General features: G+C 37.0%; 2 protein-coding genes across 4 annotated transcripts; one reads left to right on the forward strand and one right to left on the reverse strand.

Annotated features, from left to right (window-relative positions):
* Positions 1-34,233: 34,233 nt before the first annotated feature.
* LOC131165058 (nudix hydrolase 2-like) lies at positions 34,234-38,919 on the forward strand. Of its 3 annotated transcripts, none has more exons than XM_058122712.1 (10): positions 34,242-34,312; positions 35,625-35,894; positions 36,031-36,096; positions 36,991-37,128; positions 37,539-37,616; positions 37,708-37,758; positions 37,875-37,909; positions 38,303-38,411; positions 38,607-38,793; positions 38,887-38,919. In XM_058122712.1, exons 2-9 carry the CDS (start codon positions 35,625-35,627, stop codon positions 38,790-38,792), a joined length of 933 nt encoding a protein of 310 aa, XP_057978695.1. In that variant the 5' UTR covers positions 34,242-34,312; the 3' UTR covers position 38,793; positions 38,887-38,919. The 3 variants fall into 3 exon arrangements, with proteins under 3 accessions (XP_057978711.1, XP_057978695.1, XP_057978703.1); XM_058122720.1 differs by having other exon boundaries at positions 34,269-34,312; positions 35,022-35,894; XM_058122728.1 differs by having other exon boundaries at positions 34,234-34,312; positions 38,607-38,919.
* Positions 38,920-50,914: 11,995 nt separating this feature from the next.
* Positions 50,915-52,906, reverse strand: LOC131167411 (fasciclin-like arabinogalactan protein 1). The gene has a single exon (XM_058126221.1). It carries the CDS (start codon positions 52,547-52,549, stop codon positions 51,125-51,127), a length of 1,425 nt encoding a protein of 474 aa, XP_057982204.1. The 5' UTR covers positions 52,550-52,906; the 3' UTR covers positions 50,915-51,124.
* Between the last annotated feature and the right edge of the window lie 5,292 nt (positions 52,907-58,198).

Consider the following 58,198-nt stretch of genomic DNA (forward strand, 5'->3'; position numbering starts at 1 on the left):
TTGGGCCCCCTGAATCCGGATCAGGGTTGTAGGCCGGCTAGTCGTACTATAGACGCGATATGTGATATGATATTTGATCTAACCGGGTTGGCCAACAGCGGTTAGATCCATCCTTCAGGCCGCACAACCTTGACCATGGGGGGAATCATGGCGTGGATAGAAAGATCATCAGGGTGGCCATGAGTTACAGACGCGATGTTGATATTTGATACCGAGGATATTCATGAGCTGGAAGGTAAAGTGGAAATGAAAAGTGAAAGAATGATAAAATTGGCTAAAATGAGAAATGAAAGAAAGAATGGAAATAGAGAAATAAAGATTGATAAAATTGAGAAATGGAACCGTATGAGTTAATAATATAAATAATTAAGGCGAAGTGAAACTCTCCGCCTGAGGGCTTACTGAGTAAGGTGAGTGCCCTGATAGGTATAAGATGTGGCCATACCCGGCTGCATAACGTGTTAGGGCAGAAGGAAGCTACCTGTATGGGCGGGTAATCTTCCTTATTCTCAGGAACTTCGCGGATAATTATGTGTTGGATATCATTGAATTTGATAAATGGTTTTAAAGCTTATAAAAGCTTGTGTTGTATATCTATACGATTATGAGACTGTGTATATCAGTGTATTTTCTTAGATGAAATGGTGATTTGAAAAGTAAAGTGTATTATAATTGTACTCATATGGTCACACACTGTAAATAATTTATTCCTTCTTACTGAGATGTGTCTCACCCAAATTATCTAAATTTTTTAGGCAACAGAGATAGGCCAGGTGGTAGAGCTGCGTGATCATAGGGAGCTGGGACCCTGATATATAGGGTGAGTTTGGACTATGGAGGTGTGATTCCCTAGGGTTGTATTATTTTTGTATATGAGATAGTATTGTGTTTATATGTATATGGATACTCTGGGTATTGTATTCTGAATGATATGTGTATACTGTCTTCCGCTATTAGGTTGTATAATAAAATAACTTTTTATCCGGTACCTAATGCGGGTTGGGTCATACGAATGATAGTAGGATTGTTGACGTGGTCGATTTGTGGATGTTGTGGATGACATGTGATTATTTATTATTATTGAAAAAAAAAATCGTGCACTGGGTACGGTCTTTATTGAAAAAAAAAAATCGTGGCATCACAGTTTGGTATCAGAGCTTAGGTTGCTAGATTCTGTAGACTTTAGTAGACAGCGGAATACAATACCAGAGTATAGGAGTTGATTTTGAGGAAAATAGGTGATGAGTAGACTGACATGTGAGTTAATGGTTGTTTGAGAATGAGGTGAGATTTAGGATTCTATCTTACGGCCTAGGGACATGGGTACCGGGGTTGTTTCTGTGTTTTTCCTGGGGTGACGATTTCAGGAAAATCATGGATACTACCTTTGGGTCTTGTTTCTGAGTGGTAGGGCTGAATCTTAAATGGGGATTTAGGATGTGGATAGAGGAATAATTTATGAGTTATTGTAGTGTATGGATTGTGTGATAGTGATTGTATGCTGAGATTAGCTGTTTCCTTTGTAGGATTGATCTGGGGAATAGTAACACGAATGCGGGAGGTGATGGAGTAGGACCTTCCAGTATGGGTGGTGCAAACCCTAACGCGGTGTTGCGTAGTGTCACTCAGCAGGTGATGGCTGAGATGGTCAGGAGCTCAGGGGAGAGAAGCTGCATGATCGAGCAATTCGTGTGTATGCGACCCCCGTCTTTTGTTGGAGGAGCAGACCCACTAGTAGCAAAGAACTAGGTTCAGGACATAGAGGACATACTAGCAGTCCTCTCATGTACAGACGAGCAGAAGGTATTATTTGCTACCTTTAAATTAACTAGGGAGACAAAGTACTGATGGTGGTCAGTGAGAGTATTGGAGGAGCACAGGCCTGACCCTGTAGCGATGACGTGGAGTCGTTTCAGGGAGATTTTCTTCAAGCAGTACTTTCCCACTATGGTTAGGAGTGCGAAGGCATCAGAGTTTTTGTATCTGACACAGGGGTTTACGACGGTGCAGCAGTACACAACAAGGTTTGTTCAGCTGTCCTAGTTCACCCCATATATGGTGCCACATGAGGAGAGGAAGGCGAGGAAGTTTGAGGAGGGCTTGAGGCAGAACCTGTATGAGCAGGTGGTAGGTTTCCGAGCTCAGAATTTCTCGAAGATAGTGGATAGGGCTGCAGTGATTGAGAGCAGCATACAAAGAGGCGCAGCAGCCCAGAGCTAGAGGAAGAGGCCTGCGCCTTTTGATTTTTAGGTAGGGCCTAGTCGAGGGCCGTGGAGGAGATGTGATACCAGAGGAGGACGACGACAGGGAGGAGGAGAGCGAGCAGTATAGGGCAGACAGATGCTCCCTCCATGTCCTAGATGTTTGAGGAGGCACCTAGGAGAGTGCCGAGCGAGAGAGGTGGTCTGCTATTAGTGCCACCAGCCTAGACATATCGTGAGAAACTGCCAAGCACCACCAGCGGTGGTGGTTGCTCCTCGGCCGTACAAAGAAGGTTATCATGAACGTTAGGGTGGACAACAGAGGAATACTACTCTGACACGAGTGTATGCACTAACGCCAGGAGATGCTGAGGCGGCAGGAGATGTGGTGATAGGTACGGTTTCAATACTGTCATTTAAAGCTACTATTTTGTTTGATTCTGGGGCGACGCATTCGTTTATTGCCCGGGATTATGTTAAATTGTGTGTGTTTAAGCCTCAATAGTTAGAAATTAGTTTGTCTGTTGCTACATCGACTAGGGCCATAGGGGTATGTAGAAAGGTACTCAGGGACTATCCAGTGGATATTCAGGGGAGGTCTTTGTTAGATAATCTAGTGGTTTTAGACATGCATGGGTTTGAGGTAATCTTGGGCATGGATTGGCTAGCTGCCCACTATGCTAGCATTGATTGCCATCAGAGAGTGGTAGTATTTAGACCTCTAGAGGGACAGGAGTACAGATTCGTGGGATCACGTGTGCGCACCCCACCTCAGTTATTATCTGCTATTCAGGCACGTAGGTTGCTATCAGAAGGCTGTCAGGGATATTTAGCCTGTGTGAAGGCTGTATCAGAAGGGGAACTGAGGGTGGAGGATATCCCAGTGGTGAGGGATTTTCCTGATGTATTCCCTGAGAATTTTCTGAGACTACCTCCTGATCGTGAGGTAAAGTTCGTTATTAATCTGGTTCCAAGGACAGCGTCGATTTCGAAGGTGTCGTATAAAATGGCACCGGAAGAGCTGAAAGAATTGAAAGAGCAGTTGCAAGAACTATTAGATAAGGGGTTTATTCGGCCCAGTGTGTCGCCCTGGGGAGCACCGGTTTTGTTTTTGAGGAAGAAGGATTGTTCGATGAGGTTGTGGATCGACTATCGAGAAATAAATAAAGTAACTATCAAGAATAAATACCCGCTCCTGCTTATCGATGAGTTGTTTGACCAGTTACAGGGGACACAGATCTTTTCGAAGCTAGATTTACGCTCCGGGTACCATCAAGTGAAAGTCAGGGTGGAATATGTTCCAAAGACGGCATTCAGAACACGGTATAGTCACTATGAATTTCTAGTTATGCCGTTTGGGTTGACGAATGCTCCTACAATGTTTATGGATCTGATGAATAGGGTCTTTCACCAGTACTTGGATCAGTTTGTGGTAGTATTTATTGATGATATGCTGGTGTATTCGAAGAGCCCAGAGGAGCATGAGGAGCATCTGAGTATAGTGTTTCAGGTATTACGAGAGAAGAAGCTTTATGTGAAGCTCAAAAAGTGTGAGTTCTGGTTAGAACAGGTTACCTTCCTTGGACACGTTATATCCAGGGGTGGTATTTCTGTTGATCCGAGTAAGATTGAGGCGGTAGTAGACTGGGTACGACCGAAGAACGTGCATGAGATCAGGAGTTTCCTGGGATTGGTTAGGTACTACCACAGGTTTGTTGAGGGCTTCTCTAGATTGTCAGGCCCACTTACCCGATTGACTAGGAAGGGAGTGAAGTTTGAGTGGTCTGATGAATATGAACAGAGTTTCCAGGAGTTGAAGCAATGACTCATCACTGCATCTGTGTTGACGATTCCTTCAGGAGAAGAGGGGTTCGTAATTTATAGTGATACGTCCCATAAAGGGCTCGGATGTGTATTGATGCAGCAAGGAAGAGTGATAGCCTATGCCTTACGACAGTTGAAAGAATATGAGAAAAACTATCCTACCCATGATCTGGAGTTGGCGGCGATTGTTTACGCGCTGAAGATTTGGAGGCACTATCTATATGGGGGTAGGTGTGAGATATTTATTGACCATAAGAGTTTAAAATATTTCTTCACGCAGAAGGAATTAAATATGAGGCAAAGGAGATGGCTGGAACTAATAAAGGATTATGACTGCACTATCAGCTACCACCTAGGAAAGGCTAATGTGGTTTCTGATGCTTTGAGTCGAAAATCAGTGGATTCATCTGTATCTGCAGTGGAAATTCAAGATTCGATCTAGATGGATCTGGAAAGGCTTGGTGTGGAGCTGGTAGAGGGCAATCCCCAAGCTTTCATTGCTGACTTGATTTTGCAGCCGACTCTACAAGAGAGGATTAAAGTAGCCCAAAAGAATGATGTAGAACTAATAGAGCTTATAGGAAAAGTATAGGATGGTCAGGAACCAGAGTTTAGCATTTTAGATGATGGAGCCTTGAGGTTCCGTACCATGTTATGCGTTCCTGCCAATCCTAAGATCAAGAGGGTCATTTTGGAGGAAGCACATCGGTCCCTATATATTGTATACCCGGGTAGCATTAAAATGTACAAGGATCTCCGAGAGTCTTTCTGGTGGAGCAACATGAAGAGGGAGATAGCTCAGTATGTGGATCAGTGTTTGACGTGCCAGCAAGTGAAGACTGAGCATTTGAGACCGGCGGGATCATTGCAGCCACTCCACATTCCTGAGTAGAAGTGGGAGCATATAGCGATGGATTTTGTCTCAGGATTACCACCAGCATTGCATGAATAGGACGCTATTTGGGTAGTGGTGGATCGATTGACGAAGACTGCCCACTTTTTATCGATCAGAGTTAGCTACTCCATGGACAGATTGGCTGAGTTATTCATCCAGGAGATAGTTAGACTCTACAGCGTCCCAGTTTCCATAGTTTCAGATGAAGACCCACGGTTCACATCTCGTTTTTAGAAGAGTCTGCAAGGGGCCCTGGGTTCTCAGTTGTCGTTCAGCACAATTTTTCATCCTCAGACAGATGGACAGACAGAGAGGACGATACAAATTTTGGAGGATATGCTGCGAGCATGTGTGCTGGACTTTGGAGGTCGTTGGATGCAGTATTTGCCACTGGTTGAGTTTGCGTATAACAACAGCTACCAGGCCAACATTGGGATGGCACTGTATGAGGTGCTTTACGGTAGGAGGTGCTGATCCCCATTGTACTGGGATGAGGTTGGAGAGAGACAGGTATTGGGGCCAAAGCTGATACAGCAGACTCAGGATACAGTCAGACTCATCAGAGACAGGATCAGGACAACGCAGAGCCAGCAGAAGAGTTATGCTGATACTCATCGGCGAGAATTGGAGTTTGACATAGGAGATCACATATTCTTGAAGGTGGCACCGCTGAAGATAAAGAATCTCATGCATCTTTCATAAAAGATAAAGATTTGAAAATTGAGGAGTTAGAAAAGGACTTGAAAGATAAATATGAAATTATCTGTAAATTTACAGAAGGATAAAACAATTTTGAAAAGCTCTTAGGATCTCAAAGAAATTCCCTAGAAAAAGAAGAGCTCGGTTTTAATGGTAAAGAAAATATAAAGAATAGACATCTTTACATGGGGTATTTTACAAAAGAAACAAAGTCATATGTTCCAACTAAAAATCATTATGGAAATATTACATGTTTTAAATGTAGAAGGTTGGGTCACATACAATTTGACTGCCCTTTCAAAAATAAAGATGTAAAAATTAAGAAAGTATGGAAGGTGAAAGGTCAATCTAGCACTAACCCCCCTGGACCCAAGACAATCTGGGTACTAAAGCTAGTTGTTTAATTGTGTCTTGCAGATTTACTTAAGATCCACATCCTCAAAAGATAGATGGTATATAGATAACGGATGCTCACACCACATGACCGGAGATAAAGCCAAATTCACATCCATTATACTCAAGGATGAAGGGTTTGTTACTTTTGGAGATAATGCTAAGGGAAGGATCATAGGTGTCGGTAAAGTCGGTAATAATTCCTCACTCATTATTGATGATGCTTTATTAGTTGAAAGTTTAAAGCACAATTTATTGAGCATAAGTCAACTATGTGATAAAGGCTACAAAGTATCATTTGAACATGACAAGTGCATAGTTGAACACAAAACTGATAATAAGACATTGTTCATTGCTAAGCGTCATGAAAACGTATATATCTCAAGCTTTGATAACTTAACTTCACAGAGTGTGACATGCTTATCTGCTATGAATGAAATAAGATGGATTTGGCATAGGAGACTAGGACACGCAAACATGGATTTAGTCTCAAAACTAGTTAAGAAAGAATTAGTTAAGGGACTACCTAAGACTAAATTTGTGAAAGATAAAATCTGTGATGCATGCCAACTAGGAAAACAAGCAAGAACAAGCTTTAAGAAGAAGAAAGAGATGTCCACTACTAGGCCACTTCAAATGCTACACTTAGACTTATTTGGACCAAACCCAATTTAGAGTTTAGGAGGAAAATCATACGCATTTGTCATAGTCGATGACTTTTCACGATACACATGGGTACTATTCTTATGTCATAAAGATGAAGCATGTGAAAAATTTATAAACCTGTGCAAGAAAGTACAAAATGAAAAGGGATACACAATTACCAAAATTCGAAGTGATAGGGGTAGAGAATTTAAAAATCAAGGCATGGAAGACTATTGTAATTCATTAGGAATTGCCTATAATTTTTCAACTCCTAGAACACCACAACAAAATGGTGTAGTCGAAAGAAAGAATAGATCTATACAAGAAATGGCCAGAACTATGCTTAACGAACATAAATTACCTAATACTTCTGGGCCGAGGCAGTGAATACCGCCTGTTATGTGCTAAATAGAGTTCTGATTAGACCATCACTTAATAAGACTCCTTACGAATTATGGAATGACCATAGACCAAACATATCATATTTTCATGTTTTTGGCTGTAAGTGTTTTGTGCTTAGAGACAATGAGCATCTAGGAAAGTTTGATGTGAAATCAGATGAAGGTATCTTCCTAGGGTATGCTTTAAATAGTAAAGCCTATAGAGTGTATAACAAACGAACATTGACGGTCATAGAATCTATAGATTGTATAACAAACGAACATTGACGGTCATAGAATTTATTCATGTAGTGTTTGATGAGTCAAATCCCTTCTCCAAAAGAACTGATGAAGATGAAATTTAATTAAATAAGGAACTATCAATTGAGAATGATTCAGAAAAGAAAAATGAACTTAAAGAGCCATCCATTGAAATTGATCAAACTACAAATGAGGTTAATGAACCACCTAGAAAATGGAAATATATAAAGAATCATCCCATAGATCAAATAATAGGAGAACCATTACGTGGAGTAGCCACTCGCTCCTCTCTTAGGAACATGGTTAGTCATTTTGCATTTCTATCTCAAGAAGAACCTAAGAATGTGAATGAAGCTATAGAAGATGAATCTTGGGTGTTGTCCATGCAAAAAGAATTAAATCAATTTGAAAGAAACAAAGTATGGACTTTAGTTCCCGACTAGAGGATAAGTCAATCATAGGGACCGAATGAATATAAAAGAATAAGAAAGATGAACATGGAGTAGTTGTGAGAAATAAGGCTAGATTAGTAGTTCGGGGATATAATCAAGAAGAAGGTATAGATTTTGAAGAAACATTTGCCCCTGTAGCTAAGATGGAAGCCATACGAATGCTATTAGCATATGCAGCTTTTAAAGATTTTAAGCTAGATCAAATGGACATCAAAAGCGCATTTTTAAATGGCTACATAAATGAAGAAGTGTATGTAGAACAACCCCCAGGTTTTGAAAATCATAAGAATCTAGATCATGTTTATAGATTGATGAAAGCCTTGTACGGTTTAAAGCAAGCTCCTAGAACTTGGTATGAAAGGCTAAGCGGTTTACTATTAGAAAATGGATTTATAAGAGGAAAGATAGATACCACCCTATTCATAGATATTCTCCCAATGCAAGTATTTGTAGATGACATCATATTTGGCACTACAGATAAAGAATTGTGTAATGAATTTGCTAATACCATGCAAAATGAATTTGAGATGAGCATGATGGGTGAACTAAATTTCTTCCTAGGACTTCAGATCAAACAAGCAAATCATAGAATATTCATAAATCAATCAAAGTATATTCGAGACTTACTCAAAAAGTTTAATATGGAAGACGGAAAAATACTAGGTACACCTATGAGCACTTCATTGAAATTAGATAAAGATGAACAAGGTATACCTGTAGACGTCAAACTATATCGTGGGATGATAGGTAGCTTGTTATACTTGACTGCCAGTAGACCAGATATAATATTTAGCATATGTTTGTGCGCAAGATTTCAGTATGCTCCAAAAGAGTCTCATTTGCTAGCTGTTAAACGGATACTTAGATATTTGATAGGAACCGTGGATATTGGGTTATGGTATCCTAAGTACACATTCTTTAAAATTCTTAGCTATTCAGATGCTGATTTCGCGGGTAGCAAAGTTGATAGGAAGAGCACTAGTGGTACTTGTCATTTCTTATGACACTCCTTGGTCTCTTGTTTTTCCAAGAAACAAAATTCAGTTGCACTTTCCACAGCTGAGGCTGAATACATAGCAGCAGGTAGTTGTTGTTCTCAAACGCTTTACATGAAGCAACAACTGAAGGATTTTGGATTAAGTTATGAAACAATCCCTATAAGATGCAATATGAGTGCAATAAATATTTCAAAGAATCCCATATTACATTCACGAACTAAGCACATAGAAATACGACATCACTTTCTTTCGTGACCATGTATAAAAAGGGGATGTAAAACTAGAATTTGTATGCATGGATGAACAATGGACAGATATATTCACGAAACCACTTGCGGAGGATAGGTTTATCCAAATTAGATGTGAATTAGGTCTCATGCATAGTCGAGAGGTTGCTTAGAATCATGTTAGATGATATAATTCAGGGAGAGCAACATCACTTAATAATCATCACTTGGTATTTGCATTACTCAATATTTGGTATCAACAATTGGGCACATTTCAAAACCGTAAGATTTCTAAGGGGAGAAGAACATAAGGGTATGTTTATTCATGATTTATTTGTTTACGCCTTTTTGTTGATGTCAAATGGGGGAGAAAAATCGGGAGCAAAAATGATAACACACAAAAATAAAATCAGAAGCAAAGAAAAATTGTTCGGGAGCAAAAATTGTTCTTGCAGTTATGCAAAGGGTGAGATATACAAAAAGGGAAAAATCTAGCATTTTCATCATGAGCATATTTCATATCTCATTTGGATTTGAGCTAAATATTGTGTATATGAATATGAGCATATTGTCATTTACTGATTGTTTGATGCATTAATTGAGGGGGAGCCTTGTTTGGTGTAACTCATTATATATTTTTGCTCGTACATTTGTCATCATAAAAAAGAGAGAGATTGTTGACTCTATGAGTCCAATCTTGTTTTGATAATGACAAATCACTTGGTATTTGATCTGTGCATTGAGTTTGTGAACATGACTTACATTAAGCATACACGGAGAGAAAACGGGTCATGGAAGCCTTCAAGTAAAACTTACAGATCTTAGAAAGCACCATGGAACTCAAAGAGTATTAGAATCAAGAGGCAAGCAGCAAAGTTCAAGAATATCTTGGGAATGGGTATTTAGAGCTCATGTACTTACATTTCCATATGATTTAATTTGAGGCTCATAACTTAGAATGATTTTTAGGATTCATGCATTTCATGTACATCATTAGGGAACTTACATGGGCTTAGAAAAGTGTTTTAAATCATAGAAAACTTGTTTTATAAAAGACCCAAGCAAAGAATCAAAGTAGAATTTTAAACTGGAAATGAATATGTGTGAAAAAGGGGACTTTGGTAGCCTGAAGTTAACCTCAGGCGCCTGAAGAAGTTCTTCAGTAGCCTGAAGATTAAGTTCGGTAGCCTGAAGAATTAAATGGGAAAGATAGAACCTGATAGAGGTACCTCGGTCGCCTGACCCTGGAACCTTAGGCGCCTGAAATTGTCACTTCAGGAGCCTGAACCCCACTTCAATTGCCTGAACCTGCGGGAAACTTAAAAATTCAGATTTTTATTAAAAGGACTCGCGAGCTATTTTATTGATCCAACGGCTGAGATCAACCCTAAGGGTAATATACTATATATTCTGAATATCTAAACCCTCGAACAAAAAGTTAGACACACAAGAAAGAGAAGAACACACATTGTTGCAAGATCGTTGAAAATCTACTCCTAGTGCTATACGATTGCCTACACCTCAATCTCTATTCTTCAAGCTTGGGCAAATCAAATCAGTTTTTCAAAGGGAACTTGTTTACTTTACTGTACTTAAATCTAGTATTGATGTTTGATATTTCAAGTTATTAGTCTTGTGAATTTTTCATCTCATCTCGTTGTTTGTTCTTGACTAGTATTGAGAAGTTTTGATCTTAAGTGTACTTATTCATATAAAAATTAATTTTTGAAGAAATCATTACTTGAGAAAGTTTATCTAACTTGGTAGATTGAATTTTGATTTAAGAGCATATAAATATACATATATTTTTCAAAGAGCTTATTATTGAAAAACCTAGTTTGATTAAAAGGGTGATCTTGAAAGTTCCTATACATATACATAACTAGTTTAAACAAGATCATTATTTGATTTATGGTGTGTGATTGATTGAAAGGTTTCATTCAAGTGTGTGTTTTCTAAAATGATTTATCTTTTAGATATATTAGAGCTTGATTAAATATCCTTGGTACTTATAACTATATTTTTAATTGAGGGATATTTTATGAAAATTAATATACTCAGTTTGTGATTGAGTATATGAAATAAAACTTTGTGATTTTGATTGAGTTTATATTCAAGACAAAGTTTTTGCTAACTAGTTCACTTCAAATATATTTGTGCATTTTTGTAAAGTGAACCAAGAACCCTAGTTTACTCCAAAACAGTTTGAATATATCTTTACTTGAGAGTTTTGGTTAATTAGAGATTTTTGTGTTGAAGCATATCATACATAAAACGATTGTATCATTTTTCATACATTCATGAGCTTCAAGTTATATTATATGCTAACATATTAGGAGTTTGAATTGTACTCACCAGCTTTTGTTATAAGCATTGTTTTGAGTGTTATTTTCCAGATTCTATTGTATACACGGTTCAGTATGAACTGGTGTGTGAGGAGAGAGTTGTATCTCTTGTAAGCAGCGGACTAGGAGGAAGTTGTGCCTCTTGTAAGCAGCAGATTGTAAGGGAAGCTCTGTCCCACTTTAAGGAGCAGGGTTTTAGTGAATCCTTAAGTGGTTGCTTAAGGCAAGGACGTAGACCAAGTCGGATGAACCTCGTAAAACTGTGTTTGTCTCCTCTTTTCCCTTTACTATTTATTTTTAGCATTGCATTTAAATTTGGGTATATTGCATGTATAGGTTGAATAGCCATACACATACATAATTGAGTAACAAGAAGTTGTTGGTAAATTTATAAGAAGGGTTTAAGAGGTAACTAAGTGCCAAATATTTTTTAAATACCCAATTCACCCCCCCTTTTGGGATTACACCTGATTCAACAGGGAGGAAGGGAAAGTTGAGCCTTACGTATATTGGACCATTCGAGATTCTTGAGAGAGTGGGTCCAATTGCCTATCGTTTGACATTACCACCGGTCCTATCTAGGATCCATGACGTATTCCACGTTTCTATGCTGAGGAAATACGTCCCAGACCCCTCCCATGTGATCAGATATGAAGCACTGGAGTTGGGTGATGCTTTAGCTTATGAGGAAGTGATAGTGCAGATTCTTGACTGGAAGGAACAGGAGCTGCGCACGAAGAATATTCTACTAGTGAAAGTTTTGTGGCGCAATCATGCCATTGAGGAGGCTTCCTGGGAACTAGAGGATCAGATGTGCCAGAAATATCCGCACTTATTCAGTGGAGTTTAGAGCTGAGTTAGTCAAGTGAATGAAATAGTATTGTAGTTTTTATTTGTATAGTATAACATAGGATAGATAGGGTTTTTAATTTTGAAATATGAACGGCTTTGGGAGAATTTTTGGAAAAGTTGTAATCTCCTAGAACCCTCGTTGTAACCACGGTATTCCTCCGCCATAAGTGAGGGTAATTAATAAAATTGGAAGTGTTTTCGCTAAGAAAGGGAAACAGGAGAATGGAAAATTTCGAGGACGAAATTTTTATAAGGAGGGGAGAATGTAATAACCCCAAAAAGGGTTATAGAAGATTAATAGAGTGATTCTAAAAAAAAAAAAAATAATGAATTAATCGGATTTAAGAAAAAATAATAATTAAAATTTATTTTTATTTTTATTAATAAAATATATTATTATTATTATTATTTAAATATATTATTATTATTATTATATTATTTATATATATATATATATGTTGAAGCACCTAAAGCAAAGAAGCTTCAGGTGCCTTCAGGAGAACTCCCACGCAGACAAGCCGCCGCCCCCCCCCCCCTTTATCTTCTTCTTTTTCTCCTTTCCTTTCTTTTCTACTTCCTGCGCCAGCCTCTAAACTCTCTCTCTCTCTCTCTCTCTCTCTCCTTGATTTTGTGACGGATTTTCACTCGATCGAAAATCCGAAGATACCGCTGGACTCCATTCTCCGCTGCCGTTATTTCTATCGGAGCGGATCAGTGGTAGGAGTGGCATAGACGTATTTCCTGGGGTAAGTCATTTTTCCCTTTTTCTTTAATTTCTTGCAACATATAAGTTCAATTGACGAACGGACACCATCACGAGAATCTAGGGATGATTCTCTACAAGTCTAGTAGGACGGAATTCTCATGGGGGTGTCGAGTCAAAACCCCAAATTTGGGATACCGGGTTATTAAGGGGATTATTTTTAATTAATTAGTATTAATTTAGAAATGCTAAAATATTGAGCATCCGGGGCTGAAGTAGGATTTTTGGAATTTAGGATCCAAGTGAGCGCCGTAGGTGTAATTTTGGGACCCGCAGGCAAAATTCAAAAAAATTAAGTGGGGGTGTTAAATAATAGTTTAAATATTAATTTGAGGTATATGGAGTCAAGGGAAGGCTAAATGAGTATTATTTTGGAGAAATAGATTAATTAATCTTGAAAAAATGCAAATTGCAGGAGTAAAATTTTAGGCGCCAAGGGCGTAAGATTTGGAATCCTAGCGAAACTCTCAGTAAGCCAGGTAAGGGGAATAAATTATAACAGTCTTTTTTATGAAAATTATGGGTTGAAAAATATGTGAAAATGGTGTATGTTATTTTACCTGAAATTTATTATGATATAAATATCAGATAAAATTTGCGTGGCATATGATTTATATTGAAAAATGTTTAAATTGAGTTAGATGATTTACCCTGTGAAATATGTGATACTGAAATGTGTATTAATATGAGAATTGAAATGTGGGAAAACGATGAAAGTGAAATGTGCAAAAAATGTATTCTCTGAGAAAATGAAGAAAGGTGAAATATGGAAATGTGTCTTAAGAAATACTGAGTAATTGTGAAATAAGATATGTATATGATAATATGAGATGAGATGAGATGAATTATGAACTGAGAAAATATCATTTAAATGATGAAATGTGTTGAGAATGCTGATATTGAAATGTGAATATGTGAAATGAAAATATTGCAATGTTAATTCTGTAATATGAAAAATGAGAAATGTGAAAATACCTGAAATATGAATGATAAAATGTCAATACCGCATAATGATTGCGGGTATGTGGTGGTAAACCCTGTTGGATGGTTATGATATTAAGCACGGTACCGTTGCTAGTGGTGTTGGTGCAACGACACGGACTCTTGGAGCGTGTGGCATGACAATTGACTGTGCCATTGTGTAGGGTTGTTGGGCCCCCTGAGTCCGGATCAGAGTTATAGGCCGGCTAGTCGTACTACAGACGCGATATGTGATATGATATTTGATCTAATCGGGTCGGCCAACAGCGGTTAGATCCAGCCTTCGGGCCACACAACCTTGACCATGGGGGGAAGCATGGCGTGGATAGAAAGATCATCAGGGTGGTCATGAGTTACAGACGCGATGTTGATATTTGATACCGAGGATATTCATGAGTTGGAAGGTAAAGTGGAAATGAAAAGTAAAAGAATGATAAAATTGGCTAAAATGAGAAATGAAAGAAGAATGGAAATGGAGAAATAAATATTGATAAAATTGAGAAATGGAACAGTGTGAGTTAATAATATAAATAATTAAGGCAAAGTGAAACTCTCCGCTTGAGGGCTTACTGAGTAAGGTGAGTGCCCTGATAGGTATCAAATGTGGCCATACCTGACTGCATAACGTGTTAGGGCAGAGGGAAGCTACCTGTATGGGCGGGTAATCTTCCTTATTCTCAGGAACTTCACGGATAATTATGTGTTGGATATCATTGAATTTGATAAATGGTTTTAAAGCTTATAAAAGCTTGTGTTGTATATCTATACGATTATGAGACTGTGTATATCTGTGTATTTTCTCAGATGAAATGGTGATTTGAAAAGTAAAGTGTATTATAATTGTACTCATATGGCCACACACTGTAAATAATTTATTCCTTCTTACTGAAATGTGTCTCACCCAAATTATCTAAAATTTTCAGGGGACAGAGATAGTTCAGGTGGTAGAGCTCCATGATCATAGGGAGCTGAGACCTTGATATACAGGGTGGGTTTGGACTAGGGAGGTGTGATTCCCTAGGGTTGTATTGTTTTTGGATATGAGATATTATTGTATATATGTGTATATGGATACTCTGGGTATTGTATTCTGAATGATATGTGTATACTGTCTTCCGCTATTAGGTTGTATAATAAAATAACTTTTTACCTGGTACCCAATGCGGGTCGGGTCGTACGAATGATAGTAGGATTATTGACGTGGCCGATTTGTGGATGTTGTGGATGACATGTGATTATTTATTTATTATTGAAAAAAAAATTGTATGAAAATCGTGGCGTCACAAATATGCTATGTTAGGAATTTTAGTAAGGTTATCAAAAAATTTATATATATCAGTGTATCATTTAGTTTTTTCAGAATATGAGTTTTGAATATCTGTGTGGCCTGAGTGGAAATTTGCCTGATATAAAATTTATATAGTTTTTCCAGAATATCATGATCTACAGTATATACAGATATAAACAGATATTTACCAGATAGATACTTATTAGACAAGCATTATAGATATTTTTCAGACCAGTATGTTATAGTAAATATAAAATGTCTTGTTTCCTAAAACCATGACACTCAGATTTTAAAGATTATCCAGACAGATATTACAGTCAGACATACATTTATAACAGTCAAATACTACAGTTATGTTATTTAGATGTTACAGTGTTCCAGTTCAGATTTATAGTGTTATGGTTATCTTGGAAACATGATGAAAATGGTAGGGTAATTATAGTAGTAGTATTTATAGATAGTATCAGATCCCTGATGAAATATTTCATACATATTTAGTTAGCAGAGCACGATACCATTGCTATTTTCAAATCAGAGTGCAACCACATATCTCGGATAGTATGTGGATTTCGTCAACCGTGCTCGGAGAGTTTGCAGTCTCCCCATAACTCTAGGTTGAGGTGGGCCGATTTGACGAGATAGTTTTCCAGTTTCGTGCTTAGGAGATGATGCAGTTTGGCCAGATTGAGGAAGGGTAGAGTACAGTTGTCACGACCTGCTCATTTTTTCACATTTTTTTTATAATAATAATAATAATATCGATAGCACTTTTCCTATATTCCAGTTCAGCAGGTCACAATCCACCTGGACCCATGGGTACCAAGAATATATCAGAACATATAGCAGAAGCCCTAGCAGTAGAAAACATACAACAATGTACATCTCAATACCATATATTACAATATACTAAAGTTGTTATAGTCCACAGTATTTCCATATATACATCCCAAAATAAATCTAGGGACATTTCCCACAAAATCTAACTATCCCTACAAAAAGAAACTTACCCTTCAAAAAGGGTAGATAAATAGTAATATATCAGCGGGGCTTTTCCCGCTCTCCTATCTGGGGCTCCTAAAAAGTTAATATCTTAGTAAGGGAAATAAACTAATACTAGTATGTGGCAACATGAGTATTCTGTGTTGTACATATCCCATACATAACATATTCAATAATTGTTTTGTCAAATCTGGGAAAACATGTATATATCAAATCATGGTAGAACATATTGCATTTTCATAAACATATCTCATCTCATATAGTAATAATAACATAAAAACCATCCTAGTAGGTTAGTTGGCTGTTGTCCTGTATTACCCCTACATGACTGGGTTGTGTGGCCCGAAGGCAGGACCTGACAATGGTTGGCCGACCACTGCCAAGTCAAACAGTAGTCTGTAGGTCCGATGGATCTGCCAGACCTAGTCCGTACACCAGGGGTGATCACAACACACTTCTTTAATAACCACATCGACCATCCAATCTCACACCACTTCTTACAACAGCGTTAACACAAATATCATGATCACGAAGACCATGGACACATAGCAACGATACCGTGCATGTGCTAGCCTAGACCAAGTCAACCAGGTTTTGATATCATATAACATATTCTAAAACGGTGATACATGAATATTTCATATCATTAATTTTCACATCAATCATATCATTTTGCATATATATATATATATATATGTGTGTGTGTGTGTGTGTGTGTGTGTCATAAAAATCATCAGCCCATACGCCGGTATTACACATTTTATCATAGCTCAGCTCGTGCGCCGGCAACACATGGCACAGCCTGTACACTGGAAAATCACATCATAGCACGACCCGTACGCCGGCAAACGTATCATAGCACAGCCCGTACGCTGGCAAATTACATCCACATAGCGCGGCTCGTACGCCGACAAATCACACACAAAGCTCGGCCCGTACGCCGACAAATCATATAAAATCTTGGTCCGTACGCTGATTTTCCATCATAAAAATCCATATCATCCACATTCCCAGAAAATAGTATTTCACAACATTTTTACTCATGCCACACAAATGGATTTTCACATATTCAACATACGATCATTTTCACAGTATTTTGCAAATATAAATCATATATATAAATATATTTATTTTTCCTGAAACCAGATGCTATATATATACATGCGTTTTCTCAAAACGAAACTAACTTAGTTATCCCCTTACCTGTTTCTTGAAAAGCCCCTAAGAAAATCTTCCTCGCACCCGCAGGGTTCTCAACTTAACATCCTGAAAATGAAAACTCTCAGAATTAAAGTTCAATATTTCTAAGCATATAACACTTCCTACAACTATCACAATTCCAAATTTGGCTTAAAAAGTCTTACTTCAACTTAGGGATGATTCCCAACTTGCTTTCACCAACGATCCGCTCTAGGAGTCTTGGAGAGAATTTCCCCAGGAGCGTCGTGGTGACTTTGGATTGTCGATCTGGTGTAAATCTAGCCCGAAATCGACAAAAGAAAGAGGGAGAACCGAAGGGGAGAGAGAGAGGAGAAAGATTTCTTAATTTATAAGTTAAAAATCGGATTTACCATATTTATAGAATAGGGGATTTCATTGACGAGCCCGTCCTTTGTTGACGAAATTCATTCGGCTCCAGCCCCCTTCTCGGTATTTCTTCGTTGACGAGTCCCCTATATTCTTCTACGAGTCCCCTGTATTCGTTGAAGAATTCTCTTAAGCCTTTGTCGACGAAGTCAACGGCCTCCTTTTGTTTCCAGTCTCCATTTCTCTTCCTCTTTATTATTTAAATTCCTTTTTTATTTGAGTCGTTACAATAGTTGACTTACTTGGTAGACCAACCAGAGTTAAGTCCAGCCTACGGGCTGCACAACCTTATCATGAGGGGTTAAATCATGACATACAATTTTCCAAGGAAAAATCTCAGTTATGTATATTGTATACAAATTTACATAATTTAGTAAGTATAGTACGACATTAGAAGTATGAAAAGTAGAAAACTCAGATGATACAATTATATTTTAAATTACGATGAATGTAAATTATACTTTATACTGTTTTACCAACTTATTTCGTTTCAGATATTATTATAGTATTTACGCAACTCGGTCACCACACACTAGTAATAGCATATTTCCACTTACTGAACGTCGTCTCATCCCATCAATCTAACATTTTTTAGGTGGACAAGTTAGGTGAGCAGATCAGGCTTGCAAATAGAGTGATTTGTTGTTTGCCATGCCTATAGGGTAAGTGCATTCAGAGGTTTATGTTTTTGAATAGAAGGTACTGGTGAGAGGTATAAGAATATATCTATGGTTTGAAAACACTGAATTCTGTTATTGTATAGGTGTGTCTATTATGTACAAGGATACCTCAGTGCCCATTTGAGGTCTGAGATGCTATAGTAGGGTTATCAGAGTAATTTATTTTATATATATATATAGGAAAAAATGGTGTAATTTTTGGGTCGTTACAAGATGAATATCAGAAGGCGAGGTGGTTTGAAAGGGGCCTGAATAAGAGGCTTCACGAGCATATGACGTGTCTGCAGATTCAGGATTTCACAAAGTTGGTGGAGAAGGCTACTGTTGCAGAGTCGAGTCTGCAGAGAGGTACAGAGGCATCAGAACGAAGGAGGGGAGACAGAGATGCAGCGGGTTAGGGGTCAGAAAGGAATGATCGGGGACAATAGGACGATTCCTCACACCCCTACTGCCCTAGATGTAATTAGTAGCACTGGGACGAATGCCAAAGTAGGAGTGTCATATGCTATAGATGCGGCAAGCAGGGTCACATAGCTCGGGAATGTCAAGAACCGCCGAATAATGCACTAGCTCCGAATCAGAATCAGAGGAATAACTTGGTGCCTCGTGGCGGCGGCGCCCCAACGTCGGTCTACATATTGGGTACGCCTGAGGAGGGAAACACTAAAGGCCCAGGTGATATGTTTATGTTGGTATATGTGTTAATGTTGTTTAATTTTGCATGGTTTGATGTTGCATACGTTTGAATTGTTTGAAATTTTTGAATATGGTTAGTTAGCTTTTTGGAATGAAAATGGGTGAACAAGGAATTTTGAGGACAAAATTCTTTTAAAGGGGGGGGGGGGGGGGGAGAGAATGTAACTACCTGGAAAATTTTAACTATTTAAAATAATAAGAAAGATAGAAGGGAAGGAAAAAGAAATTTTTAAAAGGTGACAGCGAGCAATCGTCGATGAACCAACTGGTCTCGTCAACGAGGGCACATGTCTCGTCGACGAGGAATTACTGAAAGGGGTTTTCATATGACTGAAATTGGTCGACGAATTTGCTATTTCATCGCCGAACTGTGTATTAGGACTCGTTGACGAACCCCTACCTATAAATAGCGAATTCTTTCATTTCAGCGTGAATTTTGCGCCAGTACCCTCTCTCTTTTTATAATTTTGGCCCTACTACCTTCTCTCTTCGATTCTGGGCCGAATTTAGCTCGGTTCGACGATCGGAACTCTTGGGAAGATTCTCGGCAATATAGGCAGAACGGATCTTTGATTTGAGAAGTTTAGGAAACATCCCAAAACCAGGGTAAGTGAAATAGTTTAAGGTTTTATTATTATTTTAAGGTATTTGGAGCCTAAGAAGTATTATACGAGTATTTTTCTGGGATTTGAGGAAGTTGGAATTTTTGGAATACAGGGTTTCGTTTTGTTTGGATTTTGAGCAGGAATCCTGAGGAGCAGGTAAGGGGAAATATTTTATGATAGATTTTTAATAATTTTAAACGACTAATTTCGAGTATAATTTCTACATATTCAGATATAATTTTTCTAAACCATGCTGGTATTGAAAATGTTGCTTTTAGATAGATATATTATATTGGGAAAAATCGTGTGGTTGAAACCATCTTTGATAATTAAATGGTTGTAATTATTATGGATTTGCATGTGTATATATAGAACTTTGGTATAATTTGTTGAGGTTATATTTTTACTTTCCGCTGTGTGAATGGTATCAGAGATGCGTGTCGGTCTCCTAACACTCTGGGCCCAACGTGGCGGGTCCGGGGCGTTACATTGGTTCTTTTCGTTACTTCCTCGGCTTAGAAGTGTCCCCTACTTCTGATGGCTACTTTGTGACCCAAGCCAAATATGCTTATGATCTTTTCACACGTGCTGGTCTCACAGATTGTATGATAACTGACAGTCCGCTGGAGCCCAACATCAAACTCCATCCTACTGATAAAGTGCTCCTTCCCGATGCCACTCGCTACCGACAACTTATTGGGAGCTTGATTTATCTCACTGTCACTAGACCAAACATTGCCTATGCAGTACACCTTGTTAGCCAGTTTATGTCGGCTCCTCATTCCGTTTACTATGCAGCTACTTTTCGCATCTTATGATATGTGAAGGGAACATTATTTCATGGGTTTTTTTTCCCTCTCACTCATCCTTGACGTTGCAGGTTTATTCAGATGCTAATTGGGCACGAGACCCTACTAACTATCGATCTACCACTAGTTTTCTTTTTCTACTTGGTGACTCTCTTATCTCTAGGCGGAGCAAAAAACAAACTGTTGTTACTTGCTCTAGTACTAAGGCTAAGTATTGGACTCTTGCTGATACTACTTTTGAGTTTCTTTGGCTTCTTCAAGATATGGGTGTTCCTCAACCCTCAAGCACTCCGCTTTATTGTGACAATCATAGTGTTGTCCAGATCACTCACAACGATGTCTTTCATGAACGCACCAAACACATCGAGATCGATTGTCATTTTGTGCATCATCATCTTCAGGAAGGGACACTTCACCTCTTGTCAGTTCCTTCGGCTGATTAGTTGACTGATATCTTCACGAATGCTCATCCACCTAGTCGTCATCATGCTTTAGTCTACAAACTCCAATTGACATTTTCGATACCACCTTGAGTTTGAGGGGGAATGTTAGCATATCTCCTTAATTATATATCTCCCTAATTTAGGCACATTAGTGTACGTACTGAGTTACCCTTATAGTCTGCCTCCTTCACGTATAAAAGGGATGACCCTTATATAATTTTATATGCACAAAGAGAATAATACAGAGTTTCTTAATTTTAACACTTTCTACTTCAAAATCACCCAAGTTGTTAATAATCTCAAATTTAAAAAGAAAAAAAGAAAAGACTACAAAAAAATAAAAAATAAAACAGATAATTTTGTGTACTTTATATTATAAAATTAGGGTATGCTACTTCATTTCAGATCCAAACAGTTCAAAAGCACACATCCATGGTAATTATCAGTTCATGTTTGTACCTTCTGGATATATATATATATAGACATCATGAGCTTGCACACAAATATACAATGCATTGGCACAGTGCATCCACCTTCCACTCTCACTAACATCCAAGTCCCCCAATCTGGAAGCTACTCCCCGAAGGTGGATGCACTGTGCCAATGCATTGTATATTTGTGTGCAAGCTCATGATGTCTATATATAAAAGTGGGATTTAGAGTTTAAGAAATTATTTGGAATCATTTATAAAAAAAATAAATTATTTTTTGAAAAATATTTATTTAAAAAAGTACTTATCAAAAATTAGTTTGAAATTATTTATTATAAATATTTTTTTATTAATATTTTTTTAATAAATATTTATTTTCTTTAAAAAAAATTTTAAAAGTACAGTTAGATATAGTCTGAAAAGAATACTTTTTGAAATAAATGTTGATTTAAGTGCAAATCAAATATTATTTATTGAGACAAATACTGAAAGTATTTGGTAGATTACTTGCATAATTAAGGACTGAAAGTATTTTTTTTTTCTTTTTCTATGATTTTCCTTTTTCACATGTTATTTTCTAATTTTAACCCTATAAACTATATAAAGTAATACTATTTAGTAAAACTGAGAGATATTCGCATAATTCGAGTTCTTAATCTAATATAAGTAATATTTTTTGTCACACATTTATTTAATGACTATAAATAAAAAATAATATAATTTCTTGTTAAAAAAATAAAATTTATTATTTTATTTTTCATAACATTTCAAGTATTAAACGATCTGATGTTGTGTTTTTTTTTTTTTAATAATCCGTAGATTCCGACCACTATCGTGCTACTTTGGACACAATCTTCCTTAAAAGAAGCAAGACTTAGATTACCAGATCCTAGACATAATCTTTCTTATCACATGCAAATCCATATTTATATATGCGTGTAATCATATAAGTACTTGAAATCATAATATACTTATTATTATTATTATTAAAAACCAAAAAGATTATATCTCAATTAAGTTGGTCGGTGTGCAGACTAAAGTGGGTTGAGTCTCTCCAATAGATGAGAAAGGAAGGGACAACATTTTCATATAGACAAATTGATTGGATAAACTAATTAAAATATTAATAAAATGAAGAGACAACCCACCAAGGAAGTGGAACCTTTGGCTTCTTGACTTCGAAGGAGGAGATGTGTGATTGTATATAGTTAAAGGTGACAAAATGGGTCAAGACCTAACAAATAATCTTTTACCCGTAAGTTTAAATCATATTTGTGTTTGATACAAGATAACCTATTTATGAATGAGTTGGTCTAAACACAATTTGTTTAATATATAGATTAGGCAATTTGGATTATGTACCCATAAGGTCAACTGTTTATATTTAAAAAAACAATTATAGTTTTATTTTCAATTTTATGCTTTAAAATAAATAATATTTTATAGTTACAAGTTATATAACTAGAATTGTTGAAATTTTGAAGAGGAAAAAATGATACACAGCACAAGTAATAGATTATATTTATATTGATGTTATTTTTTAAACTTTAAATCATATTTTTCCAAAAAAAAAAAAAATTAAAGAGATGTACTATTTAAAAAAAAATTCAATTTTTTGCCAAGATATTACTAAATAGAATAAATGACTATATGGGCACTATTTTTTTTAAAAGAAATCTCAACTCAATTTTGATAAAATATAAGATAAAAATTAAAATAAATAAATTATATTTTAAAACAGGTGCTTATCTTGTACCTATTTATAACTTTTTTTTTTTTTTATTAAATGGACGGATTTGTATTTATAGATTATTTACCTATAAATAAATGGGACAACTTGAATCCAAACCCGTTTTTGACCCATCAACCCATTTTGTCATCCCTATATATAATATAGCCTCTCGTGTACTATGAATTGTGGGAGGGGGATGAGGTTTCATTTGAGCATTGGCTTTTTGTTTTTTATTTTATTTTATTTTATTTTTAAGGTTCCATTGGAGTTCGGAGAACAATGGGAAAAAGAAAGGAAAATATGAAGAAATTCACATTTTCATGTTTTGTTATTAAGAAAGTTGATAAAGAAAATAAAAAGTATATCAAATTTATAAATAAAACTCCGATTTTACACACCATTGATATTTAGTTTTTCTTAATTTTTAGTCATATTAAAATAAAATTTTATTTTAAATAGAATTTAATAGAGAAGGGAAATACAATAGAAAATGAGTTTCCTTCTCAGTTTCCTTTTATTTCTTTTTCTCTTGTAAAAATCTTTATCCAAATGGGTCATAATAAGAATAGAAAAGGTATTCTCTGAATTTTCTCTCTTATGAAAATAGATTTACGAATATGCTTGATTTGATAAAATTAATTTCAAACAATTAAAAAGTTATCAACAAACGCTATAATGTCTGAACAATTTATTGATTTAAAAAATCAATTCAAAGGTTATTCAAATCAAACAAACGTCCTATTTGTTTATGGGTACCTATTCTTTAACAGTGTCATTTACTAGTAATGGGATGGGACCGCTCATTTTGAAAATATCTTGGATTTTTATATTTTGTTGACATGATTCAACTAAGATAGTGTGTGGTGAATTTAGATTTTATGCAAAAACTTTTGTATTATTGAGAGGATGGATTTCGAATCTTAAAATTTGGATTTAGAAGGGACAATGGTAGACCTAAAATAAGTTGAGAGGAGATAGTGAGTAAAGATTTAATAATCCTGAGTCTATAAAAAAAATGAATCGTGATCGCATAAATTGACAGATAAATATTCATATAATCGATTCTGGGAATTAAGATTTGATTTTGTTACATATTTATTAATTTTTTAATTTAATTATCAAGAACTTTTAGTAAAAGTAATATTAAAAAGGATGATTATGAAAGCAAACTAGGCATATCATCACAAGAACACTTCTAGGGTCAAGGCATTAGATGCATCACGCCGGTTAAAGGTTGAATTGAAAGAGACGGCTTTGGATAAATGCATGCATCTGTTTGGAAGTGCGGACTCTGCAAGCAAAAGCTTTCATAGCTACACAAGTGGAACATAAATAAATAAATTAATAAATAATAAAAATGTCATTTCAAAAGATGTCCCATCTTAGTTCATTATCTTTTAATTCATTCCTAAAATGATTTGAGGCTGCTCCACAAACCAAGGCTTTTTGATTTCGTTTCGCCTTTTTCCTCCTCCCGGGAGCCGATGGAAGATGGCCACGTAATATTTTTTTATAAATAATTAAATAAATTATCATAATTTAATATGATAATAGTTTAGTTTTTTTTATTTTTTTTTGGGTTTTGAAAGTGCATCAAACACGAGTCTATCACTTCTTGTTATTTCTCGTAAATTTTGAATACTTCTTTGTCATTAAATTTTAAGCTTTAACCTCTATGATTAAGGTTGTAAACGAGATAGGTTTTAACTTATTTAGGTTCGACTTGATAGAAGAAAAATTTGAATTAAACTCGGATTTAATTTGAGTTTAAAAAGTTAGGCTTGAACTTAGCTTGAAATTAGTTTAGGACTGGGTTGTGCTTAGCATTGTAGGCTTAGATTTAAACTTAATTCTTTCTTTCAATTTGTTTGGTTCTTTAAGCTTTATGTCTAGATGTAGCATGTAGCTTGTCAAGATTGGTCCCTGTGCCTTAGCCTTGGGTTTGAGTTTGGCCAACTTATAATGATAAGTATGTAATCCACTCTAAACTTTATTTGACCCTATTAATGATCCTAAGCCTCTTGTTAGGAAATTTAATAAAATAAAAATAATAAAACTTAAACACAAATAAAAATATAAATATAAACACAATTAACAAATAGGTTGAGGTATGAATATCTCACTCTCTTTAAGGAGATTCAAGCCCTCTATGATTTTTTTGACTTAACCCACGAACCGGTACAGCAAAACTCTTTGAGACTTGTCTCCCTCATATTGCAGAATCTTACATTGCAATATTTACCATAAGTGAGGGTTATTAATAAACTTGGGACGAGGCCGCTATGTGGGTGGCTACTGGCTGTTCTGTATAGTTAGGTTACCATTTAAAGAAATTTTAGATTTTGTGTTGAAATATGGCTCATTCTAGAAGCCTACAATTGCCATTGAAGTCTTCAATGGTGGGCTAATTTTTCAAAGGTAGGTGATTAGTGGTTGTAATAGTGGTTTTTCCTAACCTATATAAACCCATCACCTCCATTTGTATTCTCATCCCCAAATTTGCCTACTTCTCTCTTTAGGCACATTCTCTCTTCTCTCTCTCATTTTGTAATATTTCTACAATAGAGAAATATTGATTGATAGTGTCCGAGGACGTAGGCACAATTAGCCGAACCTCGTTAAATTCTGGTGTTCTTCATTTTATCTCTTCAGTAGTTAACTTTTGTCGAGTATAGTTATAGTAATATATTGTGTTAATTACATGTCTAAGGAAAATTCTGTCTAGGAAAGAGGGATTTAAGCGGTCCGTTGTGACCCCCCAATTCCCTGGGAATTTACCTGGTGTAATTTTGCACAATTATTTACTCTCTATTTACCTGTACAATTGTAACTGTGGTAAAGTTAGGTGGAACAATCTCAAGTTTCACAACAATTGGTATCAGAGCCAAGGTTATTCTTAGTATGCTCTGTGGTTGCAGCTTAGTTTGATCTTCCACATCAGAAAAGTTTTCCTTGGGCTATTGGCATTCCGCATCGGCAGCTATTGAATAGCATTTATGGCAGAGATGGCAGATAGTGCAAAAGCATCCACATCAAACTCGTCTATTTTGGCAAGAACTACTGTGACAAATGCCAGATTTGCAGTGGAGATTTTTTACGGCACCGGTCATTTTGGTATGTGGCAAAGTGAGGTTCTAGATGCTCTCTTTCAGCAAGGTCTAGACATTGCTATTGAAGAAGAGAAACCAGAAGATATTGAGAAGAAAGAATGGGGGACCATCAATCGGTTAGCATGTGGTACAATTCGATCGTGTCTTTCAAGAGAGCAGAAGTATGCATTCTGTAAGGAAACTTCTGCAAACAAGTTGTGGAAGGCACTGGAGGAAAAGTTTTTGAAGAAAAGCTCTCAAAATAAACTCCATATGAAGAAGAGACTATTTCGCTTCAGTTATGTCTCGGGTACCACTATGAATGATCATATCACCAACTTTAATAGGTTGGTTACTGATCTAGTTAATCTGGATGAGACTTTTAAAGATGAAGACCTGGCTTTGATGTTGTTGGGATCCCTTCCTGAGGAGTCTGAGTTTCTTGAAACTACTCTGCTCCATGGAAAGGATAAAGTGTCTCTTGGCGAGGTTTGTGCTGCTTTGTACAGCTATGAATTGAGGAAGAAGGACAAGCTTGAAAGCACAAGTGGAGCCAACGAGGCTCTAGTAGTTCGAGGCCGTTCACAAAGCCAGAATAGAAGAAAGAAGTAGAGATCCAAGTCAAGGTCCAGACCAAACAAAGATGAATGTGCCTTTTGTCGGGAAAAGGGGCACTGGAAGAAAGACTGTCCAAAGCTAAAGAATAAAGGCAAACCTGATAAAGGAAAGGCTATCTCAAATGTGGCTGAGTACGAAGATGGGAGCTCAGATCTTTCGCTTGCTGCTACGCCATCAACTAGTTCTTTGAGTATATGGCTACTCGATTCTGGGTGTAGCCATCATATGTGTCCCAATCGGGATTGGTTCTTTGATTTTAAAGAACTAGAAGGTGGAGTCGTCTACACAGCAAATGATGTCCCTCTTACCACACATGGGATTGGTTCAGTCCGCTTGAGGAATCAAGATGGATCAATCAAAATATTGACGGACATTAGATATGTACCAAGTTTGATGAAGAATCTTATTTCTGTGGGAACCCTTGAATCAAAGGGATTCAAAGTAACAGCAGAAAACGGAGTCATGAAGATCATCTCTGGTGCACTTGTGGTAATCAAGGGAATTCGGAAGAACAATAACTTGTATCACTATCAAGGTCGTACAGTTATTGGGACGGCAGCAACAGTTTCTTCTGATGATAAAGCCATAGAAGCAACTAGGTTATGGCATATACGCTTGGGGCGTGCAGGTGAAAAATCCTTGGGACTTCTTACAAATCAAGGATTATTAAAGGGAGCAAAGACCTGCAAGCTAGATTTCTGTGAACATTGCATCAAAGGGAAGCAAACAAGAGTGAAATTTGGTACTGCAATCCATAATACCAAGGGTATTTTGGATTATGTTCACTCTGATGTGTGGGGACCTTCCAAGACAACTTCACTGGGAGGAAAACACTACTATGTGACCTTTGTTGACGATTTTTCTCGAAGAGTATGGGTGTATACTATGAAAACTAAGGATGAAGTGTTAGGAGTCTTCCTCAAATGGAAAAATATGGTGGAAACTCAAACAAGCAGAAGGATCAAGCGCCTCCGTACAGATAATGGTGGAGAATATAGAAGTGATCCATTTCTTAAAGTCTGCGAAGATGAAGGTATTATACGACACTTCACAGTGAGAAGTACACCACAACAGAATGGAGTGGCAGAACGTATGAATCGAACATTGTTGGAGAAGGTTCGGTGTATGCTATCCAATGCTGGGTTGGGTAGAGAATTTTGGGCTGAGGCTGTAACATATGCCTGCCACCTCATCAACCGCCTACCATCTACTGCTATTTGTGGTAAAACACCATTGGAGAAATGGTTTGGAATGCCTGCTACAGATTATGATTCCTTACATGTATTCGGTTCCACTGCCTACTATCATGTCAAGGAATCAAAGTTGGATCCGAGGGCTAAGAAAGCAATCTTTATGGGAATCACCTCTGGAGTAAAGGGATATCGTCTTTGGTGTCCAGAAACAAAGAAAATAATCTTCAGCAGGGATGTTACCTTTAATGAATCTACTTTTTTAAGAAAGGTGACAACAGAAAGTGTTGAGCAAAAAGATGGTGCTCCAAAACAGGTGGAGTTTGATAGAAGAATTGTTTACCCAGAAAATGAAGACTCTCCTATGGTAGAAGAAGAGTCGCCTGTAGAAGAGGTTTCAACCCAAGAACCTCAACAGCAACATGAATCTATTGCATTGAGTAAGCCAAAGAGAAAAATTAGAAAGCCTGCTCGCTTTGTTGACATGGTGGCTTACGCATCTCCAATTGCAAACGATGATACTCCTGTTACTTACAATGAAGCAATCCAATGTTCGGAAAAAGAAAAGTGGAGGGAAGCCATGAATGAAGAAATGCAGTCCCTTCATAAGAATCGAACATGGAAGCTTGTTAGTCTTCCGAAGGGAAAGAAGGCAATTGGGTGTAAATGGGTATATACAAAGAAAGATGGATTTCCTGACAAGAATAGTGTTCGCTACAAAGCAAGGTTGGTGGCTAAAGGCTATGCACAAACGGAGGGAATTGATTACAATGAGGTATTTTCTCCAGTAGTAAAACATTCCTCCATTAGAATCTTATTGGCTTTAGTAGCAAAATTGGATATGGAACTAGTTCAATTAGATGTAAAAACTGCATTTTTACATGGAGACTTGGAAGAGAAAATCTACATGACTCAGCCAGGAGGTTTCAAAGTTGCTGGAAAAGAAAATATGGTGTGCAAACTTGAAAAATCGTTGTATGGATTAAAGCAATCCCCAAGGCAGTGGTATAAACGATTTGACAAGTTTATGATGGGGCAAAAGTACAGAAGAAGCAAATATGATAACTGTGTGTATTTTTGCAAGCTACAAGATAGATCTTTCATATATCTTCTTCTTTATGTTGATGATATATTGATAGCCTCCAAGAGTCAGACAGAAATTGACAAACTAAAGGCTCAGTTGAATAGGGAGTTTGAGATGAAGGATCTAGGCGAAGCAAAGAAAATTCTCGGTATGGAGATAAGTAGAGAAAGGAAATTGGGGAGGCTTTGTTTGACTCAAAAACAATATTTGAGGAAAGTACTGAAGCATTTTGGTATGGATGAGAAGTCAAAACCTGTTAGTACTCCGCTTGCTCCTCATTTCAAGTTGAATGCATCTATGTCTCCAAAAACTGAAGCAGAACGAGAATACATGTCAAAAGTACAGTATTCAAGTGCTGTTGGTAGCTTGATGTATGCCATGGTGTGTACAAGGCCTGATATTTCACAAGCCGTTGGAGTTGTGAGCAGGTATATGCATGATCCTGGAAAAGAACATTGGCAAGCTGTGAAATGGATTCTACGATACATTTTGTATACGGTAGATGTTGGACTAATATTTGAGCAGGATAAGCAAAGTGATCATAGTATTGTTGGATACTGTGATTCCGACTACGCTGGTGATTTGGATAAGCGTCGGTCAACTACTGGATATGTTTTTACTCTTGCAAAAGCGCCAGTTAGTTGGAGGTCTACTTTACAGTCAACAGTTGCTTTGTCCACTACAGAGGCAGAGTATATGACAGTCACAGAGGCTGTGAAGGAGGCAATTTGGCTTCAAGGATTGATGAAAGATTTGGGAATTGAACAGAAGCACATCAAGGTGCATTGTGATAGCCAAAGTGCTATCCATCTAGCAAAGAACCAAGTCTACCATTCAAGAACCAAGCACATCGACGTTCGATATCACTTTGTTCGAGAAATTCTGGAAGAAGGTGGAGTAGTAATCCAGAAGATTCGAACCACTGAGAATCCTGCTGATATGATGACAAAAGTGGTAACTGTGGTCAAGTTTCAACATTGCTTGAACTTGATCAACATTGTTGAAAATTGAAATGTTTGCGCTACAAGCGCGTTTGAAGACATTATGGAATCTATGAGAGATGTTAAGAGATGGAATTTCGCCAAGGTAGAGATTTGTTGAAATATGGCTCATTCTAGAAGCCTACAATTGCCATTGAAGTCTTCAATGGTGGGCTAATTTTTCAAAGGTAGGTGATTAGTGGTTGTAATAGTGGTTTTTCCTAACCTATATAAACCCATCACCTCCATTTGTATTCTCATCCCCAAATTTGCCTACTTCTCTCTTTAGGCACATTCTCTCTTCTCTCTCTCATTTTGTAATATTTCTACAATAGAAAAATATTGATTGATAGTGTCCGAGGACGTAGGCACAATTAGCCGAACCTCGTTAAATTCTGGTGTTCTTCATTTTATCTATTCAGTAGTTAACTTTTGTCGGGTATAGTTGTAGTAATATATTGTGTTAATTACATGTCTAAGGAAAATTCTGTCTAGGAAAGAGGGATTTAAGCGGTCCGTTGTGACCCCCCAATTCCCTGGAAATTTACCTGGTGTAATTTTGCACAATTATTCACTCTCTATTTACCTGTACAATTGTAACTGTGGTAAAGTTAGGTGGAACAATCTCAAGTTTCACAACATTTTGAATTGAATGTTGATTAACAAATTTCGAAAATGAAATTTTATAAGGAGAGGAGGATGTAAAAATTCGGAAAATAATAATAATATTAAATTTGGTTTGGTATAAGACCAAATCATCGACGGTTTCAGGGAGCTCAGGGAAGTCGTTGACGGTTTCAAACAACCGAAAACCTATATGTAAGAACATGGAAAAATTGGTTTGGAATAAGACCAAACCATTGATGGTTTTAGGAGGCCAAAGGTCTTTAAGTGGGGAGGTCTTATATTTTTTTTAAAAAACACTCTTATCTCTCTCTCCCCCCCCCCTCTCTCTCTCTCCCCTCTCACTCTCTCTTGTGTGTCTCTCTCTCTCTCCTAAGCTCTCCCGGCTCTCCCTCTCGCTCTCCAATCGCCTCTCTCTCCTCTCGGCTTGCCGACTTCTCTCTCCTTGTTAAGGGTTAAGGAAGTTAGGGTTCGTTTTAGGAAACATAACAGACATATCTTCAGGAATATGTAAAGGGAATAGATTATGTCAGTCAATTTTGGAATTTGAAGCAATTAAACTTGATTATATGTGAGTATATGAATACATAGATATTATATCAAATTTTATGAATGAATTAGGCATATGAAATTAGTGATTTTTGGTTTATTAAACATATATCTAGGAATAAATAAAGTGAGTAGGGTTGATCATCTTATTTTTTGGGAAAAATATATATTTTGAGTTAGATTAAAGCTGTAGAGGTGATCATACCCTTATTCTCAACAAAATATACCGAGTATATTATGACATGTTTTCTACGGTAGTTTGTTAAATTATGATTTAACCCTCGAATCGTGTGGCATGAGAATATTTCATTTATTGTATACTTAAACCTATTGGGATTTTTGTGGTAATATACTGTGAACAATATGATGATATACTGATTTCTTGAATGTTGAGAATAACATGCATATTGTGAATTTGACGGTTGTATATCGATCTCGGAGATTGTGGGAAAAGTGTGGAAAAGCTAGCGAATCATGTGTTGAGAAAATGAGATCATTTTATCTGTTTTATAATGTAAATTGTAATATATGGTTAAAGAACCCTGATGGACTAGGTGTGATAAAAGCTTGGTACCATAACTAGTGAGATTACCAGTGCAGCCACACTGTTATGGAATTGTAGGCGATAAAAGTCGATTTGGCCTGAGAAGAGTTGTGGGCCCTCCTGGGTTCAGATCAGGATGCGGTAGATAAATCGTACTTGTAGATGAGTTACTTTGACTTAACTTGGTGGTAGGTCAGCTAATGCTAAGTCCAGTATTCGGACCGCACAACTCATCATGGGGGTTAAACATGTCGTTGGTCCAAATGAGGAGTTCTTCTATGTATATTTATTGGTTTTTTTAAATGGGCTATTATTGAGACGAAAATTATGCTTTAAAGGAAAATGTGTACTTTTAATTATATAGGTGTGAGTTATAATTTATAAATGCAATTTTATTTAAAATTAAATTAGTGGATGTATTTTGCTTACATTAAAACTCATGTTAGTCACACACTGATAATAATATATTCTATCTTACTGAGAAGTGTCTCATCCTAATAATTATTTCACATTTCAGGAAATACAGGAAATCAAGCTTAGCAAGTTTCAGGGTGGGGTTTAGATGGTATAGTTAGAGTAAGTGTTCTTAAAATATTGAATTAAGTATGTTTATATATCTCTTGGGTTGTAATATTGTTATTTGGAGATACCTATATGTTTGTGATGGTTTAGTACTCGGGTATGGTATTTGAGATTTATTTTATTTCCGTTGCTTGCTTTAAATTGAGTTTTGAAAATGCATACTTTAGACCCCTTTGGGATCTGAGTCATTACCGTTGTGGTATCAGAGAACTTATTTTTAAGTGGCACTCTGGACCCCACCGAATTCGAGGGATTATAATTAAAATCTTAGGGTGTGTTTGGATAAGATACTTTAGCAAAATTTAATTGATTCAAGAGAGTTATTTAAAATTTTACCTGACCAAATTTTTTGTTTTGATAAACTCCAAAATAAAATTAGAAATTTTCTAATAATTCAAATGAGGCATTCATACACACAATTCCTCTCCTGTAGATAGTTGGAGCTGAAAAATTCTTTTTCATCAAGTCATTCACAATAAATAAATTAAGAACAATAAATAAATATTTATATATATATATATATATATATTTAATAAAAGAGTTGAAGGGATATGATTTATATTGATATGTTTCATTAATTAAATATTGCATAAATGATTAAAATTATGAAATATAATATAATTAATGCCAATTTAATTAGATAATTATCAGGTCTTTGTTTCATCTCAAGTGACAGAAAGGGTCATCTCAAATTTTCACTTTGAATTTTTGAAGACAGGGTGGACGGTCAAAAGCCAAAACTCTCCTTAGAGAAATGATCAAAATGCTGAATTTTGTGGATCCTTTTTATGGTGTGGGAGACTCGGAGTCAATCATGACCCGACGACTGAATTCAAGTCTTTCAATTCCTTCCCCAGTCGGGCGTTTCTTTCGGGTCCACTTACCGGGTCACGTAAGCCGCAACCATGGACCAACAATAACTACCCAAACGAACATTCTTTTTTCAATCCCGAAAGTACCCTCCCAAAATAAAACGCCTCTACTATCTTAAGATCATTTTGACTGGTCATCTTCGTAATTTCATAATTTAACGCTCCTCGAGTTTTAGGCTAATAAAACTAATAATATAGATTAATATATGTGAGCTCAGTCAAAATTTTATTGAATTAGTACTTTGACCAATTAATTTTGAATTTTACAATATTATTTATAAAATTAATTAAAGTAAATTAAATATTTCTAAATTTATATTACTTATTATATATGTAATATATAATATTTTTGAAACCTCTACGAATTTCAGAAAATGTGAATATTTTTTGTCAAAATTTTTAAAAGTTTAGATAAAAGATTTTGAGATTTTAGAAATCTCTAATATTTTTTTTCTCAATTAATATTATTTTATATTAAGTCCAATTTATATTTAAAAATTTGTGCGTAAATCAAATTAAGAGCTGAGAAATTTTAAATTAAATCATAAATTTGATTCGATCCGACACCGACTCAACTATTAGAATCCTCACAACGCCCATACTATGCACCCGCCGTGGGTTAAGGGAGTGGTATGGTTCTCTGTGGTCCTCTAACCCTACTGTCTCCACGTGGGCGAATACAAAGAGGGCGGCTAAGGGAAGGTGGGACCCAGATGGGGTACGAGAGAGATCCTATTGGCTGATCAGATGAGGAGAACGACGTCACGATGCACTGGCCGCATCGCAGATTTCCCACATTCAACACGCACAAATGCGTCGTCGTTTTCACTGTCTCTGTCACCCTGTCGTGGTCTTGCCACTTGAAAATTTTTTTTCAGCAAATTCAAATTTTCAATTTTCAAAGCCACATTTTTCAGCTATAAAAGCTCCAACGTTCCTACGTTTTCTCTGCGAACCATAAGCTTCTCGGCTCCGAGTGGTACTCTGTTATTAGGTAATCATTTGTCGTAGATAATCTTCTATGATTCTGCAAAGCTGTGCTGAGCTTGATGCTGAGTTACTTGGTACTCGTTGTGATTGAAGCCTCGGTGATTTTTTTTTTGTTAAATGTCTTTCTTAATCCAACTGAGTGTGCTTTGTTGGCGCATTTTTTTTCAAGCAAGTGATAAATTGGAGAAAATTCTCTATATGTTGTTGGCTTTAAGATTGATTTACGTTTTCAAGCTTTAATCCAACTGGGTATGTTTTGTCAGCGCACTTTTTTTCAAGCAAGTGGTAAATTGGAGAAAATACTTTTTTTTTTGTTGGCTTTAAGATTGATTTGTGTTTTTAAGCTTTGATCCAACTGGCTATGTTTTGTTGGTGCAATTTTTTTTTTTTTATGTTTAAAAAAATTAGCGCTAAATTTTGAGAAGATATTGCGTTATTGTTGTCTTTAAGATTGTGTTTTTTTTTTTAAAGCTTTAATCCAAGTGGGTATGCGTAGCTGGTGCAGCTTTTATGAACAAAGTGCGAATTTGTGTTATTCTTTCTCTCTGTGTAGTTTGTGTCTGTCTGTGACTGCTTATGTTTATCGTGGAGAAATAGATATCGTTTTGATGCTTATTTGAATGGCCTGTTTTGCTCATACGACATCTTTAGCTGGCTTGTGCTGCATAATTTGGCTGTATCATTCATTAATACTATTGTTATTTTGTTTAAAGCGTTTTACTGAAATTTGTATGTCAAAGCAAGAGCATGAAGAAAGCAAAAAGGAAACAGAAGGGCAGAACATTACCCGCAAGGGTAACAGATATTAGAAGACAAGGAACTAGCCCATCAGCAAATTCTAACCTTTTGTTTGGGTGTTTAGAGTTCTAAACACAATCTAAGAAATCCAAGAACTCTTGAAACCCCGCTTTTGCGTGTATATGTCCTTGAGTTAGTTTCGCATGGTTGATGGATTCCTTGCCAAAGATATCAAAGAAAACAGATCATGTTTTCAAGCAAATGGAATTTTGTAAATACTCCTGTAAAAGATCACATGTTTAAAAATAAAAATAAAAATAAAAGGCAGCCTTACTTGCATTTTTGCAAGAGACTGTTTCGCCTCGAACAAAAATTAGTCCCGGTGAAGCTTTAGTACAACTGGGATGAGAGAATTCTAGATAAGCAATAGCTGTTCCTCCTGGCTACCTAATAAGGTCACTGTGTTAGTTTGGATTTGCTTGCTTAATTTTGGACTGGAAAAAGTTGAAAATCTAACCAAAACCAGATCTAACTGTGCGTTGCGTAACTTTTTTCTCTTATGCTCTTCTTGGCTTCAGATGTCAGATCTCCCAGCTACATTGATAATCAGATCCATGTCAGTGTCAATCAATCCACCATCTCTTGTCCGCCAAATAGCTTCTGAAAATGGAGTTCAGCATCTTGAACACGTGGGCCGTATGATTTATGAGAATGGATTTCAACCTACTGAACTACTTCCTGCTTCCAATGATGATCATGGAGGTGTCATTGTGGACATGAAGGAGCCTATGGACCCCACAGTCTTTTTGACTTTGCTCAGAGCTTCATTATCAGAGTGGAGAAGACAGGTGTTTATACCCATCAACTTCTTTGAAAATGGATTCGTGCTGTCATCATTACTTTGCCACCGTAGAAATATACATTCACATTACCTTGCATCCATACTGCACAGAAGCTGACTAGTTTATGAATGTATATTTGCAGGGCAAGAAGGGTATTTGGATTAAGTTGCCCATTGGGCTTGTAAATCTTGTTGAAGCTGCTGTCAAGGTAATTCCGTAGTACTTCTTTTGATTTTAATGGTGTCTATTTAATGGGGAACATAGCTGCGTCATCACCCGTATGATGAATAAAGCGGGCGAGGAGACTAGAACCCAAGACCTCCTGACCTAAAAACTTAAACTATTAGGTTGTGGGCTAACAATATATATTAAGTTTTAACCGACTACTTGACAAATCTTCCATGTAAATAGACTCTTGAGGGAGGGTGAAAAAAACCAAAGAGAAAGTGATGCAGTCCATTCAACAAGGGATCCTGTTTTTGGCCAAAGGTCACTAGAAAACTAAACCAAATAGTAACTTGAAAGGTTATAAATTACAAGGTATTGGTCTTTCTTTGTTTTCCTTTTTTCTTTTTTCTTTTTTCTTTTTTTGAAAAAAGTCGAAAGCCACCCACTTAGCCGTCCCATCTCAAGTTTATTAATAACCCTCACTTATGATACTTAAGGCTTACATAATAACCAATAAAATACCTCATGTATCAAACCAAACAAAAGAAGAAAACAAACCTATACCAAAATCAAAAGGAAACCAACTAAACATATCTCATATAAGTCATACTCATCTTATCCAATCTATACAAACATTTGATAACTTTAGGAAGTTGACTACTTTTTGTAAACAAACTATTCCTCTCCATGATACCTTGTCGAGTCAAAGCATCCGCCACTTTATTTCCTTTTCTATACAATACAAGGTATTGGTCTTGTTGTGCTTTTACGTTAGTTCAATGCAACTGATGGGCGCATTCCTTCCTTGAAGAAACTCTTTTTGAGTATAGAAGCTTGTTTCTAAAAATTTCCATCATGTTTTAGTAGTAAACTGAGTGTAGCCTTTATCTGGCCTTCGGCTTTCTAATGATAGGTTTTTTTTCCATTTTCGCAGGAGGGATTTTGGTACCACCATGCTGAGCCGGATTACCTAATGCTAGTTTACTGGATTCCTAGAGGGGCTAATACCATTCCTGCAAATGCTTCACACCGAGTAGGCATTGGTGCTATTGTAATGAATGCTAAAAGAGAGGTACCAGAGCAGTTTCCAGTATTTCACTATTGCTTCTAGATGTTAAGATCAAGGATGTGCCATAGAAATATGTGGCTAGCCCTCCTCAGTTTGTCTTGTGCGTCTTTCAAAGTTGACATTGGAACTCACCTATCGCTTTGCTGAAAAAGTCTTCTGGATAGAAGCCCCCTTGTTTGAATGTTCTAAACTTTCTAAGACACCGAACTACTCTAGAATCCAGATGGTAAAGCGAAGTGGCTTGTGCCTGGCTGAAGCCAAAATTGTACCAATGTTTAATCCGGAAGATATCAGGAATGATCATCCTTTGACAGCAAGTGCCTTGTACCATAGAGGGCTTGCTTTTATGCATCCTGACATGATATTTGACACACTTATGTGCTTCTAACCTTTTTCTATTTTTATTTGTATAGGTGCTTGTAGTCCAGGAAAAGAATGGTAAGTTACGAGGAACAGGTGTGTGGAAGATTCCCACCGGCGCTGTTGAAGAGGTTTTCACCTAAACTAAGAAAGTTTATAATCGCTTTTTGCAAACTTTAAAACACCTTTTCTCCCTTATAAATTGAACTGGTCAATCTACAGGGTGAGGACATTTTCATGGCAGCAATGAGAGAAGTAAAAGAAGAAACAGGGGTAAGTGATGAGCGTGTAATTACTGACTGAATTAATTATGAGGTTCTTCGTGCTTTCTAGTTTTCGTTTCCAGTATTCATGGTTTTTCTAAGACTACCATTTTTTCGTTGCTTCAGATTGACACAGAATTTGTGGAAATTCTAGCATTCAGGTATAATAATCTCAATTGTTTTCCATCTGCACTTGAATCACATACTTTCAGTCAGCCACTGGCAGATTGATAGGTCTTGAATTTTGGCCATAAACATGGAAAACTGGCCAAGTATATGTGTTTGGGAAATTTGCATGGCAAATTTACGATCTCCACTGATAAGCTTTCAAACGACAATGAAGAAAAATGAAATAGATAAGTAATCTGGCAATGAAGAAATTTGGGGGAATCAGATAAAGGGATTAGAATTTTAAATCCTGTTGATTAAAGTTTGTAGGTGCTTTGGCAATTTGGATTGCATTTGGGAAAAAGAATTTGCTTGTTACTCGTCAATTTCAAACCATGGCTCAGTTGCCTTTGCGTCTCTTGACATGATTGCTCTAAAAATTACAGGCAATTGCACAAATCGTTCTTTGAGAAATCAGATCTATTCTTTCTGTGCATCCTAAATCCACTGTCCTTCGACGTTCAGAAGCAAGATTTAGAGATTGAGGCAGCACAGGTAAATCCTGTTTGATCATGATATATCATCACACATGGCGAGGTTTTACTTTCGGATTTATAATATCATAATGAGGACAGAACTTGTTTAAAAAAATATGAAAAAATAATGCACATAGCTTTGTCAACATTTTACACATTGGATCAATCTAATGAAAGCTCTCATGCTGTCACTTTTTTGCTTTTGTCACCTTAGTGGATGCCATTTGAAGAATATGCAGCTCAACCTATTGCTCAGAAGCACGAGCTTTTCAAGTACATAAACAAATTATGCTTGGCGAAGGTACATGGGGACTATGCTGGGTTTACTCCTCGGACTATATCTTCAGTTTTCACTGATAGAATGAGTCATTTTTACTTCAACAGTCGGGATGTGAACTAGTGTATGTGCCATTGCTCACCGTACCCTAAAAAATAAAATGTTCATTAATGTGATTATTAAAAGTGACTCACGAATTGTAGTTGATTGGTTTCAGAAAGGTAAATATACTTTGTGGTATCTTTGAGAATTTTGGGAGGAACTTGTAGCAGAGTTAGAAGGAGTGATTGTTATAGTGATGCATTAATATAAGGAAGACAATAGTGCGGCTGATTTTCTTGCTGAAGAAGGAGAAATGGGAAACAATGTAATCTACGAAGAACAACACCTTCTACCACGTTATCTGAAAGGTATCCTTCGAATGGATAGGTGGGGTCTTATTTCTGTTGGTCGTTAGTTCATTTCTAGAGTTTTGTTTGGTGTATTTCGTTTTGTTTTTGGTTGTTTTTATATTTTTATCTCCTTTGTTAGATATGTTTAATTTTGTTTGTTCTACTTTGGTTGATTAGTTAGTTTTAACTTGTAATCACGGTATTCCTCCGCCAAAAGTGAGGGTTTATTAATAAATAAATGGAGGTGCCGTCTTCTTTTAAAAATAAAAATAAAAAATTCCCTTGTATCTCGATATTGTTTTATTGACTGACTTCCTTATACATAGTTTCTGCCTTGCTAAGGCAATTAATAAAAAAAGTAGTTTCTATTAATTGCACTTCTCTATTTGTCAATTGAATGTGTGAACATGAAGTGAAGCTACACAATATATGTAAAGACCCGAAAATTTAAAAGAATTAAAATAATTTAGAGAAAAAAAATAATAAAAAAATAAGAAATAAATAAATAAAAGGAATGACGTGGGAAAAAGAAAAGAAAATTTAAAAAAAATTAAAATAAATTAAGATAAATTAAATAACTAAATTACTAGTTGTTAAATTAAATATTATTGCATTGGATTTAAAAAATAATAATAATTAAAATAAGATATATATATATATATATATATATATATATATATATATATATGTAAGTTAATAAGTTAAAGTAATATAATATAAGAAGAAAAGAAGATAAGAAGAAGGAAGAAGAAGAAGAAGAAAGAAGAAACAGACTGCCCCGTGCACTGAAATTTTTAAAAATTCCTGCGCCAACCACTTCGTCTCCGTCTCTCTCCTTTTCTCAATTTCTCGACGAATTTGTAGCGAATCGGGAAATGGAAGGTGTCGTTGGATTCCTGATTCCGCTGCCGACATTTCTACTTGAGCAGATTAGTCGTAGGAATGACTTAGGCACTGCTCTTGGGGAAATGTAATTTTTTTTCTATTTTCTCAATTTTGCTTTAAATCTGCTGTTAAATCGGAGAACGGGTACCACCAGGTGGTCCTAGTAGTCGTCGTCGTCATTTTGACGTAGGTAATTTTTCAATTGGGATTTTCGAGACCTTACTTCAAAGCGAGAGTCTGATTTGAAAAATTTGGCAAATTAATTAAATTTGCGAGTATAACTGTAAATTGAAAATTATGACCCTAGAAAATATTTAAATAGTATGTTATTTAGGAATAATTTAAATGGAATTATGATTTTTGATTCAAGGCTTGGGTAAGCGCCGCAGGTGTAATTTTGGGCCCCGCATGCATAATTTAGAAAATTAAGTAGGATCGTTAAATATTAGTTTAAATATTAATTTGAGGTGTGTGGAGCCTAAAGAAGGCTAGATGGGTAGTATTTTAGGCAAATGAATTAATTAATTTAGAAAATTTGGTAATTTAGCTATATTTAAGGGTATATTTATTTATTTAGGAATTATGACCCAATGAAATATTTAAATAATATTTTATTCAGGAATAATTTATTGAAATTAAGAATTTAATTTCAGGATCCGGGTGAGTGTCATAGGCATCTTTTCGGGGTCCCTGTTGGCATAGTTCAAGAAACAAGATAAGAGAGAAATTTATATATTAAATCAGGTTTTTCATGAATTAAAAATGAACATGTGTTATTTATGTATATATATTTTTTATGTGGATTTAAAATGTCAGCCATGAAATTTATGTTTTCTGAGTCTAGGATTGTCGATATAGTTATGTATGTGTGAAAGTAAATAAACGAAAGTGAAAGGAATTTTCTAAGGAATTATATAAGAAAGGAAGTGTATTTTGAGCATGTAAATGTTAAATGTGGGTTGACTTATTTTATGAGAAATATGTATGAATTTTACTTTTAAATTGTGTGGCATGAGAATCTGTGCAAATTATATGTTAAATGTATGAGATGCAGATTAAGTAAGTAAAATAATGAAAATAAAATATGATATGGATAATGTTGCCTGTATATGTTAAATGCAACCATGTAAATGTAAGACAGTTGAAAGAAAGCCATGTTAGCAGATCTAGCACACTTTTGTGTAGACTAACTGATGACAGCTAAAAGGAGCTATGTTAGTAGATCTATCATGTTTTTACGTAGATTAACTAATGATGGCTAAAGACCAGCTGTAGTACGAAGTAATGAAATGAAATGTTATGCAATGAAATGACGATGAAATGGCAATGAAATGAAATGACAAAGGTAAATGATGTAAATGAGAGAGCGTCACTTAAAGTGAAACGAAATGTAAAGTTAAGTTATGAACATGAATGAATGTGCATGAATGTATAATGACAGAACAGAATGATGTATTATGATAATATAAGTATGTATGTACATAAAACATGTTACGATTGGGCGAGGCATACTCTTCACCTGAGGGCTTGCTGAGTAAGGCGAGTGCACTAATAGCTTCAAATGTGGCAGTAGCTGCATAACACACTAGGGCAGAGGGAACCTACTTGTATAAGCGGGTAGGATTCCCTATCCTTAGGGCCTTTGTCAGTAAACTATTATTGAATTATGTGAGTACGAGATTAATCTACCACTTGAGGGCTTACTGAGTAAGGTGAGTGCTCTGATGTGTTTTAATTGTGACCTTAGGGTTACCTAAGTATCAGAGCAGAGGGGTGCTACTTGTATAGGCGGGTAATCACCCCTATCCTTGGGTAATCTCGTGAGTTAAATATTTGCATGTGATTGTTTAGGTTCAGAAAACGATTTCAATGTTATATGATGATTTGCAACTGAAATAAAAATGATATCTATCTATTTCATGTTGGTCACACGCTATTTTAATATGTATATTTATTCCCTTACTGAAATGTGTCTCACCCGAATATGATTATTTCTTTTTCAGGACATCCTCGAGGTCGAGCTTAGGGAGCTCGAGGGTATTTAGCATTTTGAGGGACTTAAAGAGAAAGGGTATATTTTCATAATACTTTGGGGGAATGTAAATATTTATGTTTTAAGTTTTTATGTTTTAAACCTGTTGAGAACAGAATGGTTGTGAAAATACTGAAATGCTTTTGGAGATGTATGTATATATGGGAATGCAAGTGTTGGATGGATACTTTGGATTATAGATAGAAATATATAAACTCTGGTATTGTGTTATATGGAGATTTTGTTTATGTTTTCCGCTGCGTATGTTATGTTAATTATGGATTATCAAGGATTTTATCCGGTATAACGCGCCGGACCCGGGTTTAAGGGTTCGGGGCATTACATTATGGTATCAAAGCATTGATTTTGGGATTTTGATAATTTAAGAAATTATTTATACCAGAGTATAGGAATGAGTTATGATAAAAATAGGAGATGGGTAGATTGGTCCTTATATGGGGATTTTGGATTTTATTGGATTTAATTTAATGATTATGTTGTTTGAAGTTATGATACGGAATTCTTATCTCTTCTCTGTCCTTTTTCAAGATGGATTCTGGAGATGAAAATGTAGGGGTTGAAGAAAGGGAAGGTTTTGATACTTCTAGTGAAGAAGAGGACATTGATACCTCCAAGGTGCTGCGGGGTATAGTTCGTCAGGTTAGAGCAGAGATGAAAAAAGAACCTAAAGAACATAACTGTCCACCTGCAGATAAAGGCAGTAGCATCAAGGAATTTATGAGGTTGAACCCTCCTACTTTTGAGGGGGGACCTGATCCAGTGATTGCAGAGAACTAGGTTCAACAAATAGAAGAGATATTGGAGGTACTTGATTGCACGGATGAGCAAAAAGTCCGATTTGCTGCATTCAGAATGACAGGAGAGGCAAAGCACTGGTGGCGTTCTGCGAAGCTGCTAGAGGATAAGAGGACAGTAAAGATAGCCCTTACCTGGGAAAGATTCAAGGAGCTGTTCTTTGACAAGTATTTTCCTTCATTTGTCGGAGAGGAAAAGATCGAAGAGTTCACCTGTTTGACCAAAGGGGATATGACAGTTGCAGAGTATGCGGCTAAGTTTGTAGAACTGTCACGCTTTGCTCCATTTCTGATCCCAAATGAAGCAAGGAAAGTCAGGAAATTTGAGAAAGGCCTGAGGCGCAGGATTTATGAGCTAGTGATGAAGTTTCAGGTTCAGAATTTTTTAGAATTAGTTGATAAGACAGCGGTGTTGGAGAAGAGTATTCAGGACAGCACTGAGCCTTTAGAGCATAAGAAGAGACCTGCACCATCTGCTTTTCAGTCTGAGGACAGTCAGGGACCAGCAAAAAAAGGGAAGGAAACGGTAGGCTCTGTATGTTTGAAGTGTAATAAGAGACATAGGGGCGAATGCTAGTTTGACACTCCAAATTACTTCAGGTGCGGTAAGCCAGGGCATATCAAGAAGGATTGCCGGGAACCATCGCCTATGGTGTCACGACCTGCTCATTTTCACATATATTATTTATTTATTATTATTTTTTTCAATAAAGTCAACATCATACACTCCAACTCAGCAGGTCACCATCCTCCTGGACCCGTGGATACCAGGGATATAATAGAACATACAGTAGAACATAAAGTATATAATCATATTCATCTCATCATAATGTGCAATACAACATACCAGAGTACTACAATCACTATCTCTCCGTATATACATCCCAAAAATGGAATCTAGGAACAATTCTCACAAAAACCTAACTGTCACTACCAAAAACTTACCCTTCGCAGAGGGCAGATAAACAACACTAATTATGCGGGGCTTTTCCCGCTCTCCTATCCGGAGCTCCTGAAAAGTTAATAAAATTCAGGGGTGAGACACCTCTCAGTAAGGGAAATAAACTAATACTAGTGTGTGGCAACATGAGTATACCGTGTTCTACATATACCATACATATCATAAGTACATCAAAACATGACAGAACATATTGCATTTCATAAACATATCTCATCTCATAACATAATAATAATATCATAAAAACAATCCTGGAAGGTTACCTGGCTGTTGTCATGTATTACCCCCACATGACTGGGTTGTGTGGCCCGAAGGCGGGACCTGACAATGGTTGGCCGACCACTGCCAAGTCAATAGTCTAGTCTGTAGGTTCGATGGGTCTACCCAGACTAGTCCGTACACCAGGGGCGATAACAACACACTTCTTGAACAAAACCACATCGACCATCCAATCTCACACCACTCCGTACAGCGGTGTTAACACAGATATCATGATCACGAAGACCATGGACACATAGCAACGGTACCGTGCAAGTGCTAGCCTAGATCAAGCCAACCAGGTTCTGATATCATATACATATACTAAAATCGTGATACATTAATATCTTATATCATTTATTTTCACATCAATTATATCATTTCACATATATACGTGTATCATGAAAATCATCGGCCCGTACGCCGGTATTACACATTTTAACATAGCATGGCCCGTATGCCAGCAAATCACATAGCACGGCTCGTACGCCGGCAAATCACATAGCACAACCCGTACGCTGGCAAATCACATAGTACAGCCCGTACGCTGGCAAATCACATAGCACAACCCATATGCCGGCAAACATATCCACACACACACACACATATATATATATAAACATCTCGGCCTGTACGCCGGTTTTTTCATCATAAAAAACCCTATCATCCACATTCCCAGAAAACAGCATTTCACAACATTTTTACTCATGCCACATAGTAGATTTTCCACATATTCAACATACGATCATTTTTCACAGTATTTTGCAAATATAAAACATAAATATATAAACATATACATTTTCCATAAATCAAATGATAACTATATATATATATATATATATATATATATATATATATATAGAAGCATTTTCCAAACAGTACTAGCTTAGTTTATCCCCTTACCTGATTCTTGAAAAGCCCCTAATAAAACTACCCCGCACCCGCAGGGTTCCTAACTCAACACCCTGAAAATGAAAAATCTCAGAATTAGAGTTTAGTATTTCTAAGCATACAATATTTTCCTCAATTGTCAAAAGCCCACATATTGAGTAGAAAGTTTTTACCCAAAAGCATTCAAGTTTAACACCTGAGGGGTTCCCTGACCAATACCCTGAAACTAGAAACCCCCAGTATTAAATTACAGTATTTTCATGCGCACAACATTTCTTATAACTAGCGCAAGACCAAATATGGTTTAAAAAGTCTTACCTCAACTCTGGGATGATTTCCAACTAGCTTTCTCCCACGATCCGCTCCAGCAGATTTGAAGAGAACTCTGCCAAGATCGTCGTGGTAGCTTTGGATCGTCGATCTGACGACTGGTGGGGCCGAAAATGAAGAGAGAAGGGAGGGAGAGTCGTAGAGAGAGAGAGAGAGAGAGAGAGAGAGAGAGAGAGAGAGAGAGAGAGAGATTTCTTAAAAATCAAATAACTCCCGAATTTTCGTATATATAAAATAGGGGATTTCGTCGACGAGCCCGTTCTTCATCGATGAGTCCTTCACAAATTTCGTCGACGAGACCCTGTATTCGTCGACGAAATTCAGGTTGCCTCAAAACCCCTCTCTGTATTTTCTCGTCGACGAAGCCCTGTGTTCGTTGACGAATCCCCTATATTCGTCGACAAAGTCGACGACCTCCTTTTGTTCCAGTTTCCATATCCCTTTTCTTTTATTATTTAACTTTCATTTTATTCGGGTCGTTACATATGGTAGCTGCTCAGAATCAAGACCGTGGAAAACAGCAGGTACCACTTGGAAGAGGCGGTCCACCCCAGCTGTACACACTTCAGGTTGAGGAGGATACTATCAGGGATGCAGGTATGAGAGTATATTTAAGATAATGATGATTTAATTTAATGATGAATGATTGAATGATTAATATGATGATATGGATGTTGACTTTTTATAGTGCTAGTTAACAAATGAATTTAAGTAAGAAGAAGGGATGATTATTTAATAAAATTTCGAGGACGAAATTTCTTAAGGAGGGGAGAATGTAAAGACCCAAAGATTTAAAAGAAATAAAATAATTTAGAAAAAAATAATAATAAATAAAATAACAAATAAATAAATAAAAGGAATGACGTGGGAAAAAAAATAAAAAAAAAGAAATTAAAATAAATTAAGATAAATTAAATAACTAAATTACTAGTTGTTAAATTAAATATTATTGCATTGGATTTAAAAAATAATAATAATTAAAATAAGATATATATATATATATATATAAGTAAGTTAATAAGTTAAAGTAATATAATATAAGAAGATAAGAAGATAAGAAGAAAAGAAGAAAGAAGAAGAAGTAAGAAGAAACAGACTCCCCCCCCCCCCCTTTTGCACTGAAATTTTTAAAAATTCTTGTGCCAACCACTCCGTCTCCGTCTCTCTCCTTCTCTCAATTTCTCGGCGAATTTGTAGTGAATCGGGAAACGGAAGGTGCCGTTGGATTCCTAATTCCGCTGCCGACATTTTTACTGAAGTAGATTGGTCATGGGAACGACTTAAGCACTGCTCCTGGGGAAAGGTAATTTTTCCTCATTTTCTCAATTTTGCTTTAAATTTGCTGTTAAATCGGCGAACGACTACCACCACGTGGTCTTAGTCGTCGTCGTCATCATTTTGACGTAGGTAATTTTTCAGTTGGGATTTTCGTGGTCTTACTCCAAAGCGTGAGATTTAGGAAATTTGGCAAATTAATTAAATTTGCGGGTTTAACTGTAAATTGAAAATTATGACCCTAGAAAATATTTAAATAGTATGTTATTTAGGAATAATTTAAATGGAATTAGGATTTTTGATTCAGGACTCGGGTAAGTGCCGAGGGTGTAATTTTGGGTCCCGCAAGCATAATTTAGAAAATTAAGTGGGATTATTAAATATTAGTTTAAATATTAATTTGAGGTATGTGGAGCCTAAGGAAGGTTAGATGGGTAGTATTTTAGGGAAATGAATTAATTAATTTAAAAAATTTGGTAATTTAGCTATATTTAAGGGTATATTTATTTATTTAGGAATTATGACCCTATGAAATATTTAAACAATATTTTATTCAGGAATAATTTATTAAAATTAGGAATTTAATTTCAGGGTCCGGGTGAGCACCATAGGCATCTTTTCGGGGTCCCTGTAATTCAAGAAACAAGGTAAGGGAGAAATTTAAATATTAAATCAGGTTTTTCATGAATTAAAAATGAACATGTGTTATTTATGTATATATGTTTTTTATGTGGGTTTAAAATGCCAGCCATGAAATTTATGTTTTCTGAGTTTAGGATTATCGATATAGTTATGTATGTGTGAAAGTAAACAAACGAAAGTGAAAGGAATTTTCTAAGAAATTATGTAAGAAATGAAGTGTATTTTGAGCATGTAAATGTTAAATGTGGGTTGACTTATTTTATGAGAAATATGTATGAATTTTACTGCTAAATTGTGTGGCATGAGAATCTATACAAATTATATGTTAAATGTATGAGATGCAGACTAAGTAAGTAAAATAATGAAAATAAAATATGATATGGATAATATTGCCTATGTATGTTAAATGCAACCATGTAAATGTAAGACAGTTGAAAGATAGTCATGCTAGCAGATCTAGCACACTTTTGTGTAGACTAACTGATGACAGCTAAAAGGAGCTGTGTTAGTAGATCTAGCACGTTTCTACGTAGACTGAGCTGTGTTAGTAGATCTAACACGTTTCTACGTAGACTAACTGATGATGGCTAAAGACCAACTGTAGTACGAAGTAATGAAATGAAATGTTATGCAATGAAATGACGATGAAATGGCAATGAAATGAAATGACAAAGGTAAATGATATAAATGAGAAAGAGTCACTTAAAGTGAAACGAAATGCAAAGTTAAGTTATGAACATGAATGAATGTGCATGAATGTATGATGACATAACAAAATTATGTATTATGATAATAGAAGTATGTATGTACATAGAACATGTTACGATTGGGCGAGACATACTCTTCGCCTGAGGACTTGCTGAGTAAGGCGAGTGCACTAGTAGCTTTAGATGTAGCAGTAGCTGCATAGCACACTAGGGCAGAGGGAACCTACTTGTATGAGCAGGTAGGATTCCCTATCCTTAGGGCCTTTGTCGGTAAACTATTGTTGAACTGTGTGAGTACGAGATTAATCTACCACTTGAGGGCTTACTGAGTAAGGTGAGTGCTCTGATATGTTTTAATTGTGACCTTAGGGTTACCTAAGTATCGGAGCAGAGGGGTGCTACTTGTATGGGCGGGTAATCACCTATATCCTTGGGTAATCTCGTGAGTTAAATATTTGCATGTGATTGTTTAGGTTCAAAAAACGATTTCAATGTTATATGATGATTTGTAACTGAAATAAAAATGATATCTATCTATCTCATGTTGGTCACACGCTATTTTAATATGTATATTTCTTCCCTTACTGAGATGTGTCTCACCCGAATATGATTATTTCTTTTTCAGGACATCCTCGAGGTTGAGCTTAGAGAGCTCGAGGGTATTTAGGGGGAATATAAATATTTATTTTTTAAGCCTGTTGAGAACAGAATGGTTGTGAAAATACTGAAATGCTTTTGGAGATGTATGTATATATGAGAATGCAGGTGTTGGATGGATACTTTGGATTATAGATAGAAATTAGTAAACTCTAATATTGTGTTATATGGAGATTTTGTTTATGTTTTTCGCTGCGTATGTTATGTTAATTATGAATTATCAAGAATTTTATCCGGTATAACGCGCCAAACCCGGGTTTAAGGGTTCGGGGCATTACAATATAATATATATATATATATATATATATATATATATATGTATGTATATCATCAAGTAAAAGAATGTGATTTTGTGTTATGGGTAAGTGAGGCTCCTCAGTTTTATACAGCATAGATGTGAGTGAAGGGCTGCAAACTCAATAGGGTGACTGAGAAATATCCAGCCTCATTTTCCAGTTAATCTGAAAAGCTAGGAAATCAGAATGAAATGTTCTGTAAATTTTCCACTGTGAATTCAGTTCATGCTCTCTAATTTTGTTGGTTAAAACTTTTTGCTGCTATTTTGACTGCGCGTGTTTGAATCATACATTGAATTTATATGCAGTATGGAACTGTAAATCTGCCGAGATCATGGACTTTCCACAATCCCAAACAAAGATCCAACTCCTATAGAAAACAAATTTGACCACTTGTACATTTGCAGATACATGCATATAAGTCGAGCTTCCTACGCAGCACATAACCATGACAGATGGATTAACACGTGGCATCAAAACCCGAAAAGCTGATCAAATTGAGGAAAAGAACAAGCCATGGAAGTGTATTCCTACCAGTTATAAATCTGAACTGGGTGTTTAGAATTACCAGCAACTCATTCTGATCAAGCTCAGTTTCTTCACAGCCATCCTATACATCTCCATTGCTCTATGTTTTCTTACGAGAAATTGGTTTCTTTCTGGCTCTAAGAGAAAATGCTCGTGGGTAAGCCTGCATTTGTTTTAGCACTCTGGTTATCAGTGATGAGTACTGGTTGTATCTTGGCTTCACCCAATATTGCCTGCACAAACTGCACAATCTGTCAGTACCCAGATTGTCATCCCCCTCCGCCGCCACTGACATCACCTCTGCCACTATCACCACCGCTGCCAACACCCCCTCTGCCACCACCGCCGCAGCAGGAACCAGGACCAGCTAAGGGCAATTGCCTGCCAACCCCGGTTGTTCAGTGCTGTCAACACCCTCCTCCATACTATGTGCCTTCCACCAAGAACTATGCTGCATCAACCCCCTTCCCTTTCTTTTCGGGTTTTGCTGCGATGTTACTCTGTTTTTGCTGTTTTTAAGCATCGTGTTTTCGCTTTGGCCATCTAAATTGCAGTGGGCTTTCTGAGATGTTCCTTCTTTTCTTCTTCTTTTTTTTTAATTCCTGTTGGTTTTTTTCTGGTGAAAGAAACAAGAGCTGGTTCTTCTTCTTGCCATGCCTGTTATGATCTTCGCTATTCTTTTCTACTTCCATCAATCCCCACTTCCCATCTTAGGCAGCAATAAAAGAAGAGTGTGGATTTAATCAAACCAAACAAATTTCAAAAGTATTCAATTTGACGCACATATATACAAATTTAAACTCAAAATTTTAAATTTATATTCTTAAACGCGATCGATCAATATAACCCCCTGAAAAAAATATGAGGTCCATACAAAAAGAATGCGTCGGTAAGAGCTATAAAAGAACAAAGAGATTTTTTAATTTTTAATTTTTTTACTTTTTGAAGTAGACCATATGATGAAGCAAAGCACAAACATTTCTCAAGCTTGTTTGCTGCCATTTATTTCCCTTCTACAAAATTAACTCCCAATTCCTTTCATCATAAACCTCTCTCTCAAATATAAAAATATCATAGATTCAAAATTCCTTTCAGAAACTCATCTCTTTTTTATAAAAATATAATCTCTTTAATAAATCTCATGAGAAATTTGATCTCTAAATTTTTTTTTTTAAATCTCAAAATATATTATTATCATTTTACCAAATTTTAAAAAGATTATTATCGTTTATCTAAAAATATAATAACCCCCGGTTACTCATTGAAATAGCAAATTTACATAATATTCAGAACATAAATTTCAATATTTGAATTTTAAAAAATTAATTAAATTTTATATTATGTTTTAAATTTACATAAATTAAAATTACCAAAAAAAAAACTAAAAATTTAATAAATGGCCGTTAAAAGTTCACATGGTCTAGTCTAGGACCGCAAGTAAATCATAAATTTTCACGCAGTAAGCATTCCATACAAGCAGTTGCATGATAAGCCTTTTTGATCCCTTGCTATTTACAATCTCCACCGTCCATTATCAAGAAGAATGTGCAAACTTTTAATAATATTATAATAACGACAATGAAACAAATCACAACCGTCCAATCCTCTCATTATATTTAAAAAAAAAACAATTACAACACACCCAATAATACAAATTAAATTGGGCCCATAAAGGCCACAATTATTGTAACCATCCCAAAAAAAAAAAAAACTAAATAAAATAAAAACCTAGAAAAAAAACAATAAAATAAAATAATCAGAAATTTTTTTTCTAAAAAAACAAAAAAACTCACATGAGGTTCAGCAGTACAAGCCAAAGACTCAAACCCATCACTGAACCAAATCTCGCCCCGATAAATCTAACGGCGCCGTTGTTGTCCGCTGTCTGGTCGGCCGCATCGTCGCTGGGTGCCAAGTCCGGCGAGTCCGAATCGCTGGGCGGCGACGGTGGTGAAGCTTTTTTCGGCAACTTTTTTGGAGACTTCTTCGGGGACTCCGCCTCCGGGGCGGGAGCCGGCGCCGGCACCTCCGCCTTGAAGAGCTCCTTCGGCAGGAGAACCTTGTCGACGGTGTAGATCGCGAGCGGCTGGTCGTCGAGGAGCGTTCCGGTGAGTTTGGCAGTTACGATCTTCGTCCTCAGCGTGACGTCCTGACCGTCGTTCTGCACCGTGAAGTCGTACTTGTTGGCTCCGTCGGTGGCTAGGGTGTTCATGATGCCGTTGTTGGACTTGAGCATCGCCAACGACTGGTAGACGGGAACGCCGTGGAAGAGGAGCAGCGAAAGCTTGCCATCGGCAGTGAGGTTCTTGTACTTGGGGAGGAATTTCTTGAAGACGTCGTCGATGGGGCAGAAGATCGTGAGTCCGCCATCAATACCATCGTTGAAGGTCTTCTCGGCGTCGGGATTGGCGAGGAGAGTGTCGGCAAAGACTTTGCAACCGTGGGCGGACATGATGGCGGTGATATTCTGGTGGCTGGGGGAGGGCGTGGGGGCTTCGGCGGCCGGCGAGGAGAGGATGTGGCTGATCTGGATGACAGAGATGTTGTAGGGGATCTCGTCGAGGGATTTGACGAACGTGGAAGTGAGATTGCCGTCGTTGTTCGCGGAACCGAGGCCGACCCTGCCGCCTTTGAGGTCGGTGATGTTGACGAAGCCGGAGGAGCCGGGGGCGTTTCCGGTGGTCTGGTACATGGTAGCGGCGAGGGCGGAGCCGTTGGTGATCTGGTGGATCTTCTTGGTGCCGAAGTAGTCGAGGAGGATGTGGAGAGAGAGGACATTTTTTATGGTGGAGAGAGTGTAGTGTTTCGCAAGGAGGTCGGACATGGCGGCGTTGTCGATGGCGCAGACGGTGATTGTCTCCCGGCTGTTGATCTCCGCCGCGAGGTGAGTCAGGCTAAGGTAGTGGTTGAAGGTAGAGAACTCCGGGTGAGGCCCCAGGATGCGGGTAATGTTGTGGGCCTCCGTCATGGAGGCTGCGGCGAAGAGGAGGAAGAGAACGGTCCCGGCGGCGACGCCGGCGGCCGAGATGAGCTGCATTGCGTGCCGGGTTAGAGAGAGAGAGAGAGAGAGAGAGAGAGGGAGAGAAAAAGAGAAAGTGGTCTGCGCTGTTTGTGCTGAGATTGGAGAAGACAGTGGAGCGGAGAGACGAGTGGCCTCAGTAAGTAGGAGCGGTCCGGGGATGATTTGTTGCCATATAGGGCATGCCCCTCTCATTTGGATTAAATTACGGTTAGTGCCACTGCGGTGTACGCCAGTTGTGCTTTGTTTGGGAGTTTCATTTATTATTTATTTATTTATTTATTGTTTAGGAATTTAGTTTTTGGAAAGTGGGATTAGATTGAGATTTGGCCCCGCAGTGTACATCATTAAGATTAAAAGGAAATGGAGATTATAGTAAAGTTTAATGATTGGGGATGCTTCTACGAAAGCCTTTTAGATCTAAAAACATTTTTTCAAAAATGTTTGGTGAGGTGAGAGGTTTTTTGCCTTGGGGGGTTAATGATTTGAGCCTACCTATTTTTTCTCTTCTTTGGTAATTTAATCACTTACCCACCAAACGGGTTTAAAATTTGCAACAAATGTTTTCGATTATGATACTTGTCTAATATGAATTTGCATAATTATAGCATGAAGCTCGGCCATTCCAAGCTTGTAATGAATTGCATTGCTTATACAACACTTTTGTCGAGTGGATACTAATGCATATATATAGTTATTACATGCTTTTAAAATCTTGTACTTTACTTGTTTGTGCTCCCTTTTATTCAGGTGTGAGATGCATGCTATGTGCGTTCCGATCATGACGTATAGGCATAATGTTAAAGAAGTGAATTTACACAATGTGTGTCTCGCATCTAAACCCGATAAAACGAATCAAGTCGAATAGTTTGGAGCAGATTAAACTAATTATTAAGTGAGAAAATTATTATTCATATTTCACTCAATTAAGCGACAAATTTATCACAGTTTGGATAGGATGATTTATGACAAATTGCGAATAATCTGTCATTTTCATCCAAAGCATATATATATATATATACACTTGTCATTGATGAACAACTAATTTTTGTGCCTAATAAGCATGGGCAAGTGGACTTGTTTATGAATTTGGACGTGTTATTAATGGATTGGTTGATATTCATTTGATAAAACCTGAAATTCGCCAATGGATTCGTTTAAAAGTAGATAAACAAAATTTTAATTATTTTTGGCTTATTTAATGTTTGAATCAATTATGAATCGATTTAAATGAGTCAAATTAAGCTTGAATTAAAGAATTTTTATTCATTTTGTCAGATCTGCACATATACATATGAAGGAATGTATTCTTCTTATAAGAGAGAACATTATTCATGTACATAATTTGATACGATATTGAGTTAAAGTATTATGTCGTGTAACTATTCTCACCCATTACATATAAATGCTAGTGTAGAGACTCGAACCTGGAAATTAAATAAGAAAGAGAAAGAAAAAATTTTAAAAGAGGAACAACAGGCTTCGTTGATGAAGTACCAGTTCTCGTCAACGAATGCCCTTCTGAGGTTTGTTGTCGAAATTCAGAGTTTCATCGACGAAGAGATTCAGAACGAGCGAAAATATTAGGCTTAGGGTTTGTCGACGAACGACCTTCTATAGTTCGTTGACGAGGTGCAATTTCGTTGACGAATTTGACTGGGTCAAAGGGTCTATAAATAGGATTTTTTGTTTGCTTCTTCATTAAGAAAACTAAATCTCTCTCTCTCTCTAGAACCTGCGCCCACACTCTCTCTCTCTCTCTTCAATCTTTTGTCGTTCGTTACCCGTTTCAACGATCGGAAGTTACCACGAGGATCAGAGGGCAAATCTCTACGAGTCTAGTGGAGTGTATTCTTGAACTCGGGAAAAAGTTAGGGTTTGATTTTCGAGCGTCTCAGGTGTTTTTTTTAGGAAATAGGTAAAGGGATTATATTATGTCAGTTATGTGTATGAGTTCTAACCGAATGAAATGTTAAAATGGTTTTTATATATATAATTACGGCTTTTCTAGGGTTTCTGAGTTTAGGGTTCGATTAACAGACTTTATTTTCGAAACCAACCGTTTAAATTTAAGTATGATATTTTTAAAGTAGAGTATTGGTCTTTCTGAATGTTTTTACCGGTTGGGAAATTGTTATTTCAAACCATAGACTTGTTTTAAAACCAACTAAAGACGGTAGGGTTGATTATCTCCATTTTTTCCGTATTTAACTATATATCTATATTTAATAAAATAACGACCCGGAGATATTCATGCCCCAGTTTTAGCAGTAGTATTTATGTTCTTAAGCAGATGATTTATGTATAAGTTACTAGTTGAAAATTGTGTGGCATGAGTATAGTTTTTAATTGACATTAAATGAGCAGGTTTTGTGTAATACTGAAATGTAACGGCTATATGTCGAGTTTATGATACGTCGGTTTTTATTGAGTTAGTATCTAGCAGATATGTTCACAGAATTATGTACAGTTTTATGAAATGAATGATAATTACAGTTTATACGATGTAAATTGCCATATATGATAGCAGAGCTTTATTACGATGATCTCATGGCAAGAGCACGGTACCGTAGCTATATGTATGTCGGGGTGCAACCACACATCTCAGATAGAGTGTGGATATGGAAAGGTGATTGATGGCCTTGGTAAAGTACTCCCTGATGTAGAAATTCTGGGCCCCCATCTGATGTAGTAATTCTGGATGACTCAGCCTTAGGGCAGCCTTTGGGCAGCCTTCGGGCATAGAGAGAGTAGGCACCATCGTACTACTTTATGTTTGTCTTAGCATTAGTCGATCAGCTAATTGCTAGGTCTCCCTTTCGGGCCGCACAACTTGTCATGGAGGGAAGCATGTCGCACGTGTATGTGATGGCGTGACGACGCTAGTCCTACAGACCAAGTGGAATCTTCTAGGCATATATGGGCACATTTACTATGGAAAGGGCTATATTGAGCCAGCAATATGTATTTTCATATTTATGGAGTAATAAAGATTTTCAAAATGCCAATTAAATATATTCAAATGTTAGCAGTATATGTACATACGAAATCTTATGTTAACCACACACTGATAATAATATAATCCGTCTTACTAAGAGGCGTCTCACCCTAGCATACAAATGTTGTTTCAGGTCCTCCAAGGGATTGAGCCTAACGTTTTGCTGGGCAGATTTTAGATAGTAGACAGTCCTTGCCAGAGCTTGTGACGATAAGTTATTAAAGTAAGTCTTATGATATTGTAGTTGTAGCAGATATGTAAGGTACTAAGATTCTAAATAATTTTCTTAATTGTCTCTTCAAGATGGAGTCTAGGAAAAATACTGGCAATGCTGGAAGTAGTAGCAGCAAGGGAGTTGCCCAAGAGGGTGGCAGTGACTCTATAATAGCGTTTCGGGACTTCACCCAACAGTTTATGGCGAAGGTTACGCGGAATGTTAGGAGGCAGGACCGTCCCACGGCTGAGCTGGGAGGTTCTATTGATTAGTTTACTCGACTAAAGCCTCCTACCTTCGCAGGGGGTACATACTTGATCTGAGCAGAGAATTGGACTCGAGAGATCGAGAAGATCTTGGCTGTTCTATGTTGCACAGATGAGCAGAAGGTGCTTTATGTGACGTTCAAGTTGGCTAGAGAAGTCGAGAGATGGTGGGAACCAGTGAGGATGTTGGAGGAGTAGAGGCCAATACAAGTGGTGATGACATGGGGCCGTTTTAGAGAGGTGTTCTTTGAACGGTACTTTCTAGTCACGGTCAGGAATGTGAAGATGGAAGAGTTTATGATCCTGACTCAGGGGCAACTGACAATGCAGCAATATGCTGCCAAATTCATGGAGCTATCTCGCTTTGCTCTGTTTATGGCACTGAATGAGGTGAGGAAAGCTTAGAAGTTTGAGAGGGGTCTGAAGAAGGAGATCCAGAAGTAGATGGCGATACTACAGATACAGGACTTTGCTACTATGGTGGATAAAGTAGCTGTGGTGGAGGAGAGTCTATAGGACGATACAGAGGTTGAGAACCTAAAGAGGAGGCCAACGCCTTCCAGTTCTTAATTAGGTGCGAGGAAGTGCACTTGGAAGAAATATGGTGGTGGCGGAGGCCAATGGCGAGAGATTGGTGGTGGTACATCTCAGGGTATCACATCTTCCTCAGCTTGTCCTACTCGTGGCAAGCGGCATACAGGGAAGTGCATGATGGGTTTAGGTGTTTGCTACCGGTGTGGTAAGCCAGGGCATCTAGCGCGTGATTGCGGCACGCCGGGGAGCAACGCACCCTCACAACAGCCATATCGGGGAGGCTATCAGGAACCACATGGCGGATATCAGAGGGGTACAACCTAGGCGAGGGTGTATTCCTTAACTACTGGCAATGTAGAGAATATCAGAGACGTGGTGATAGGTAATATTTATATGCTTTCAAATAAAGTTGTGGTATTATTTGATTCAGGAGCAACACATTCCTTTATGTCCTAGAGATTCGTTAAACTATGTGGGTTAGAGGCACAACTATTGGATGCTGAATTAGGAGTGGCTACACCGTCAGGGTCGGTAGTCGTATGTAATAGGGTGATTCAGGATTTCCTAGTAAAGAATTAGGGGAGAGTATTACCAGTTCGATATCATTTTAGGGATGGATTGGTTAGCAGCCAGTTATGCCAACATCGATTGCCGCAGGAGAGAGGTAGTATTCAAGCCTCTCGGGGTGCAAGAATTCAAGTCTATAGGGTCGTGTGTGCATTTTGCAACACGTATCCTTTCAGCTATTTAAGTTATGAGGTTACTTTTGGAGGGATGTCAGGGGTAACTAGCGTTTGTGAAAGAAATGCCGAGAGAAGAACTTAAGCTGGAGGAGATTCCCGTAGTAAGTGAGTTCCCATATATGTTTCCAGAGGACTTACCAAGATTGCCTCTTGATCGTGAGGTGGAGTTTACTATAGAGTTGACTCCAGGCACAACACCGATTTCGAAAGCTCCATATCGTATGACTCTATCAAAACTGAGGTAATTGAAGAAGAAGCTACAGGAGCTATTAGATAAGGGTTACATCCAACCGAGTGTTTCACCCTGGGGAGCATCGGTGCTGTTTGTGAAGAAGAATGATGGGTCGACGAGGATGTGCATCGACTACAGAGAAATTAACAAGTTGATAGTGAAGAATAAATACCCGTTACCCAGAATCGATGATCTGTTTGACCAGTTACAGAGCACACAAGTCTTCTCTAAGATCAATTTGTGATATAGGTATCATCGGTTGAAGGTGAAATCGGAGGACGCACCGAAGATTGCATTCCAGACTAGGTATAGCCACTATGAATTTTTGGTTATGCCTTTCGAATTGACTAATGCTTCTGCAGCATTTTATGGACTTGATGAACATGGTGTTCCACGAGTATCTAGATCAATTCATGGTCATCTTCATTGATGACATTCTGATTTATTCGAGGAGTCTTGAGGAGCATGTAGTTTATTTGAGGTTGGTACTTTGGGTGCTCAGGGAGAAGAAGCTGTTTGCAAAATTTAAGAAATGCGAGTTCTGGTTAGAGCAAGTGGCATTCCCTAGGCATGTAGTGCCCAGGGAAGGGGTATCAGTGGACCCAAGTAAGATTGAGGCAGTAGTGGACTGGACGAGACCGAAAAATGTTCAGGAGGTTAGGAGTTTTCTGGGTTTTATAGGATACTACTGACGGTTCGTAGCAGGGTTCTCCAGACTATTAGGTCCATTGACACGACTCACGAGGAAGAACGTAAAGTTTGAATAGACTGATGAGTGTGAGTAGAGTTTTTAAGAACTAAAGTAGCGTCTAGTTACTGCTTTAGTACTAACCATTCCGTAAGGGGATGGTGGATTT

The sequence above is a fragment of the Malania oleifera genome, chromosome 1 (assembly GCF_029873635.1).
Source record: "Malania oleifera isolate guangnan ecotype guangnan chromosome 1, ASM2987363v1, whole genome shotgun sequence".
In the NCBI taxonomy this organism is placed as follows: domain Eukaryota; kingdom Viridiplantae; phylum Streptophyta; class Magnoliopsida; order Santalales; family Ximeniaceae; genus Malania; species Malania oleifera.

Excerpts from the sequence above, each read along its gene's own strand:
- LOC131167411 (XM_058126221.1), bottom strand. The coding sequence starts at position 52,549 with ATGAGAGGGGCATGCCCTATATGGCAACAAATCATCCCCGGACCGCTC.
- LOC131165058 (XM_058122728.1), top strand. The coding sequence starts at position 35,625 with ATGTCAGATCTCCCAGCTACATTGATAATCAGATCCATGTCAGTGTCA. Across the intron at positions 37,617-37,707 it reads CCACCGGCGCTGTTGAAGAG|GGTGAGGACATTTTCATGGC; the intron begins GTTTTCACCTAA and ends GTCAATCTACAG. Across the intron at positions 37,759-37,874 it reads AAGTAAAAGAAGAAACAGGG|ATTGACACAGAATTTGTGGA; the intron begins GTAAGTGATGAG and ends TCGTTGCTTCAG.